The 60,948-nt window shown below is 39.8% G+C and overlaps 3 protein-coding genes across 4 annotated transcripts; 1 reads left to right on the forward strand and 2 right to left on the reverse strand.

Annotated features, from left to right (window-relative positions):
- Window positions 1–10,301: 10,301 nt before the first annotated feature.
- CALHM4 (calcium homeostasis modulator family member 4) lies at window positions 10,302–17,735 on the reverse strand. Of its 2 annotated transcripts, XM_068985470.1 has the most exons (3): window positions 17,713–17,735; window positions 15,037–15,103; window positions 10,302–10,688 (listed from the first exon to the last, which is right to left on the reverse strand). In XM_068985470.1, exons 2-3 carry the CDS (start codon window positions 15,085–15,087, stop codon window positions 10,302–10,304), a joined length of 438 nt encoding a protein of 145 aa, XP_068841571.1. In that variant the 5' UTR covers window positions 15,088–15,103; window positions 17,713–17,735. The 2 variants fall into 2 exon arrangements, with proteins under 2 accessions (XP_068841571.1, XP_068841570.1); XM_068985469.1 differs by lacking the exon at window positions 17,713–17,735 and having other exon boundaries at window positions 15,037–15,594.
- A 4,088-nt stretch (window positions 17,736–21,823) lies between these two features.
- TRAPPC3L (trafficking protein particle complex subunit 3L) lies at window positions 21,824–60,555 on the forward strand. Its single transcript, XM_068985440.1, has 5 exons — window positions 21,824–21,865; window positions 26,129–26,226; window positions 29,139–29,238; window positions 56,909–57,094; window positions 60,436–60,555. Exons 1-5 carry the CDS (start codon window positions 21,824–21,826, stop codon window positions 60,553–60,555), a joined length of 546 nt encoding a protein of 181 aa, XP_068841541.1.
- CALHM5 (calcium homeostasis modulator family member 5) lies at window positions 49,836–54,183 on the reverse strand. The gene is made up of 2 exons (XM_068985146.1): window positions 53,644–54,183; window positions 49,836–50,243 (listed from the first exon to the last, which is right to left on the reverse strand). The coding sequence occupies exons 1-2, from the start codon at window positions 54,181–54,183 to the stop codon at window positions 49,836–49,838; spliced, it is 948 nt and encodes a 315-aa protein (XP_068841247.1).
- Window positions 60,556–60,948: the final 393 nt, after the last annotated feature.

Raw genomic sequence — 60,948 nt, forward strand, 5'->3', positions numbered from 1 at the left:
CCTAAATGATAATCAAAACACAGGTTATCAAAATAGATGCAATGAAGCAACCAATTTAAGCTTTATATTAGGAAAAGAAGGTTGGTTACAAGTTTTAATCTTGTAAATGAAGCGCCCCTTCATCTCCTTTACTTTTTTATTAACAGAATTTTTGGTAAAACATCATTTTCAAATCTGTTGTATATTTACTGTAAAACCTTCATATTTCAGGATGCTCAAGAGTGATTCTTTAATTTTTAGTACTAAAGATAACTTCCAATGCTAATGTAAGCAAGAGAACTCACTTCCAAATCTTTGTGTCACCTATTTGGGCATCATTAAGCATTTTTGGTTGATTTCTAATTACCTTTTAACACAGACACTTCACAAAACACCCACCTAAAAGTGGGTGATTTTTATGAGACAAACTGGCTTTCTTTCCATGTCTCATTTTTAATTTGTAGTTAAAGATGTTACAGGATAAGTGTGTTTCAAGCTCTGCAGACAGGTAAACGATATAGTGGAGCCAAGCATCATGGGATCGGAAGCCAGAAGTGGGAATCCCAGCCTTAGCACTAACCTTTACAGGTAATATAAACTTTTTAAGATCATTTGAATAACACAAAACAGTGTATGTGAAAGCACACTGCAAATTTTCAAATAGGTTATCAGTATTAGTAATTAGAAATATATAGAAATATGTATATATTCCTCTGAAGCAGTTCTATTTTTTCTCTTCTCTGTTAATCTTTATTGCTAAAGAAAAATGTCCGTGAGAGATTCATTGTATCATTTGTGTTTTTTTCTGCAAATAATGCAAAGTCACAGTTGCTACCTCCCAATATTAGCAGTCTTCAAAATGTGTTTTGAAGTTTATTTTTGCTTTTCTGTGCTTATGAGTTTTTTAGGCCATCTCACTTTTCTCAGAGGTGCAGAATTGAGAATTCCCTATTTAAAGGTTAATCTTAATTCTCAAACAGTTCATGTGGCTAATGTTTCATTTAGTCTGGTGTTTCAGACTCGATACCCTCATAAGTGCAAACACCATATGAAATTCTGATTCTGAGAGTTCCTCTGAATGGTAGTGAATCTCTGAATCACTTCCAGCCTAATTAATCTTCCTGACTGACATAACATAAAGGGACCAGAGTGATCTGTTACAATGTAAATCAGGTCATGTTACTCTTTGCTCCTGACTGCTCCCTCCCCATCTCAGATTAAAGGCCTGTGTGTTGACAGTACAAGCGGGTCCCTGACCATCACCTGCACCTCGCAATTTCTCTGACCTTACCTCCTATTACTCTGTCACCTATTCTGTGCTTCAGCCTCACTAGCCTCCTTGCTGTTCCTCAAATATGCAAGACAGGCTGTCCTCCTGCAAAGGGACTGCTGTTCGCTCTATCTGGAATGCTCTTCCTCTCATGCCCACGTAGTCTACCCCCTCATCTCCTTGGAATCTCCTTCACATATAACTTTTCAATGAGGCTACCTCAACCAGTGCACTTAAAATTACAGCCACTATTGATTCCCTTTATCCTATTTTATTTTTCTCATGACACTTTAAAATTACACTATGTGTTATGTTTATTCTCTCTATTAGAATGTAAATTCCTCAGGGTCAGTGATTTTAGATACTGTTGTACTTTATGATATAGGGTAGTGCCTGACACACAATAGGCACTCAAAAAATATATATAGTCTCTGAAGGAGTGAATCCTATGCAATGATAAGATGGTATGGTTCTAAAAGCACTGGACCAAGGAGTTATAAAACTATAGCCCTTCTTTACAATTGAATTACTGTATGTGTTTGGATAAGACCCAATCTTCTCTGGGTCTCAGCTTCCCCATCTGTGAAATGGGGCTGTTGGCCAAAAATTATCTTTGTGATGCTTTCTATGTGTAAGAATCTATGGTTCCTCAAGATCATGTATATACTGAAGATAATTGTGTGAAATCAGACTTCAAAGTTAGTGCTTAACATCTCTGACCCAAGGTGTCATGGCTGCATGAGTGGTATCTGTGGGTGGAGTTGTTACACTCCTGACACCCTTGACACTAATATTCTTGAACCAAATAACAAGATGGGGGCCTCCATTCTGGAGAACAACAAAGTGGGGACAATGTGAGTTTTAAGTGGGGCTGCACTTCCAACATTACCTTGCACATAAGGATGACGTATGCTGTTTCCAAGAAGCAGCATCTGTACATGTTCCTTTTCTCCACCTCGTAAGGACCCTTTCGATCACTTGTTCTCTTTTTTCCTCCTTCCCTTACTCTTCCTCCCTCTTCTCTCTCTCTGGCCCACACGCACATATGCACTCACGGGTACATGCACTTTGCTTTGGATTTGAAAGGGACTGAGTGGAGAAGGAAGAGAGAAAGGAGCAAAGGAGGTGTGGAAGAAGATAGGGTTAGTGAGATGCAATATGATTTTTTCAATGTATGGAGGAAAAACAAACTTGGAGGTTAAAGTGGGAAGCTAAAATTTAAGTCAGATTACGTTTTTGGCTTCCTGAAAGAAATAGTGAAGGTTGGGCCAGGGATGCCCCTAAGTTTGCGCAAAGTCCTGGGCAAACATTTCTGTGGGGTCCTTGGCGATACAATAAGCAATGATATTAAAAGATGTATTTTAAAAATTCATGGGCTCATGTAAGATCCAGTGGTTAACTGATGTAGAATAATAAAGAGAGACACCTACGCATTAGTTTACTGTTTAATCAGTGTCCATGCACCATCCCTTCCTGCTCAGGTTGAACACCCATTTCTTCCTGTTCTTTATTGTCAGATAAACTGGTTCCATCTAATTTCTATATCTCCTGCATGACTTTCTCAAACATAGCAGTGCTGTTACTATTGTCAATACCGTGGCTCTTTGTAATTTCTATCAAAACAATACCGTTCTTGCCTCTGCAGTATTCAATTACCATTTCACTGGTGACATCATTACTCATTAACTCCATCGTCATGGTGCTGCTCCTGAACACTGGCTTCCGAAGATTTTCTTGAAGAATGTACCTTTAGATGATATCCACAAATACAATTCTTACTCAGGATATGCAGGAAAATGTGAATGACCATTTGTTTTCCAGTCACGTTACATTTACCATCTTCCAGAAATGTCTTGATTTCTTTGGGCCATAATCACTGCATCCCTAGCCTGGGATCTGTTTTAGAGTCGGATGCACCCCGTCTTCCACACATCGCCACCAGCTGGGAGGACCAGACCGGAAACTGCAGCGGAGCCAGAAAGGGTGCCTTTTGCATGCAAGGAAGGAGTTGACCCACCCAGCAGAGCACAGCGTCATCACCCCGTCAGCAGCCAGAGAGGACAGCGATTGGAAGGGCGTCTGAGTACTTGTCGCAGCCGCCCCCACCCATCGACCCAGGCGCCCACCCTCACCCAACCGCGCGCCCACTCTCACCCACTACCTGGTCAGAGGCGGGCAGCCGGCACGCAGTCCACCCTGAGCGTCCGCGGTGCTGCGCACGAAGAGAGGGGCCGCCGTAACGGCCAACTCGGACGCTGTAGCCGGAAGCTGGCACCTCTGGTCGAAATACCCCCGGCACCCCAAGCTCTGGGAAGAGGGTCGGGGAGCGCACAGAAATCAAGAAACCAGCCCAAGCGGTAGGGCCCCAGAAAATCTCCAAGAATGAGCTCAAACGCAGAGCTTGCTGACCACAGGCAGCACAGAACTGCCTACTTACTCCGTTTTATTATTCTAACTCTGCCCGTAATAACTTGGAAGGTTTTTGCTTTTCGCTTTATCTTCCCTGAAAAATAAAGGCCTTTCTCACAGTACTCTTAGGATCCATTAAATCATTAATGGAGTAAAGATGCTTGACATCATCAGAACTGTATGTTATACTCTTTCTCAAAAGCAGCTTTCTCAAATTCAAGTTATCTCCAAGGGAAAGAATGGCAAGCTTGAACTTACTAGCCAACTATTCTTAATTTATGAAATTTAAATAATAAATAAAACACCACATGGATCAGGATTAGTTTTTTTCCCTTTGGCATTTGTTTTCCTACATTTCAAATGCTGGATTATATCCACAATATGTCACAGAGTATAACATATGGTTCTGTTGATGTCATTAACTGGCAAAGACACAAGACAAATGTAATTTAAATATTTTTATTTGTTTGGATTGAAACATCTATAGAAACATAAAATGCATATTCAGCTGTTCTTTCAGCACTTTAGAACACCTTTAGAATATTTTATATTTTTACATTATAAATATATTTATTTTCCTAGAGCAGCGGTTCTCTAGGGCAGAGTATTAATGCATAAATATTTATGCTATTAAGTACCTTGAAGAGGCCTTATCCAAAGCATGTCACTCGTGACAGGCTTGTGGGATCATAAACTCCTGAAATGTATTGATACGTGCGTTTGTTTCCTATCTCCACTGTAGCCAATTACCACGAACTTAGTGGCTTAAAACAATGCAAATGTGAGGACTGTGAGAACATATATACTTCTTTCTGTCAAACACAGGTCAGACACAGGTTTCAATGGGCTCCAATCAAGGTATCAGCAGGACTGTGTTCCTTCTAGGGGTTCTGGGAAGAATCCATTTCCCAGCCTTCCCAGCTTCTAAAAGCTGCCTGCATCCTTGGCTCAGGGTCCTCGTCATCTTTAAATTAACCCAACTGTGGCTGATTTCTCAGACATGACTCTGGTGCTCACGACACTCCTGTTTCACTGCCACTTGGTCTTTTCTCTGACTTTGGTTCCTCCTCTTACAAGAACCCCTGTGATTACAGTGAGTCCACCGGGATATTCCAGTACAATATCCCTGTCTCAAGATCCTTAACTTAAAGACATCTTCGGTGTCTCTTTAGCCATGCAAAGTATCAAGTAAGATTCACAAATTCCAGGGCTTAGGATGTGAACATGTTCAGAAGGCCAACATTTGGTCTACCACAGTACACAGCCTCTGAGGTACGTGGGCCTGTGTGGGTATGTTTGCACAGATATTTCCTCAAGATAACTTTTCCCAGAATGGCCCTTCAAACGGTCTGCGACTCAGGACAGTTTAAGCACTTAACTCCCACAATTTGATCAGCCTCTCTATCTTTTGGAAGGGAAATTAGTTCCACAGAGATTGACTTGTACAAGACAGTATGAATGATGAGAGAGTGTGTTTTCCTTTGTTCCACTTTGACCCTTCATAATTATACCCTATCAAAAACAAATTGACAGATTATAGCAGTGTTCTGCCACTACCAGAATGAGAAAGTGAACACCGGAGATTTAGTCTGTAGCTAATAAAATCACTGTCGCTGGTTGTTGAGTAGTTCAGGTCCAAAGTGACAGTAGACAAGTCACTTTGCTAAGAAGAACACTGCCTTGAAAGTGAACTGTTGTATATGTACGTGCAGTGGAAGTAGAAAGAGATAGGCAGGTAAGATAGGCATCTTAGTTTTAGAACTCAGGCTGTTTTAGTGATTCACAGACAGGGGTAGGAGGAGAACCTCCTGACATCTACAAGGCCCTGGAAGGTTTGTGATATGCCTCATGTTGCTGTATTCAGTGCTATGGAGTGCAGTGTCAAAAGTCAGACTAGCAGGGAACTTTAGGAAACTGCTTGACTCCTCTACCTCAGTCTACCTCATCCATAAAATGGGAGAACTTATTTTATTTGGGTCAAATAAGAATGGATTCAAATTATGAACAATGATTCACCAGTTATCAAATAAAAATAATTATATCATAAGAAAGCATTTTATTCATATAAGAATGTACACCACTCAGAATTCCTTCACATTCTCTATGTCATTAATGTCATTTCAGCAATTCATTTCCTAATATGTGACTCTACCATTTTGCTGTAAAGAAAGAATGGGGTCATTTGTTTAAGTTAGCTTCATAATACGTAAATGGTAAGAATTCTTTTGGGCTTCCCAGGTGGCTCAACGGTAAAGAATCTGCCTGCAAGGCAGGAGATGCAGGTTTGATCCCTGGGTCACAAAGATATCCTGGAGAAGAAAATGGCAACCCACTCCAGTATTCTTGCCCAGGAAATCCCATGGACAGGGGTACTGGTGGGCTGTAGTCTATGGGCTCTCGAAAGAGTCAGATACAATTTAGTGACTAAGCAACAACAAAAGAATTCCTTTTACAGCCGCTGCTGTGGCCACCACTATACTTGAGTGCAGCCATCTGTCTATACCACGAGGGGGCAGCAGAGGAAACAAAACTTGAAAAACATTTCTGAAGTTCTAGTGTACTGAGATTAGAGTTTAATTGTGCATGCTGAATCTATGAGGTCGCAAAGAGGCCGTTTCGACTGAGCGACTGGACTGAACTGAGCAGAAGAGTAATTCGGGTAAGGGACGATGAACTTTGTCTCTCTGAAGGTAACATCATTGCTTCTTGGTTGAGGTCTCATTTATAACTGTGCCCCACAGCTCATGGAGTCAACTGTGTAGCTGTCTACTCTAAGGACAGCTTCCCAACATTTACTCCTTTAGTAACCAGTGCCAAATTCTGGTAGGTTTGTTTAGAAGCTAAAATGAAAACTCTAAACCATATATTTTGAAATAGCAAATAGCTGCTGAGTCTTGCATTTGGAAGGCCTCTGATTGGTTGTGATATTTCAAAGTTTTAAGGTTAATGTGATTTCCCCTTGTGCTACAAACAGAATACAAAAAAAAAATTTGTAAAGTCACATTGCTGTTTCTTATTACAATCATCAGAGAAGGCAATGGCACCCCACTCCAGTACTCTTGCCTGGAAAATCCCATGGACGGAGGAGCCTGGTAAGCTGTAGTCCATGGGGTTGCTAAGAGTCAGACGCGACTGAGCGACTTAACTTTCACTTTTCACTTTCATGCATTGGAGAATGCCAGGGATGGGTGAGCCTGATGGGCTGCTGTATACGGGGTCGTACAGAGTCGGACACGACTGAAGCGACCTAGCAGCAGCATTACAATCACATGCTAGAATTTTTTTTACTGGAAATGGAGACTGAGAACAGAGAAAGAAGACAAAGATGATGAATATAAATACGATTCTGCAATTCAGCTTTGGAGAGTGTAAATAAGCAGAGTAAAACACGTCTAAACATTGGGGTTGTATTTGTCTCCTGGGAAGGAGGCAGCTTGGATTGTGGGAGGCAGATGTGGAAGCTGATGAAGGTAAGAAATGAGCAAGTCTGTATTTATGCCAAGCCACAGCATTTGATGTAGTATCCAAAACCACTTGGTAGCGAAATATAAGGTAATATTAGCACATAATTGATTTTAATTATATGTTTTAAAATTACATAAATCCATTAAGCATAAAGGAGAGGAAGCACAATGTTCTTAATGGAAAAGTTTTGTCCAACTGGCTATGGAACAGAAGAATATTCTGGACGAAAAAAAAATGGCAATTTAATTTGTTTAATTTGAAATAGATAAAATACAATAAAACTCAAGAACGTGTACTATTTTTTAAATGTTCATACAGATGCTATAAAACCCTTTGAAGCTATACAGAAGAGCTCCAAAATACTTACAGTCCTTTGAGAGAAAGTGAAAGATCATGATTAAGTGGTCCAAAAGATAAATTGTATGCAATACTCTGAAACAGCTTGATTTAGAAAGTGCTTCTAGAATTTAGGGGAAAAAAACTTTCCTGGTGTCAGTATATGAACAACTATTCTTTCTGATAATATAAAGTTTTAACTTCATACACTCTGATTTTGATAACTGAAAATCTTACTATAGTATTTATTTTCATTTCTGTACATTATTCTATCAGAGTGTATTTCCTGAAAACTAATAAAATAACTCGGATCATGGTATAAAATGTTACTTTAACTGAAGAAGTGAAGTGAAGTCACTCAGTTGTGTCTGACTCTTTGCGACCCCGTGGACTGTAGCCTGCCAGGCTCCTCTCTCCATGGGATTCTCCAGGCAAGAATACTGGAGTGGGTTACCATTTCCTTCTCCAGGGGGTCTTCCCCACCCAGGGATCGGACCCGGGTCTCCCGCCTTGGAGGCAGACGCTTTAACCTCTGAGCCACTAGGGAAGCCCCCACTACTTTAACTAGTGTGTCCCAATACAAAAAACTTCAAAGATTCTCAGAGCCATGGGATTTGGAGCTGGAGAAGACGCTAAAGAACAGAGTAGAGGTGGCCTTCCATAATGTGTTGTTCAGTTGCTCAGTCATGTCTGACTCTTTGTGACCCCATGGACTGCCGCATACCAGGCTCCCCTGTCCTTCACCATCTCCTGGAGCTTGCTCAAACTCATGTCCATTGAGGGGGTGATGCCATCCAACCATCTCATCCCCTTCTCCTCCTGCCTTCAATCTTTCCCAGTATCAGGGTCTTTTCTAATGAGTCAGCTCTTCGCATCAGGTGGCCAAAGTATCAGAGCTGCAGCATCAGTCCTTCTAATGAATATTCAGGATTGATTTCCTTTAGGATTGACTGGTTTGATCTCCTTGCAGTCCAAGGGACCCTCAAGAGTCTTCTCCAGCACCACAGTTTGAAAGCATCAATTCCATAATTACACAGCTTATTTATATCAGAGCAGACCAAGATTCTACTTCCATACTTACTTCTATTTTTTAAAGATCCCTCTTGTCATGTCATATCAGAATTGTATACAGAATTAGATAAGTGGAATAACTTTTCTTGGCCACTTGAAAAAATCAGTACACTAACTTCTTTTTTTTTTTTTTAAGTGGAATGCCAGTGAATGTCTAGAGAGGAAAGCTCAGAACCAAACTCAGTGATATTTTCCTTTCAACAGAAACAACCTAAGCTACTAGCGCTCCAGAAGATTGTACACTTATTCGCCTGTATACATGTAAACATCTTATTAGACTTAGAAAGGACCTCAAGAATTCGTTTGGTTCAGTTCCTTCCCTTCCAGCAGATAAGGTATCACTATCCCAATTTACAGATGCAACAGCTGAATTCCAGAGAGACTAACCAATTTGCCCAGTAAGTGATGGAGGGGGAGGAACAGGTCTCCTGTCCTGGCAAACTACTATACTGTGTATCTCTTATTGGTTAAAAAATAATAATAATCTTCTTAATATTCATCTTTATTGTTTCTATTAAATCTGAAAGACCCATAATTTCACACAAAATGGACCCTTTCATGACTGTAAGATTACCAGGTAAATGATTGCATTTTAGATGGTCAAATTCTCTGGTCTCCTTGAAAATGAATCTTGAAAGTCACCTTGACTACTGGCAGTTGGTCCATTGCCCAGCAAGTAGCCATTATTTTGTTTAAAAGATAAAGGAAAACCCTCACTTTGCTTATTTTGACCAATGAACCAGTTGTTCAAGTGAATGTGGCAAAAATCAGGCATGAGACTATACGTACATCAGAAATAATGAAGATAAAATAGAAAACTGTCAAATATAAGAAGTGAAAATTTAGGCAGGTCTTCCCTTTTAGAGTTTAGATAATGGATCTACAAACATAGCTTACAGCCTTCCTTCCTAAAATGGATTCTGAGTACAAAGGTGTGATAACAAAAAGACATAGATGGTGTCCTGGTAGTGGAACACAGGGGGAACTTTCTAGAATAAACTTTCTTTATCATACCTGTAAAAATGTTTCCACTATGGAGGTGCCACAAATAACATTTGACACCAGTGAGGATACAATATGTGTCCATCTTTCCTTGGGTATGGCAAGATGACTCAAGACCTTCTTGCCTGGGCTTCCGCCCTACATGGTAACAATTTAGAAAGGATTTTTTTTTTTTTTTAATCTTGATTCTCAAAGGTCAGATATTTAAGCTTGAAGAAAGAGGAAGAAGCAGTGAAAAGTCGCTGGGTATTATACAGAGATAGAAAATTTAAAAAAAAAACTTAGACATGGAGAAAATAATGATAAAAGACAAGCAAAGCAAAGAGGAAGGGCAAAAATAACATTTATGAGCACTTATTTTATGAAAGGCACTGTGCTGAGTACTTAGCTTGTATTATCATATCTAATTGTCATATACGTCCTCACAAATCTCTGAAGTAGCTGCTATCTGAATGCAGATACAAAATAGCACTCGAAGGTATTCATTTTTGCACAGCTACTAAGTAACAAAACTAGGATCCAAATTTTGATATGACTACAATTTTCATATTTGTAAAAAAAAAATCAGACCAATATATGCACTACAAGACCATCAGTGAAATTTCAAAACGAGAAATTGTTACCATGATCAGATAAATTGATTTTGGAAACAGCATTTCAGATGAACTGACATAAACAAATATCAGAAGAGAGAGAAAAAGATGAAGGGATTACATGGAAACTCTGTCCTTATAAAAATAAAATATTTGAATTGTGAAAGTTGCTATGATTAAGGTTTTAATTCAATATCTCCTGATCTGCCTTCCTCATTATCCTCATCCACCCTGCGTCCAAGGAAGCTGTAGTTACCTTGCACGTCATTACCCATGCAGAGAAAGCTGGGGACTGACATTTCTCTCCAGTCCTGACATGAAGGAATATGGATGTGTCTGACATCTTCATTTCCAGGAATGAAGCCAAATAGCTTCTTTATGCGCTGCAGGATGAGCAGCCGTGAATGCTGTGCTGCGGCTTGTTCAAAGAGTTCCCTCTCATTGTGGAGGTGGTTGGTCCAGTAGCGATGCTGCAGGGAGGTGAGGGGTGAGCAGCACCTCGCCAAACAATAGGAGACTAGGGCAGTGATGGTTGCCAAGGTGATCAGAATCCAGCCCAGCATCTTCACATAATTATTCAAAAGAGAAACAGAAAGCATCAGTATATTAAATATTCAAGAAACAACCATGATGGGAGGGATCCCCACAAATCTGAGAACTAAAATATGGGTAAGAAATTTGCTTTTCTGGTCGTTAACATATTGACAGGTACTATTCACCTGACCCTGGGTGCAGGTGTGACACGGGATACAGGCCCAACCATCTTCAACTTGGCTTTCGGATTACAAAGGAGTTTTGGATTTGGGAAATTTCCAAAGATTTTGAAGTGAATTCTAAATACTGTCCTGGAAGTGGCAAACTTTATAACCTGCCTATTATCTTTGCATAATGGACATAAACTACATTTTTTATTTTAGTTTAAGCATCAGGTGTAGGCTCATACATTTCTTTGGACACTTAATATATATTTAACAATTATAGTGATGAAAATTATGATATAATAGATAATAATGGTAGTTTTGTAAGCTACCAAGCTCAGTGATATTCCAGCAAGTACTCACTGACATTTCTTCCCAAATTGCTATTTCCTTTTATTTTTTTGTGACCGAAGAAAGTCAATGAGCAGACTCTCATGTCCTTAAATGTACAGCACCTATTGTTTTCCTTTTCATCTTCTTCTCCCTTCAAATAATCTTTTGCTGGCCAGTTTTATGGTTGGTTTTTGAAATATACTTTGAAAGGAAAGTCAACTAGATTTTATTTGCAACTATTTAGTTTCCACTTTTAAAGACTGACAAATAACAAATAACTGTTTTCTATGTTTAGACTCCTCTTTTTCCCTTTTTGGTATTCTTTTTTCAATATTTAGTGGTTGTTATGTAGAGTGAGACAGATGGGCTGTACACATTTAGGGAAACCACCAGTATGCAGCCACAGTCTAAATGGTGGAGGTCTCTTCCACAGCAGGTGATTCACCAACAGGCCTGGAATCACCAGTGTGTGCACAGCAAGATAGCTTCACTCTAGAGGGGCTGAAGCCGACAAAGTCATACTCATCATGTCATGATTTAACTTATTAGAGGCCAGCATGGTTGAGGAAAGGTCATCTCAGATGCCCATTAATTCATCAGCTATCATTTACTGAGCCCGAGGTTGACCTCCCACCATGTGCTATACATACTGCTTGGTTCCTGGGACACAGATCCAGATAATTTTAGATACATTCTCTCTTTCCAAATCTTTAAGCCTAAAGAGGGAGACAAAATATAAAGCCAAGAAACACAGTAAAATAGGATAGTTTTGATAGGTGTAAACACAAAGCCCAAGGAAGGACAATGAAGATACATGAGCTTGTTTAAAGGAGAAGAGTGTCAGCGAACACTTCCCAGAAGAGATGATGCTCAAACTTAAATTATTAAAGACAAGCTCACCAGATGCAAGAGGTTGAGGAGAATTCCAATTAGGGAAGTCAGAAAAAGAAGCATGTGAAGAGTTGGGAAAACCCCAAGAAGTTGAATTCACAAGGTCATAGGAATCATATGGGGAAAAGGTCAGAGGCCACAGACTGAAGGATACTGTATGTCAGGGCAGGAATCTGGATCTGTGCTTAGGCTGGTAGAAAATCATTGAAGGACTTTATATGGGTGACAGTGCATGGAGCAGGGGGTAGAGGGAGGATTCATCATTCAATTTGCAGTTAGATGATTTTGGCATGGGTATAGAAGGTATTGAAATGGGATGAAAAAAATGTCCAGAAGGTACAGGCAGAGACAGGATTTAGACTTAATTTGATCTGGTGGTCAACCCAGAATCATCCAACAGAAAGACAGTACATATTCCTCAAATGAGATTGGAGTATGAGGTAACTATAGAAGGTGGGAGGGCAAATAGAAACAGCCCCCGGTCTTTGGCTAGCTTGATAAGCCATTTATTAGCTCTATAAACTTAAGAAAGTTACAAACTCTTTGAGTTTCAGTTTCCTCATCTGTAAAATGGAGTTGATTATACCTACCTCTTAGGATTATGAATAGAATTAAGATATAATGTATTTGTACACTATAGGATAAGCATCTCAATAAATATTAGTGGTCAATAAATATCACTTAGTTGTGTCCAACTCTGTGACTCCATGGACTGTAGCCCACCAGGCTCCTCTGTACTTGGAATACCCCAGGCAAGTATACTGGAGTGGGTTGCCATTCCCTTTTCCAGGGGATATTCCCAACCCAGGGATCGAATCCTGGTCTCCTGCATTGCAGGCAGAGTCTTTACTGTCTGAGCCACCAGGGAAGCCCAAATATTAGTGGTGGTGTCACTAAATCAAAAACTCCACTTGCTCATGGTACTCAGAGCTATAAAACTGTCTTTTCACAGAAGTCTGTGTATCATTAGACAAGATGTTTTATTTTGACCTTAAGAACATCTTACCATTGTGTATTACAACTTAGTTTTTTAAAGCAAGAACATCTTTTAAAGTCAAAACTGTCCCATTGATTTTTTCACTTTTCACAGCTCCTCTGCTTGATATTTAAGGCCAATATAAATAGGTTGAGACAAATCCTTTCTTAATAAGATTTCTAATTTTGTTTCAACTGGTCCATATATAACACTTCAATATTGTTGTGTTGATAGTAATTTTTTCAACTAAATATCATCAGCACTTTTAAATTTCAATAACTGAAAAGTGATGGGTCAAGAGAGGCTTTTGCAATAAGTAGTTTAAAAATTAATGTGTTTTTCTCAATATTCTATAATAACCTATAAGGGAAAAGAGTCTGAAAAATAATAAAAGAATAGATACGTGGGTATGTATTAATGAATCACTTTGTTGTATACTTGAAACTAACACAACACTGTAAATCAACTATGCTGAAATATAAAATAAAAAGTAAATTAAGAAACATTACTGTGTTCTTATGGCATTGCAGTGATTTGAAATGTGTTCTTCTCCCAAATCCCTGGGAGAAACTGATGAACACCAATGATTCTTTCTGTACTGACAAAAATGTACTTTACATCTTTAGATTTAACCTGTAAACCTAGTAGGTTTAGGCCTTCCCCTCACTTCACTCCACTCCCTCCCACAAACCTATCTAATGACACTAAATTTAGAACTATCATCAGTGTTTATTTTTAATTATAATTAAGCCTCCTGTAATTTTAAATGTGATTTAAATATATAAGAATGCATATTTAAGAATATACATGCAGAAAGATGGAATTTAGTAATAATATTTTTAATAACAATATCTAAAATTCCTTGTTGAAGAAAAGTTATGACCAACCTAGACAGCCTATTAAAAAGCAGAGACATTACTTTGCCAACAAAGGTCCATCTAGTCAAAGCTATGGATTTTCCAGTAGTCATGTATGGATGTGAGATTTGGACCATAAAGAAAGCCAAATGCCAAAGAACTGATGCTTTTGAACTGTGGTATTGATGAAGACTGTTGAGAGTCCCTTGGACTGCAAGGAGATCAAACCAGCCCATCCTAAAGGAAATCAGTCCTGAATATTCATTGGAAGGACTGATGCTGAAGCTGAAACTCCAATACTTTGGCCACCTGATGTGAAGAACTGACTCACTGGAAAAGACTCTGATACTGGGAAGGATTGAATGCAGGAGGAGAAGGGGATGACAGAGGATGAGATGGTTGGATGGCATCACTGACTCAGTGGACACGAGTTTGAACAATCTCTGGGCGTTGGTGATGGACAGGAAAGCCTGGAGTGCTGCAGTCCATAGGGTTGCAAAGAGACACAACTGAGTGACTTAACTGAACTGAAAATTCCTTGTTTTTAATATATAATAGATTCTGAACACAGTACTGAGTGCTTTAGATGCATTAACTTGTTTATTACTCACTCCAACCCTAAATGACAGATCATATTAACAATATCTCCATTTTACAGATGAGAACAGTGAAGCATGGATAAATTAGATAACTTGCTTAAGGTTTTGCAGGTTAATACATGGTAAACCAAGCCTCAAATGCAGGTCTGCTGACTCCAAAGCCCAACATCCTAACCATATTTATTCAGCCACTCAGTAGAAATCTAACTGATGAGTGGCATCCAGTTTGTGTTCTATAATCAGACAATAGGAGAAGCAGCAGGAATGGAAAATGTTTTCAGTGATTGTAGTTAATATGAGATTGCTGTTGTTCAGTGGCTAAGTCCCATTCAGTTCTTCTGCACCCCATGGATTACAGCCTGCCGGGCTCCTCTGTCCTGGGGACTTCCCAGGCAAGAACTGGAGTGGGCTGCCATTTCCTCCTCCAGGGGATCTTCCTTACCCAGGGATCAAATACGCATCTCCTGCACTGCAGGCAGATTCTTTACCACGGAGCCACCAGGGAAGCGCCAGTTAGTACGGGATAGCAGAGCTGAAAATAAAAAGCAAGAACTTACCTGTGACTGGTATCTGTGTAGAAGAGCTACTTCATCTCTGACCAGGATCATATTGGATGGAACTGATCTGCAGCACGGAAACCCGGCTAGGATCTCTTGCTGTTCGCCGGCACTAATATTGTCAAACGCTCGGTAACGGCCCACAGATACGAATTCACTTGCCGCACATTCGTAGTACGTGCCTGTCAGCAGGGTCACCGCCAGCCACGTTAATGGAGCAACAAGTGCCCTTCCGGTGATGCTGAAGAAGTGAAGGCAAGCCAGCCTGCGCTCCAGGAGGCTGATTCTCCGGAGCTGAGGGACACAGCTGCAGCAGTATTCACTGGTGATTGTCCACGTCTGGCTTCTCAGAGCAAAGCCGGCAACCAGAAGGATTAAGGCAGGAATGATCAGAAAAGCAGAACCATAGTAGAAATTTTTCCCAACTTGACAGGGACAACTGAATGTGAAAGAGGAGAAGAGTTGTTGCCCACAGATGGTCAAAGCAGCAATTAAAGTGTTGATAAATGTTCCACTTCTCTGCAGAGAAGATACAATGTTACCGAGAACTGGGCTCATCTTGGGAAGCTCCTTCACAAATCAGCTCCTAGCCCTTTCTGATCATTAGACTCCACCAGCTATAACCATTTTATGGGATCTTACTGGTTTAACTGGTTGTGTCAGGCGACCCAACATCCTTACATGTTTAAAGGATTCTAGCATCTTTCCTTGTATACTTTGTGAATCCTGAGCTAATAAATGAACTTCAGAGTACAGCCGCAGGGACTTGAGGGAGAGTTTCATCTGGCCTGACAAGGGAAACTTCTTCAGTATATCTTTCTACTAAAAAGAGGATGACTTGATTGCAAAGCAAACTGCTGCCATCTTCCTATGTGCTCCCTTGTGTGACACAAAATGCTTAGCACCAGCAAATACAGTATGGAAGAAAATCAGAACATTCTTACCCTTGTACTGGACCAAGAGTTTGTTACCATAAAATTATAGCATAAAGAATCATGGAAGTTATCTAATACTAGAGCAATCCAAATTTAGGGCTGTCTGGAGCATCTGTAATTTCAGAGTTCTTCCATATAGATTCCAAAAGTTTTCCCAAAAGAGATGAGCAAGACCTGGGTACCCCTAAAGTCAAATCACAACAAAAACGTTCTACTTTGCATAAAAATATGTTTGTGTTAACAGAACATAATATAACAATGTGTTGTCATAAAAGTTAAGTTGCAAATTCGTTAATATGGTATCATTTGTTATGTGAAAATATATTTGGGTAATTAATAAAGTTATATACATATAGATAAGAAATTATATAATCACACATAAAATGGCTATATTTAATCATCAAATGCTTTTTGTTTAAAGAGTGGTTTTTTAAAACCATATTGCTTTGGCTTATAAAAATGAATAAGATACAAGTTTCTCTTCTTAAATAAATCTCAGCTGGCCTTGGTTAAATATATCATCAGTGAATTGAAACATCAAGCTGAGGAATTGACCCAAAGTGCAGCATAAAAAGACAAAGAAATAAAAGAGTATATTTTTAAAAGCAGTTAAAGGGAATAGAAAACAGATTAAGCAACTCCATGACCTGTCTAATAGGAGTTCTGGAGGGAAAAATGAAGGAATAGACAATATTTAAAGAGAAATAACTGAGAATTTTGCAGAATCAAAGAAAGTTCTCACATAAGAAAAGTGTTATCTATTTTAAATAGTTTCACTAAAGATAAATTCACACTGGACACATCATATTAAAACTGCACAGTGTGAAAGACAGAAAGTCTTAAAAGCTGTCAAAAATAAAAGACAGATAACCTACCCAAAAGTGGCACTATATTGACAGCACACTTCTTATCACTAACAATAGGGACCAGAAGACAATGTCTTCAGAGTTAGTACCAGCTAAACCATCATTTGAAATAGAGCAAAATAAAGACAGCACACAGAGACTAAGGGAATTTACCACTCATAGAACCTCATTAACAGGATTATTAAAGGATATGTTTCAGCAAGGAGAAACATAAACTCTAAGGAAAGACATAGGAGCAAAAAATAATGATGAGTACAAGTATATTTTTAAAGTTCCTTTATTTAATAGTTATTTCTATAAATAACTACATTTTATTTCAAAAGATACAAATAAGATAATCCATGTTTATAGTAAGATATCACTACATATCTGATATAATGGCAAAAATTTAGAAAGGCACTCCATACCAAATGTTGGTAAGGATTGTAGAGCAACTAACTCATATACACTCATGTTAGGAATGTAAAATGAAACAATCACTTTTGAAAATTGTCAGTTTCCTTAAAAGTTAACTGTATATACCAGCCATACAATGAAACTTACTTCCTAGGTATTTACTCAAGAGAAATGAAGGCATACGTCCGCATGAAAACCTGTACATGAATGACACGTTTGCTTCTTTACAATAGCTGCAAACTGGAAACAACACAGAAGCCATCCACAGACTGTTCTACATCCATGTAAGGGAAAGCTACTCAGAAAAATATGAGGAATAGGCTCTTAATATATACAGTAACAAGAATGAATAACTGGACATGGAACAACAGACTGGTTCCAAATAGGAAAAGGAGTACGTCAAGGCTGTATATTGTCACCCTGCTTATTTAACTTCTATGCAGAGTACATCATGAGAAACGCTGGGCTGGAAGAAACACAAGTTGGAATCAAGATTGCTGGGAGAAATATCAATAACCTCAGATAAGCAGATGACACCACCCTTATGGCCGAAAGTGAGGAAGAACTAAAAAGCTTCTTGATGAAAGTGAAAGAGGAGAGTGAAAAAGCTGGCTTAAAGCTCAACATTCAGAAAACGAAGATCATGGCATCCGGTCCCATCACTTCATGGCAAATAGATGGGGAAACAGTGGAAACAGTGTCAGACTTTATATTTTGGGGGCTCCAAAATCATTGCAGATGGTGACTGCAGCCATGAAATTAAAAGACACTTACTCCTTGGAAGAAAAATTATGACCAACCTAGATAGCATATTCAAAAGCAGAGACATTTCTTTGCCGACTAAGGTCCATCTAGTCATGTCTATGGTTTTTCCAGTAGTCATGTATGGATGTGAGAGTTGGACTGTGAAGAAGGCTGATGCTTTTGAACTGTGGTGTTGGAGAAGACTCTTGAGAGTCCCTTGAACTGCAAGGAGATCCATTCACTGAGCACACACAGGTAACACCGGTATGGGGAATCAGGTCTGAGAGACAGCGCTGTCCTCAGAGGGGTAGGGATGCTGAGCAAATTAACACTGATTTTACGAAAAGAAATTCACTTAAACACCAGAAGCAGGCTTAAATAGAAAAAGAAGCTGCAAAACGATAACAAGCCCCTGGACCAGATGTTATAGTATTTGAAGTGGCTTTGCCGTGTCTGAGAGTTTGTGGATGAGCTCACATAGTAAATATACTGCTGACAAATCAATAGGCGTCCTCCTCTTTGCATCTCCCCAGTTCTCTACTCAGCTGCCCGGGTACTTCTTCAAAGTCCGGTATAGGGAGTGGCCCAGTTCACCACTTACTTGTGTTGATTGGCTGCTGTGCAGATGAGATTGATGAATGTGTCATTCTTCCAACCCAGGCTCCAAATTCAGTCCTCAGTTACAGAAAGAATACTTAATGAAAGAGGGAAACTTTCCTCTTCGGCATTCTTTTGAAATGATTCGTCTTCCTAATTTGCTGCCAAGGCAGAAAAGTAGAATCATACAGCCTGTGGGGTTGTCAAAGAGTCCGGAGCTGACTTAGCCACTAAACAACAGCAACCTGTTTGAAACATTGTCTCTGTGCCTTCCTCTCTATTTAAGTGAAGGATGGTTTTGCATAAAAAGAAAGAGCCTGGGGAATGCAAGGCTCGCTCGCTCGGATAAGAAGAGCTGCTGAAGGCAAGTAGATTTCAGGGTCTGAGCACCAGAGCTGTGGTTGTGTCAGTTGTGTTTTTGCACAGGCCCGCCAGGCAGGGGCTCCTACCTTAAGCCCCGTGGTCCTGGCTGCAGGGGTGGGAGAGGGGGGAGACCCAACCACCTGGGAAAGAGCTGGGGGTTTCTTTTTTAAATTATGTATTTATCTGTAGTTGCTCTGGGTCTTCATTGCTGCTCACGGGCTTTCTCCAGTTTCTGCAAGCAGGGGCTACTCTTCTTTTCAGTGGGTTCCCTTAGGGAGGCTTCTCTTGTGTGGAGCATCCTCTGGGGGTGGGGGTGATGGGGGGTGGGGGTTGGGGGAGTTGAAGCACATGGGCTTTAGTTGCTCCTTGGCATATGGAATCTTTCCAGACCAGGGATTGAACCTGAGTGCCCTTCATCGGTAGGTGGATTCTTATCCACTGGATCACGAGGGAAGTCCTGGCTTTTTCTAATGAATCCAGGATGTCCTGAATTCTCACAGTGGCCCTGATGTCACCACAGCATTAGTTTAGTGAAATCAGTGCCTGTATCATCATTCACCTCCCACCAAGCACACAGACTTTTTCTGTTTTTCTCTGGATCTTTCATCTAGAACCCAGAATTACCCTCAAATTGGGCCCTGCAACATACTGTCAGCATACCTTCTGAGATTTTGTGAGTCTACCTCTAAAATATTGTGCTCTAACATAAGTAGCATATGAGCAGTGAAAATAAAAAAAGACATTGCTGATTTGGAGTCAGTGGATTTAGTGCAATTCCTCTTTGTTATCCACTTTCCAGCTTGTTGTTGTTGTTCGGTCACTCAGTCGTGTCCGACTCTTTGTGACTGTATGGACTGCAGCACGCCAGGCTTCCTTGTCCATCACCAGCTCCCGGAGCTCACTCAAACTCATGTCCATTGAGTCGGTGATGCCATCCAACCATCTCATCCTCTGTCGTCCCCTTCTCCTGCTTTCAATCTTTTCCAGAATCAGGGTCTTTTCTAATGAGTCAGCTCGTAGCATCAGGTGGCCAAAATATTGGAGCTTCAGCTTCAGGATCAGCTAATCTTGAACAAATTTCTTAACTCTCCAGCTAATCTTCAACAAATTTCTTAAGCTCTGACTTTTACATTTCTCTCCTTTAAAATGGTCATGATTACAGTACTGAATACTTCAAGGGTGTAATTAAGTTAAAATGAGACCAAATGGTTTAGTGTGCCAATGCAGGAGACACAGGAGATGTGAGTTCAATTCCTAGGTCAGAAGACGCCCTGTAGAAGGAAGTGGCAACCCACTCCAGTATTCTTGCCTGGGAAATCACAAGGACAGAGGAGTCTGGTGGGCTATAGTCCATGGGGTCATCAGAGTCAGACACGACTTAATGACAACCACCACCACCACCAAAGAAAATGGAAAACACGTTGTAAACTGTACAGTTAATATAAACATAAGGTGCTATTAAAATCTGCTACTGAAAAGTCCCACACTTCACAACCTAGCAAAACTGCTCTTCCTGATAATGGTATCCTGGAACAAAAGCACTAATAGAAATACCTTAAATATTGCAGCATTCCATTTGATATATCACCTACAAAAATCATCTACAGTAATTCATGTTTGTATAGTACATTATAATGGAGAAGGAAATGGCAATCCACTCCAGTATTCTTGCCTGGAGAATCCCATCGACAGAGGAGCCTGATAGGCTACAGTCCATGGGGTCGCCAAGAGTCGGTTTACAGCACACATCATCTCTTTGATACAATTCTTCTGTGAGGTGGGCCTGTTATTGCCATTTTCCAGATGTGAAAACAGATCCAAATAGCAATAAAATGCCTTGCCCATGGTGACACAACCAGTAAATGGTAGAAACCCAGCTAAGCCTGAGCCTTCCAAAGCTGCCTACGCTCTTTGAACTACATTACACTGTTCTCCAAAGTAGTCAGCAGTCTGTCACTATACAGCAAGAATTTTCCAGAACACATAAAGCTAATCAACTCAGGCTGTAAGAAATAGGAAACTACTTTCTCAAACTGAATTTTATGCTTCTATTTCTGGAATAGTTTCGATCCTCTGAACCCTGCAGTTGTTAAGATGAGAAGGTTTCTTGTTTTTAACTTGAGGTATCTCTACTTCTGCATAAATAAAACAGCCTTCAATAGCTAATATATTAGGTACTTTCAAAAGAAAGCTAAGGGCTTGCTTTCTCTGCCAGAATCATTATACATTATTAAACTGTAGAACATGCATTTTGGGCAACAGTTTTGTAAGAAAATATTATCACCCAAATTATATCACACGTTAAATGGCTGCTTATGAAAAAGAAAAAGTTACCAAATTTGGATTTGTAATCACACTAAGTGGGGATCTTTCATACTTATTATTTGGGGGATAAAGTGAAACCCGTTAGAGTTGTCAATTAGGTTTGAATCCAGGATTTAGTGTCTATAAATTGCTGATCCTTTCTCGAATTCACACAACAATCAATACAAAGACTAAATAATGCTAACATTTAGCTCTATCTTGTATTGTGAAGATTTATGTTTGTGATTTTAAAACAATGCTTTGGCATGAGAACAAAACACCACTCTTATACTCCCTTGGGCCAAAGAATTCTCAGTAGCTGGTGCTTCTGGTCTGACTCTTCACTCTCAGCTTTTATGTCTTTAGTTTACAACTTGTCCCCACAAGTGAAGCAGTATTTGATTGCAGGCTCTGTACTGGGCTAGAAGACAGTCCTATCTATGATTGTTTTCCTCTCCAGTTCAGCCGAGGGCAAAAGCAGTCGAGTGCAGAAGCAGCACCCGAGTCTCAGAGCAAGGAGGAACTTACAAAAGCAACGCGAAAGGACAAAGATCGGTGGACTTTCTTCACCCGCCAGGCACAATGTCTCGTCCTGCACACAGAAGACCAGAATACCATAAAATAGTAAGATCTCTTTATAAATATATTCTCAAAGAGATTTTTTTTTTCTGCTTTAGAGAAAGTGTTTTCCCAAGTGATTTCTGAATTATTTTGAAAGGTGATGCTATTAAGTAGACTTTTTCAGTGCAGCAAAGGGGGTGTTTTGTGGGGAGAAACATGAATGACCCTTCTGGGAATAGTTACAATGATCTTTTACATACTGTGAGAGAATAAGCAATTCTTTATACATATTTTAAAGTCTTCTTTTCTGACGAATTATATCTACAGAAGTGTCAAATTTTTCTTCTATCTCTAACAGTAAAAGTAAAAAGATTAAGCAGTTCTTTGTATTTCATACTTGTAACTGATTGTATTTCATACTTCATGAAATAGGAAATGAAATATATACAAAATAGATGATTATATATTACATTAAGTAGGACTAGGTCATCAAAAACTCAATACTGAAAAGATTGCCTTTAAAATATATTTTCTAGTCTTAAATATGATTATTATTGTGACTTGGTGTAGGCTCTTATCTTTCCTGTATATTCCAAGTTCAGAGTTATTTTTAAAACTATTTGAGGATTAGATTTGGATAAGTGTTTTTCTTTAACTCTCTTTTATTATGGTTTAGAGGCATTCAGAAGTTACAGATGTGAAAATTCATCATTAAGTTTAAAACTGTGTTAATTATTTCTGCAGACTCAAGGGCATTGCATAAAAGTAACTCTGGGCATGAATACTTTGGATTGTATAACTAACCCATGCACACCCCAGTTGGAAATGGCTGCAGATGCCAGTCTGGAATCTTCATTTTTTTTATGGGACTCCTCAAATACTGAAAAATATTGTATGTGCTTCATATTGTACCTAAATCACTTAATTTATATATCAGTTAAAACACATTTTTATCTTGATATATCTAAAACCTCCTGAAATAATTAATGGTGTTCTATTTTTTATGTAAAAAAAGATTGATTTTTATGTTTTTAAAACTGTGATGATAGATTTATATTGATCTCTCTTGTGATCAATCTGAGACCCTTTGGACATGTTTCTCAAGATACAGTCTTTGGCCATGAAACACAATGAAGAACACTGGCCTTTATGGGAACCAAGCTTAAAACTCAGCTAGAAGTAAAACATAATTAGTATCCACCCACCAGAGAGAGAGAGAGAGGAAAGAAAAGAAAATGTCATTTTTTTTTTCAGTTTAACCTTAATTATAAATGGGCACAATGTTGAAGCTATGGCACATAGATAAGTATAATTTTATCTCATTTTCTCTATTTTTCAAATTCTTTTGTTTTACTGCTGGCAGCAACAACCACATTCATTCATTTCTCTCTCCCCTTCAATTTTTCTTATTCTTACACTGCCATATTGGCTTTTAACAGTGACTTATCTTCTGCTGTGGCTCCTTATATGTAAGGCAGATATTTTTTGTATAATTTACAGGCAGTTCTACAGAAGTGTCAAATTTTTCTTCCATCTCTAACGGTAAAAGTAAAAAGATCAACCAGTTCTTTGTGTTTCACACTTGTAACTGGTTGTATTTCATACTTCATGAAATAGGAAATGAAATATATACAAAATAGATGATTATATATTACATTAAATAGGACTAGGTCATCAAAAACTCAATACTAAAAAGATTGCCTTTAAGATATATTTAAAATCATAATTAGGTTCTTGGAAGGTTTAAATAAGAATGGAATTAAAACTGAATACATGATGACCCTTCAGTGGTTTGTTTAACAAATATTTTTGTTTAAATCACATGCTTTACATCATTGGTTTCCTACTAGAAATATTAATGTACTCATTTTTTTCCTATGCCTGAATTGTGTCCATTAGTGTCTAATGTCAGTTAATGTATTTAATGTATATTCTACACATGTTTATGACATTTTGATTTAGCTTTTCAACAGAAGTTATGTCCCTATGCACCACGTACTATTTGGATTCTTTTTATTTAAAATTTATCAAGTTATAATAAATATTGTACCCAATTAAAGAAACATATTTATCATAATAAACCATTCTCATAAGAGAATGGACACTGGTGGTATTGGGTCTATTTTGGAAGTATTTGGATCAATATCATATAACATTTCAAAGAAGCCACTTGGTAGAATAAACTATTTTATTGGTTTTCTGAGTCATTTCTACTTCTTATTTAAGAAAAAATAATTGAATACATATTATCAGGCCTTATCTTTCCCTCCATGTTGTGCCACACAAGATACCTGAGCCTGCAGGTAAAACCACCTCTTCTAACCTGGAATCCATATTTGATCTTTCATGAAAATATAAGATTATGCACAAAATGAGATTATTTTTGACAATGGTACGCCTTCCTACCTCGTCTCCCACTCACCTCTGCTCCAGGCAGTGCCTTCTTCTGTGCACCTCAAAGGAAACTGCTATGATGGAGAGGAGCCTGCAATCCTAGACTTCACCCGGGCTCTGCCAGTCATGGCCAGCTGGGCGAGTAACTCGCTCCTCCTGAGGCCTCATTCCCTGCTCTGAAAGACTGAGGGAATTGTAGTAAATTATCCCAGATATCCTCTTCTATTTCTTTGTTTTCAATAGCAGATGCAAAACAAAGAAACTTTTTTTTTTAATTGGAAGATAATTGCTTTACAATGTTGTGTTGGTTTCTGCCATACAACAATGTGAGTCAGTCATAATTATACATACATCCCCCCCATCTCTTGAGCCTACCACCCAGCCCCTTATCCACCCCTGTAGGTCATCACAGAGAGCCAAGCTGGGGCCCCTGTGTTATACAGCAGCTTCCCACTAGCTATCTTTTTAACACATGATAGTGTATATATGCAGAGAAGGCAATGGCACCCCACTCCAGTACTCTTGCCTGGAAACCCCCTGGATGGAGGAGCCTGGAAAGCTGCAGTCCATGGGGTCACTGAGGGTCGGACACGACTGAGCGACTTCACTTTCACTTTTCACTTTCATGCATTGGAGAAGGAAATGAGAACCCACTCCAGTGTTCTTGCCTGGAGAATCCCAGGGACGGGGGGGCCTGGTGGGCGGCCATCTATGGGGTCACACAGAGTCGGACACGACTGAAGTGACTTAGCAGCAGTGTATATATGGGGCTTCCGTGGTAGATCAGCTGGTAAAGAATCCGCCTGCAATGCAGGAGACTCAGGTTCAATTCATGGGTTGAGAAGGTCCCCTGGAGGAGGCATGGCAACCCACTTAAGTATTCTTGACTTTCTTAATTTGTCCCACTCTCTCCTTCCTCCACTGTCTTCACAAATCTGTTCTCTATGTCTGTGTCTCCAATCCTTCCATGCAAGTAGCTTCATCAGTACAATTTTTCTAGATTCCATATATATGTGTTAATATACAATATTTTTTTCTCTTTTTGACTTACTTCACCCTGTATAACAAGCTCTAGGTTCATCCACCTCACTACAACTGACTCAGATTCATTCCTTTTTATAGCTGAATAATATTCCATTGTATATCCATACCACATCTTCTTTATCCATTCATCTGTTGATGGATATCTAGGTTGCTTCTATGTCCTACCTGTTGTAAACAGTTCTGCAGTGAACCAAAGAGACTTTTTAAAAAGGATTGATTGAACTTTGTGTTTTCTTTTTTCCATATTTTCAACATATCTTTGGTAAACTAAACCCAATTTATTCTGTTTTACTTTTCATTTTTAATTTATTCTGAAAAATATTACATATTTTAGAGATCTATAAGAAAAGTGCAAATTCTCCTTTTTTCTCTAAGTATAAAGAAAAACTCCAAATTTGTTGCTATAGTTGTGTTCAGCCTGATGGTCTCCTTAGCAGATCTGAAACCTATTAGGGATTGTGCAGACTCATGAGATATCTCACCCAATTTTTCCTTCCAAGTGAAAACATGGTCAAAATATACCAAAGGCCATTCTAAAACAATAAGAATTTATATTAGCCATTAGTATTTTAAAAAACTTCCTCCATGAAAACGTATTGTAAGTTGTACAAGCAAATGCATAGAAAGATGTTCTCATGGTAAGAAATTTATTTCAGAGCTCTTTTCCCCCCAGCAATGTATTCAAATACAGGCACAATTTGTTCTCAAAAGTGAAAATTATTGCAGCTGTCAGACACAACTGAGCACATACACTTAGTGGGGAAGGGGATGGAAGAAAGGAACAGATGATCTCAAAGGCTGCTTCTGGCTAGAGAATTTTTCATAAAGGACCAGTGGTATATTTCCCATAACTTTGCCAATAACATAAAACTATCTCTTTTTCCCCAGAATAAAGATCTCTTTGTCCTCACCTATGGAGCTCTGGTTGCCCAACTCTGTAAGGATTATGAAAAAGATGAAGATGTGAATAAATATTTAGATACAATGTGAGTAGAAGTCTTTTATTCTTGTGGAATGTAGTTGGTCTTCCTCTTTTGACTTGTCTTGCTCCATTTCAGCTGCTCTTCCATGTCAACAAATCCCACCTAGAGAGGAACATGATTTCTAATAACTGCCACTTGTGTTGCCATAAAGCCTAAAGCCTGGTGGCTCAGAGGTTAAAGTGTCTGCCTGCAATGCGGGAGACCTGGGTTCGATCCCTGGGTCGGGAAGATCCCCTGGAGAAGGAAATGGCAACCCACTCCAGTACTCTTGCCAGGAGACTCCCATGGAGGGAGGAGCCTGGTAGGCTACAGTCCATGGGGTCGCAGAGTCAGGCATGACTGAGTGACTTCACTTTAAAGCCTAAAACAATAAGAAGGGGCTTTTATTCCATGAATATCAATCATGCAACATTTTCTTTTTCATTAGATATCATTTGCTAGTGATCTGTAAGCAAAAGACGTGGTAAAACTGAAATTGCTCTTTAAAGAATATCGTGGGTCATCACATTTCTTTTCAAGTCTTCTGTTCTAGCATAATTTCTTCCGGTGTAAATATGTGTTTATGTAAGCATAGACTATCTATGGAAGGATCTGTGAAAAAACTGCTAATAGTAGTTGCCTGAGAAAACCGGAGGGGAGGGCAGGAGATTATGGACAGAAGGGAGGTTTACTGTTTCTTACGTAGTGTTTTTATTATCGAAACACGTTTAACATTACTCTGCTTTACTTAAAAACATATTAAATAAAGAACTCATTCCTTCCTTTTAAAATAAAAGTCCATTCTCCTTTATTAATAGACATTTTTCTTACACTAATTCAGCCTTTAATTTTCAGAACAATTATATGAGTATTATATTACTGCTTAATAATAAAACATCTATAAACATACTTGAATCTCTTTATTATGGATCCTTAAAAGGTTCCTAACAGAGCAATGACTGGAAAATTTGTACTAGTTAGAAGGTTTCATTAGAAAGTTTGAAGAGGAAATTTAGTGTGATGAGCATTTTGGACCTGTTTTAAAATGCTCATTATATTTTTGATTGAAATACAGGAAAAAGACAACATTCAGAAAAGCTTGAAAGATTTGTTTGTGAGCTCTTGCTTTCCTCCCTTTCTATACGCTTATCCTTTTTCTATCAGAAAGTTCTTTTTCATTGTTCTAAGTTCTGTTCCTTTTGGTCCACATATTCTTTTTAAAAATTTCTTCTTAATTAGTCAGGAGCACTTCCTCAGCTAAATTGTCTATAACAGTGGTAGCTTTTTAAGCTATTTTATATTTTACTCTTAAACACATGATAAAATATTTTCAGAAGTCAGATTATTTAACTTGTTAAATTTCCATTGTTTTGTAGAACAGCAGCATAAAATGAAGACACTCATTTATTTGACCCCCCAAAAATACCTATAGGTAGCCACTTGGGTGCATATTTTAATAAACACGAATGAAATATTAGTTAAAGAATGCATTTTGAGAGGCTGTAAGAAGGCCTTGCCATAAGAAAAACAATAATTCTCATTTGGATTTCTTTAATAGCTTCTGCTGAAAGCATCTTACATTTTTAACTTGATGTATAAAATACCTGCTTTGGAGAAATACATCCTTTGACCAAAGCAAGATGCACTGACTACAACATTCTGCCTTTCTATTACGTGTCCTAGTAGCTGAGCCTGCAGATACGCATAATACGGAAAACACTGGAAACATTTTTTCCTAAAATCCTGGTACAGGTATTTCTATTGTTTCTGTTTTTTAAAAGTCTTTTTAATGTGAACTTCCTGGCTAGAATCACAAAGCATTTTTCTTACAAGGCAAGTAAGCTAAATTGAATATTTCTATCTACTCAGAAATATAAACAGATAACCTCATAGATTTAGTAAATCACTTTGACATCAAATCCACCTCCCTCTCCCAGTTGACTGGTCACTGAATATCCACTCCCACCCTTTTCAAACCCTATGGAACAAATATAGCCCTGTACAGACTGTGATGTCTTTTGACTTGTTGAGCCTTCTGTTGCCCTGTTCAAATTGTTTCACTAGTCCATGGACATGCGGCTGTGACATTAAAAGACCAATTTTGTGCCAGTTAGTAAGCAAAAACAGTCTTCTTTCTTTTATTTCCACTGTTAAGTTCATAATTTCTCAAGTAGATTGAAAGTTTTAGGTCTATCTTGTTGAATCTGTCTGCTTGGATATATTATCACATCTCAATAAAATGCTTGCCGAATTGTGCTTTAGGTACCACTCAAACCATCTGCTGTGAGATAGAGTGAACACATAACACAAATACCTTCTCCCAAGTCCCATACATTTAATTTGCCTACAATTTAAAAAAAATGGAACTTTGCTTTTTTTATTCTGTTCACTAAACTTCAGTGTTCCAACTTCAGTGTAGCTGAAAACTAAATGGCACACCAAAAAATTATTTCTCCATTCCCTTCTTCCACTCCTTCCAGAACCAATCCCAGACATACCTGCTCTCCTACCATGGAAACTATGCTAAGAAAAGATGAGCATCTAGGTACCACACCTGTAGCAGACAAGTCAGCTAGAGCCTCATTCTGTTTCTGATAACGGCCAGTGATGAGAAAGCTAGCTACCAATGAGACACATTAGGCTGCAAACACCAACCTCTTTTAATTTTAATTTACACTGTCAAGTTTGGGTCAGCCTTCACTCCTCAGACTTTTTTGCTTAAAGGAGACTAGTTAAAATTTCCTGGATGAGTTGTACTCTATGGGCCATGTCAAAAAGGAACCCCCTGCCAAATTGCCATTTGACTTGTCAAGTTTGGTTTACTTTATTATTTATTTACAAACGTCCTAACAGATGAATCCATGCTGAAAGATGGAGGGACTTCACTAATGTCTCAAATATTATTTTCAGAGCACACTCTTTCCCTTCCTTCACAGGGGATATGGTATTGGAACACGGCTGGTAGAGGACTTTTTGGCTCGATCTTGTGTGGGAAGATGCCACAGTTATTCAGAAATTGCAGACATAATTGCTCAGGTAAGTGCATTTTAGCTTTGGCAGTATGTTTTGAAAATTTTTGATTGGTCCTGTTTGGTGGTTTTCTTCTCCAATTGAATGGGTTTCAACTGTATTTGTTACTGGGTGCTAAGAGAAGGAATTCTGATCAAAACACATTTTATTTCTGCACAGAGATAAAGCTACTGTGAACAGAGATAAATGCTTCCAGGCTTTTAAACATCTATTGATTTTTCTGACCACATGTGGGGCGTGTACACCCCACACTGGGAAAAATGTTTTGAGAAGGTAAACAGAAAGGCAGTATAAAAGGCAGCCTTATAACACGTATAAGGGTATGGAGAAGGGGATAGCAACCCACTCCAGTATTCTTGCCTGGAGAATTCCATGGACAGAGGAGCCTGGTGGGCTATGATACATAGGATCACAAAGAGTCGGACACGACTGAAGCAACTTAAAGTGCACGTAACACATATGCCCCAAACTAATTTCTTTGCATAATCATTTTCAGCACATGGAAGGAGGTAACCTTTCGTTAGCTCAGAGAATATTGGTGTAGTAATTTTGTTCCCAGAACAATGTTTTCCCCAAAGGAAAAAATAAGCTTCCTGTAAATGCATGTGCTCTAAGAACTTTCATAGCCCTTATATATAAGAAATAACTTTGAATCATCCAGCACAAGCTCAGATTTCTTGGGTATAAGGTTAGGAAATGAATCCTTAGCCAGAATTCATTTAATCTGCAGGTCTTATGGTTATTAACCTGGTGCTGTCTGTTTGTGGGAGCCCTAGAGAATAGGCATGGATATGAGATATTGATGGAGTCAGTAAGCTGCCTCCAGTTCACGCAACTGACCAGTTAAGTCAGTATCATTTTCCTTTCTTCTCATTCTTAACATAGTTATACACTGTTATACTGACTCTTCATCTAAGTGGTGATAATGGTTTGACATAGTGCTTTGTGATTCTAAGAGCAATTTTGCATATTTTTTGTCTTTCATTCTTGAAGTATCTCTGTGAGGTAGACAGGGTAGGAGTTATTGTCCTCATTTTCCAGTTAAGAAATCTGAGCTCCAGAAAGAATGTGATAAAAACTGAATATAGTATATGCGAAAAAAAAAATTATACACCAAAAACCACAACCAAATGAAAGATGTTCTCACATATTATTATTATTACTCTCATTATTTTGTGGCTCGTGAATCACGTAGTTGAAATTAAAATCCAGGTCTTTCAGGCCTAGCATAGTCAGTTTATTATACCACTAAACAGGTTAAAAGCATTCTCTTTCCATATTTGCAGATGGTAACTAAGATACTGAAGCAGTAATTTGAAAAATGAAATAATTTTTCACTAAATCACTGCTATGGGAAATGCTGCAAGAATACTAGCTGTTTTAATGGAAAGTAAATACTTGAAATGTATAAATGTGCATGGTTGTATTCTATTTCTGTAAAAAAAAATGCCATTTGGATTTTGATAAGGATTGCATTGCATCATTAGATCGCTTGGTAGTATGGACAATAGCAAGTCTTCTAATCCATGAATATAAAATGTAATTCTATTTTTTGTGTCTTATTTAATTTTTTTTATTAATGTTTTGCAGTCTTCAATATACAAGTCTCTCATCTCCTTAGTTAGGTTTATTCCTGGGAATTTCATCCTTTTTCGATGCTACTATAGATGGACTTTTTCTTTTTTATTTTTGACGGGTGATAGTTCATTGTCAGTGTATAGAAACAGTACTGATTTTTGTATGTTGGTTTTGTATTCTGCAGCTTACTGAAATTATGTATTAGTTCTAACAGTTTTTTGTATAGTCATTAGGATTTTTATGTATAAGATGATATCATCTGCAAAAAGAGAGTTTTACTTCTTATCCAGTTGGGGTGTGTTTTCTTTCTTTTTCTTGCCTAATTGTTCTTACTGTGATTTCCAGTAGTACTATGCTGAGTGGAAGTAGTAAGAGCAGGCAGCCCTACCTGGTTCCTGATCTTAGAAGACAAGCCCTTGGTTTTCACTATTGAGTAAGGCAATGGAAAAAGCACAGCCTCTTCAACAAATAATGCTGAGAAAGCACAGAACAATGAACCTGGACCCTCATCTTATACCATACACAAAACCAACTCAAAATGGATTTAAAAAAACGTAAAATCCAAAACTCTAAAACTCCTGAAACAGACTATAGGGGAAAGTCTCATGACATTGGTCTTGACAGTGATTTCACAGATACGACATCAACAGCACAGGCAACGAAAGCAAAATAAGCAGGTGAGATTACACCAAACTAAACAGGTTCTGCACAGTAAGCAATCAACAGAGTGAAAAGATAACCTGTGGAATTAGAGCAAATATTTGAAACCACCTATCCGTTAAGGAATTAATCTCCAAAATACATTAGAAATTTCTATAACTCTAATTTTAAAAAATAAGCCAAACTAATAACCTAATTAAGAAATAGGCTAAGGACCTAAGTAGACATTTCTCCAAAGGAAGTATACAAATGGCCAAGAGGTATATGAAAACAGTCACTAATTGTCAGGGAAATGCAAACCAAAACCACAATAAGATATAACCTCACAACTGCCAGAATGGCTGGTTTTTTTTTTTAATGTTGCTGAAGATGCTCAGAAATTGGAACCCTTGCATACTATCAGTGGGAATACAAAATACAGCCACTATGGAAAATAGTAAGGAAGTTCCTCAAAACATTCAAAAATACAATTACCTTATGACCTACCATGTCTCTTCTGGATATTTACCAGAAAGAATTGAAATCAGAGTCTTGAAAAGATACTGGCACTCCTGTACTCTAGGAAACAACCTGAAAGTTGATTGACTGATGAACAGACAAGGTGATCAATACTACAATAGCATACTATGCAGTCTTTAAAAAGAAGGACATTCTGCAGTGTGCAACAACATGGTTGCAATCAGTTGCAGAATGACAAATCTGGTATGACTCCACTTATATGAAGTCTCTAAAATAGTCAAATTCACAGAATCAAAGAGTAGAATGATGGTTGCCAGCAGCTGAGGGAAGAGAGAAATAAGGAATTACTAATCAACAGGCCTAAAGTTTCAGTCAAGCAAGATGAATGAGCTCTCTGAGACTTTTCGGATGGTCCAGTGGTTAAGACTCCATGCTTCCAAAGTAGGGTGTGCAAGTTTGATCCCTGGTTGGGCAACTAAGATCTCATGTGCTATGCCATGCAGCACCCCCCGCTCCCAAAAAAAAAAGTAAGTTCTAGAGGCTTGTTGTAAAAAAAGACTTAAAAGAAACAGGTCTGTTTGATATAAAACTAAGAACATGTGCAACATCCACTCTCTAATATCTCTTCTCTAAACATTTTACGTCTTTTTGGTCTTTCCAATGTCATGTAAATTCTTGTCCGCCTCTCCTATCCTCAGTGATTGGGAAAAAAATCCACTTTCACTCCCATACAAGATTCCTTATTAATGAAGAAAGTGTTCTGTCACCCTTACCCTTCTCTTGTGCAGAGGGGCTGTCTGTGCAAGTGCCTTTGCACTTTCCTTCAAAGACCTGATTTCCTCCCCCTTGATCATTTCCACCTCCCCAGCAAAGTGTTCCTTTACATGTGGGGATGAGGTCACCCAGTTCAAGAGCATTTTAACTCAGCTGATGGGTCAGACTTTATACTCAGCCACTGATGCTTTGCTGGTAATTAGTAGCTTTTGTTAAAAGGTTTGGCTTTCGGTAGCATTATCTCATTAGCCCTTGTAAACTCTCCTGGAGGAGGCAAGTGTAAAATGTTCCAGAGCTGGTGTTATAGAGAAGTGGGGCAAGGTCAGAGGGAGTTCACCTAGTCACATGCTGCCGTGGGGCACAGCCCGATCGGGAACAGAACCTAATGGTGTGACTTCCATTTGGCTGCCCTCTCAGACCATGCACTTGTACAGAACACTGCCATCATTATTTCCAAGTACCTACTGTATACCAACATGTCATGGCTTCCGCAGAACTCATGATTGTTGTCCTGGCTCCAAACAAGGAAAGAGAGAAAGAGGATGCATTTGAAGGAAATTGACTAGATGAAGAAATCTATGCCCATACAAGTGAAGTGATTCTCCAAAGAGCTGGTTAGTGAAAGACTGCACGTAGGAACAGGTCTCCTGATCTTATGCCTCTGCCTCTGAGGGGGGACAACTATTTAACTTTGGATATTAATAACATTTTCCCCTCTCTAGCTTTCTTCATTTCATCTTTTCCACACAACAGATTGTCACTCTGTCACTAGGCTTCTGACAAATTCTTTTGAAAGTCTTTACCAACTTAGCTTATTAAAAAGCAGAGACATTACCTTGCCAACAAAGGTCCGTCTAGTCAAAGTTATGGTTTTTCCGGTGGTCATGTATAAATGTGAGAGTTGGACTATAAAGAAAGCTGAGCACCAAAGAATTGATCCTTTTGAACTGTGGTGTTGGAGAAGACTCTTGAGAGTCCCTTGGACTGTGAAGAGACCCAACCAGTCCATCCTAAAAGAAATCAGTCCTGAATATTCACTGGAAGGATGCTGAAGCTGAAACTCCAATACTTTGGCCGCCTGATGTAAAGAACTGACTCATCTGAAAAGACCCTGATGCTGGGAAAGACTGAAGGTGGGAGAAGGGGACGACAGAGGATTAGATGGTTGGATGGCATCATTGACTCAATGGACATCAGTTTGAGTATACTCCGGGAGTTGGTGATGAACAAGGAGGCCTGGCATGCTGCAGTCCACGGGGTCGCAGAATCGGACACGGCTAAGCGACTGAACTGAACTGAACCCTTAAATTGCGCCGTCTAGTAGTGTGAGAAGAAATCTCGTGCCAGACAACAAATCATTAATCCAAAGAATCTTTAGTCAGCCTTACATTTTATAGAAAAAAGGACATAGGCTAATTATGAACTCAATTTCCTGAAACATTAAACCTGTATGAATTTCTAATGTTATTTTGTCATATACAGGTGTACTTTTTGTGATTATTGCTTCAAAATACAACTACAAATTTTAAGTAAGACAGTATATAATAATTAGCAGCATTATAACATGTGATATGTAACAGCATACAATATTTTAAAACGTGAGTAATACAGAGCTTTTCTTCAGAAAAGCTCAAAGTAATTTCCACCTATTATCTATTTTTCTATTACAAGAACCGTGTGAAGTAAAAAAGCATCTGTCATTAGCCTCATTTTACTGACGATGTAATTAAGACTTAGATGATGTCACCACAAACACATAAAGAAGAAAAGCCAGTTTAACTGTTGATGTGAATCTAAATTGATGCAGTCACTATTTTCATAGTGTATGGAGATTCCTGAAAAAATTAAAATAGAACTAACATAAGATTTAACAATTTCACTCGAGTATTTACCTGAAGAAAATAAAGACACTAATTAGAAAAGATATATGCACTTTTATGTTCATTGCAGCATTGTTTACAGTAGCCAAGATATGGAAGCAACCTGCTGCTGCTGCTGCTAAGTCGCTTTAGTCATGTCCAACTCTGTGTGACCGCATAGACAGCAGCCCACCAGGCTCCCCCGTCCCTGGGATTCTCCAGGCAAGAACACCAGAGTGGGTTGCCATTTCCTTCTCCAATGCATGAAAGTGAAAAGTGAAAGTGAAGTCTCTCAGTCGTGTCCGACTCTTAGTGACTCCATGGACTGTAGCCCACCAGGCTCCTGCATCCACGGGATTTTCCAGGCAAGAGTACTGGAGTGGGGTGCCATTGCCTTCTCTAATGGAAGCAACCTGCTGCTGCTGCTGCTAAGTCACCCCAGTCGTGTCCGACTAAGTGCCCCTAAATAGATGAACGGATAAAGAAGATGTGAAACATACACACACACATGTGTGTGTATAATGGACTATTACTCAGCCATAAAAAAGAATAAAATCTTGCAATTTGCAACAACATGGATGGACCCAGAGTGTATTATGCTAAGTGAGATGTCAGACAGAGAAAGACAAATGGTGTATGACTTTGCTTATATGTGGAATCTAAAAAGCAAAATAAATGAACAAACATAACAAAAAAGAAACAGACTTACAGATACAGTGAACAAACTAGTGTTTGCCAGAGCAGGGAGATATGAGAGGAGGGAGGAAACGGTTGAAGGGGATTAGAGGTACAAACTATCGGTCATAAAATCAATAAGTCACATGGATGTAATGTACAGCACAAGAAATACAGAAAATATTTTTAATAATATGGTGCATAATCTATTAAAATACAAATCATATTATACACCTGAAACAAATATAAATGTGCAAATCAACTATACTTCAATTTTTAAGATGTATAGCTTTCAGAGAAAAAAAGCCAGCTTAGAATTTAATTCTTCTGACTTTGTTCCAGTGCTTTTTCCAAAAATTAATTTTTCTTTAAAATAGACCTTTGAATAGAATATACATATATATATATATACACACACACACATATATGTATAACCGAATCACTTTGCTGCACATCAGAAACTAATACATGTAAACCAACTATACTCCAATAAAAATATAAAACATACCTTTGAAGATTTTTCTCCTATTATGACCACCATTCTGAGAAAAATGAAAATGCAGAATTTTCAGTAGAGTTACCCTAGATGATTTTAGTTGTAGTAATGGAGAGTTTAAACTTAACAGCATACATCCCTGTGTTTATTATAAGAGCAAGTCAAAAAATAAAATTGTACTTCTCTCTGGTCTAAGGTCTAAAAGAGAGCTCCTTATTACACAAAAATGTATTTCATGGTTTCCAAACACATTTATGATAACAATTTTATTATTAGAAGAACCGAATCAGAGAAAAACTTCATCATTGAATCAAGATAATCATAAAGGATGGGCCTGACAAGCATTATTAGAATGTCGCCTTTAAGAGTAGCTTAAACATAAGGAGCTCCGATCCTCATCAGATTCGGAGCAGTAGTCTAACCAAGTTCAATGTAATGGAGATTAAACATGAGTCCACATCCTGCTCAGCCACATTCCCGCTCTGTGACCCTGAGCAAATCATACAGCTTGTCCAAAGGTCAACGTCCACATGCATCAGGTGAGACCTCTTCCCGCTGTGGTTTCTGGATTTTCAGGTATTGCTTTCCCTAGCTAAACTCTGGACACAGAACTGTAATCATAAACAGCTGAGTATGTTGAGTGTAGCTTCCAAAGTCTCTCCCAGAGCATCCGTGCGTTTGTGTTATGGATAGTGTTTTCAATAGTTGGCCTGGTGTAAACTCTGTTCATCAAAGCCTGGAAAGCTTTTTACTGTTAGGTCAATGTCATTGTGATGGTTGCTCTGAGGGGTATAGACGGAATTTATGATTTTCTAGAATAAACATCACAGGTGTTGTCACAGTAAGATGAAATTTTTAAATAGAGAAAAATATGATATAAAATATATAAAAGATAGAAACAGACTTATAAAACTTGAAATTCTGATCCTTAGGCTGAAAAAATTGGTACTTCATATATTGTGCTTGCAATAAATTCTGAAAAGCAAAAGTGAAATCTTTTACTTTGAATAGTATAAGTTGAAACCTTGGAAAGGTAAAGGAACTCATGATCAACCTTACTGAGAACATCTTTATTATGAAAATAGGGCAACATAAGGCTGTATTTTAGTTCAATCTTTTAATCAGGCTGTGACACAGTTTCACTGTGTTTTTTGCCTGTTGATCTTCCAAGAATTTGCTGCTGGCCAGCTTCTTTATATATATTTCTGTTCTCCATCCAACAAGAACAAAACTGTTTCACAATGAATGAAAATAATATGAAGTTTTCCTGAGTTACGGTAATACACATAAAATTTGACTTGATACGTACATAGATTGTCCAGAAAAATTATATTGAATTTCATTTCCCCATCATGTCTGTAAGCTTTTCAAAGGGAAGGATAATTTCAGGCATTCTTGGGGTCTGGCCCATCATGCCATGGCAAACCAGCACATTGTAGACATTCATTAAATATTGTTGAAACGAATTTAGAAAGTATTTGAAGATTTTTTTTACACATATACACTGTTGCTCATCCTGGTCTGTCCAGAAGAGGGCAGTGGGCCATATTCATCGCCAAATAGACTCTTTTCCTCTCGCTTCCTCTTACTGTAACTCTCATTACCTGCAAAAGCCCCCTTATTTCAAGTAATATTTACTACGGTGAAAATACAGTGCTCTAAAAGTCTCTAGTTGCTCGCTACAGCAAATCAGCAATAACAAGATTTGAATTACAAAAGGATCCTGAACAGGAAAATAACGTTTTCACTGCTGCTGCTGCTGCTGCTAAGTCGCTTCAGCTGTGTCTGACTCTGTGCGACCCCATAGACGGCAGCCCACCAGGCTCCGCTGTCCCTGGGATTCTCCAGGCAAGAGGACTGGAGTGGGGTGCCATTGCCTTCTCTGGACTCTCACTGAATAATAGACAATGAACTCATCTTGATAATTTTACTGAAATGTTTATTTTTTCCACGATTTATAGAAGTGTAGAAATTTTCAGAAGAAGATTCATTCTTGTTACATTGATGTCAACTGTGATTACAAAATGCAGGCATTAAAGAGGTAATCCAATCCCATTTCACTTTTAATGGGCTCATATGTCTTCCAGTTTATTATAAGGGCAAATAGAAAACACAGTTGTACCTTTCTCTGGTCTAAGATCTAAGAAACATCTCCTAAGTTACAGAAAAATATTTCTCATGCTTTCCAAACACACTTATGGTTAAGTTTTACAATCTTGAGAAGCTAGAGACAAAATTGATCATTTAAATAAATCATTCCCATTTATTATGGAAAATGTTTGAAATGTATTTTAAAACTCCTCATGGAACAAAATTGTGTTAGGGAGACTCTGGTATGTTGTTAGCATTTGGGTTGTTAGGTTATAGGGGCCTGTTGTGAGGATGTTTGGGACACCACAGCTGGGCCTCATGGAAGAATAGAAATGGAGTCTATCTTGTCATCTCAGTAGCCAGTCAGTACCCTGAGAATTTTAGGGTATTTAGTTAATTATATGGAATGTTTATTATACGGCTTCCCTGGTGGCTCAGAGGATAAAGCATCTGCCTGCAATGAGGGAAACCCATGTTCGATCCCTGGGTTGGGAAGATCCCCTGGAGAAGGAAATGGCAACCCACTCCAGTATTCTTGCCAGGAGAATCCCATGGACAGAGGAGTCTGGCGGGCTTCAGTTCATGGGGTCTCAAAGAGTCGGACACGACTGAGCAACTTCACACACACACACACACACACACACACACACACATACACTTCAGACTTCTGCCATTTTAGTGACTCAGTTACTCTGGTTATTAAGCTGTTGCAGCTACCTACCAATATTGTTTTATTCTTCTTTCTCTCTCTCCATCTCAGTGATTTTGCTGCCCCCCAGTTTTGGCCGCCTCTTGATTTCTACTTACTCATTTACTCCAGGCATTTTTTGCTTTCTGCCCAACCATCTAATCTGTGATTTTCTCTGTGTGTCTCACATTCAAAATCCCAAAAAGAGAGCCTCTAGCCAGTGCAGCCAGTCACTAGCCCTCTGTTGGGTAGAGTTTTCATATGAAGCCACTTCCATAGACCCACAGCCAAACTATGGACTGACTGTCTTGGTTTTCACATGCCTGTCCTTGTCCATTGTGCTCAGTCGTGTCCGACTCTGCAACACCGTGGACTGTAGCCTGCCAGGTTCCTCTGTCTATGGAACTCTCTAGGCAAGAATACTGGAGTGGGTTGCCATGCCTTCCTGCAGGGGATCTTCCTGACAGGGATCAAACCCAAGTCTCCTGCATTGCAGACAGATTCTTCACTGTCTGAGCCACCAGGGGAAACAACAGGGTAATGAAACACAAAGCACGGCCATCAAAGGCAACCCCTCAGAAAGGGAACTCGGGTGCAAAAAACAGCCTGCTGCTGCTGCTAAATCGCTTCAGTCGTGTCCAACTCTGTGCGACCCCATAGACGGCAGCCCACCAGGCTCCCCCATCCCTGGGATTCTCCAGGCAAGAACACTGGAGTGGGTTTCCATGTCCTTCTCCAATCCATGAAAGTGAAAGTGAAGTCGCTCAGTCATGTCCAACTCTTTGCGACCCCATGGACTGCAGCCTACCAGGCTCCTCCATCTATGAGATTCTCCAGGCAAGAGTACTGGAGTGGGGTGCCATTGCCTTCTCCAAAACACATTCTGAGACTTTCCCAAATGGGGAAAAGGGGAAAAGAACCTTATTCTTTCCATCTAGGAAATTGGTAGCAGTAATTTATGGGTCTTACTTTACTTGTGAACATTCTACTTGTTTTTATTCATCTTATGGATGCTACTGTTTGTTTTCCTTTGTTCCAGAGACTAGAATTCCTGTATACAATAGTGTAGCAGGCTCCATTTAGCATGCTAGCTACAGTACTGAAGAAGGGAATTGTCATTGTTACGCATTTTCATTTTGCAGACAATAATCAAGTAAGCAAACCTTTCCAAAAAAAAGAAAATGTTTCCCCTAGGAAGCAGTCCAAGTGAAACCACATTGTTAGTTGAAAGTAAATATTTCAGACCATTAGCAGGAGTGGGGCAGACATTTCTTAGAACACTAAACTCACAGATACTTTGGTGGAAGGGAGATAACCAAGTTCTCCTAAGACAAAAATGATGTTGTGCTACAGTAGGTAGTATTTGGTTTTCCTTCTCAATTTCTTATAAAAGAACCAATCCTAAAAGTTCTGGTCCTCTAATCCTATGGGGGTTTTGCTTTTGCTTCTCTTTTTCTAAATCCCTTGCAGTCCTTTCTCTTGGCATTCTATGTTTTTTCAGAGAATGTTACCAGAGATGATCTGATATTTTTATGTGAATAGAGAAACTGCCTGGGTGAAGTGAACTTAAACCAGACCATTCAAGTCAGAGACAATATCAATATATCTTAGGGTGTTTTTTTCCTTCTTAAAAACAAAACAAAGCAAACAGTTTTGTTCCTTATGCTTCTGTATTTTACTTCTGCTTTTTTTTTCTGATTATATTTGGCTTCCTTCATTTTCTTAACAATATACTTTATCTTTTAAAAAAGTACCTTCCACAAAAATCACCATATTTCACAATTCTGTAGTAATAATCAATCACTCAGTTGTGTCCAACTCTTTGCAACCCCATGGACTGGAGCCCGTCAGGCTCCTCTGTCCATGGGGATTCTCCTGGTAAGAATATTTGAGTGGTGTGCCATGCCCTCCCCCAAGGAAATCTTCCCAACCCACGGATTGAACCAAGGTCTCCCACATTGCAGGTGGATTCTTTACCAACTGAGCCACCAGCAAGACCCAAGAATACTGGGGTGGGTTGCCGTTTCCAATTCTGAGTGTAAGCCTAAATGGAATGCACCCAGTACCAGGCACAACATACATGATTATGTTGACATCTTAATTCTGTGCACAAAACGGGGAGGCTTTTTTCTGTGCTTTAAATGTTTTTTTTTTTTTCTCTTACCAGGATAAAAATTTAAATCTCAGTTTTAAAGTTGCCTCCATTCCCACGATGCACCCCCCACCCCCACAACACACACATACACATAAACACATACACACTCTTGCCTTTTACGCACCACTTACTTAAAGAGATAGACAAAGAAATGCAGCCTGAATGGCATAAAATGAAGGGAGCCTTGGAACATTTCTATGGCTAGGCAACACTTGCCCTTTGTTAAAAGCTCCCACTGATGTGGAGGACTGGTTTTCGCTGATCCTTTTGAAAGGTAACGAGTTCATGCTGCTTTTTCTGCCTCAGGGCTAGGAGCACACCTCTGATGGTGCCTAGTTAGCGGTCAGCATCACCAGTGATAACACACCTTCCTTCTTCTGCAACGTGTGCTCTCCACACTCAGCTCAAATCTCTCCACGTCAGGCAATTCAAAGCCGTAACCCGGATAACCTGCCAGGAATCCTAACACTGTGGGGTGGGAAGAGGGAGAGGGTGCTGGGGGGCACCGCTAATTTCACCTCCATGAAACCGTTTAACAGCCAACAGTTGTGACTCTGGGACAAAGATCCCCCGATCCTGAATTTTTAGGTGTATTGCCAGTGTTTCATACTAGAATAATTTTTAAGTAGATGTTTGAGGATTTAGACATTATGATATGGGCTCCCATCCGCACCCAAAAGATTGAAGTGGGAAACTGAGGTCCTCAAACAATGGAGTCCTCAGAGTCTACCTGGCATCCAGGAGCCAGGCACCCCTCACCTGTGATGCGTACAGGGAACTGAAGCGGCGGTGGGAAAGAAGCCAAGTGGCAGCCCGGGTCACTCATCAGAAGCGTCTGGGCAGGCCAGCAGGGTCAGGTTCACGGCCAACAGGGTGGCAACTGAGGAGCAAGCCAGAGAGCAGTTCCTAGCGCAGCAGGGTGGGTGTGGGTTTCAGGGCTGACGCACCACACGTGCCCCGTCCCCAACCCCTTCCTAGGATTCCTGCTTCCTCTCATCCCACAGTCAAGCAATAGAAGTGAATCAGACTAAGCCTCAACAGAACATCTTTCTTTGCTATTAATTGCTATTTTTCAAAGGCTAGCTCATAATCTAGTGGTAGAGGCCTACTGACTTACTTCACTTTTTTCCAACATACGGTATTAACGTAAGTGGGAGCCCTTAGTAAACAGGGATTAAATTCCATGGAAGTCACAGCACAGCACCACACGGCATTCCAGAGAAGGCTGGTCTCACAGTTAGCTGAATGTCAGACCATTTTCCTGGTTAGTAACATTGTCGAGCAGAGAAGACGGAAAAACTAAAAGGGAAAAAAAAAATCCTTTATAGTCAGAAAATTCTCAATATTTAAAAATGATGAATATTAGCAGCAAAGGGCACACACAAAATATTTTGAAAATTCTTATCATTTGGTCCAGAAATGTGTTTCTTAAAAATAAGAAAACTTTTTTAAACAAGCATAACCGTTTAGACTGAATTTTCCCCTCTGAGTAGGCAAGAACTGCCTTATACAAACACTCCCACACTCTATCTGTTCCCTTTGTAGCTCTGGGAGGGGTGAAAGAAAAAAAGCGTGGGAGGTCTTCCTTTGTGAACAAGCTTGTGTGCATAACCGCAAGGTCGGTGGATTCTGCAGGCTGAAGGGGTCTAACCCAGAGGACTGCATCAATTGCTTTGGCAGATTCTCAGTATGAAGCCAAGGCACCTGCAGGAAAATTGCCCTTTAACTTTTTTTAGACTACATTTGTATAACGTTATTTTTCTTTTAGACACAGATAAGTATCTCTTAAGGCTCAGCTCAGTAAATTCTGCAAGTTACCTCCCCTTACTTGTGAATGTCTATCTTCCACTTCTGTTCATGATCAAGTCTTACAGGCAAATGGGCTCTTCAAGGCATCTTGTCTCCTTAGCACTATGACCAAAGATGTTCCAGAAGGAAGTGTTCAATCTTTCAGGTATCTCAGCACATGAAATCCAGGCTGTCCTTAATTTTCCACTGGACATTCTTGGCTTTATTCCTATGGCTTAACTTATTTGGAAGAAACTCATGAAAGAGACTGGCTTATGAAACAAACTTAAGTGTTCAGGTTGAAAACAGCAGTAGCATTGGGAACATTTCATTAATGTAACTATTTATCATGAAACTCCTGACTAGGGCATGAAAACAGTTGAGGAAACATTCTGGGAAACAAAACCCAAAAGCTCAAGCAAGCTCTACCTGAGCCTGGAGATTTGGAGACACGTGGGCAGGCCAGCCACGCTCTAGGTCAGCGAGCCCTGCTTGGTGTGTCTCGTAGTTTGTGTCAGAAGTAAGATTCTGTCTGGATTTGCCCTGACTTCTCAGTGCTGCGCCAGAGTAATGGTTATCGACCCTGACTATTTCATAGAATCATCAGCTTCTCCCAACCCCAAATTCTGATGCCCAGGCCCTAATTTTGACCAATTAAATGATAGTCTCTGGGAATAAGGCCCAGGCATCAGAAATTGTAACATGTTCCCTATGTGATCTTTGGGCTTCCCAGGTAGCGCTAGTGGTGCCTGTGGAACCTGTCTCCCAATGCAGGAGACGCAAGAGAAGGAAGTTTGATCCCTGGGTGAGGAGCCCCTGGAAAAGGGAATGGCAACCCCTCCGGTAGTCTGGCCTGGAGAATCCCTTGGACAGAGGAGCCTGGCGGACTGGGTCTCAAAGAGTCGGATGTGACTGAAGTGACTTAGCATGCACTCACACACGCATGTGATCTTTAACGGCACCCGCTGCTTTAGAGCTCAGGCTTCCCTGATGCACCAGGGTGATCTCTGCAGAGGTGAGGCGGCATGTGGGAACTGCTACTCCTCCTTCCCCCAGGTCAGATGCTTCCAGGGTTGCCACTCCTTTTTACCTCCTTTAAGTGCTTCAAATAAAATAGAATGTCACCGGGGGAAAAGTGGAAAACATTAGAGGGATGTAACCAAGGAGAGTCTTGATGGAAACAATGCCCACCAGTGTTGGGATAACTAGTTTATCCCATCAGGGAGGAGGTAGGGAAAGAAACTGCCTCTTTCAGGACCTTCACTCCAAAGAAGATGAAATTGATCAAATGCTAGTTTGTAACTGTATGTTTGCAACTACGTATTTCTTTAACTGCTTTACTTTCTTTTTAGCATCAGGTGAAACTCACTCATAGTTAGCCAATAGTTTAAGGAAGCAAGCCTTTTAAAAACCCTGATTACTACCTCTCATGTTTCGTCTCTTGGCACAAACACCAACAAAACACCTGGGAGAAATCTTCTTGATCTGTTGATACCATCAGCAATTATTATTATTGCAGAAGCACATCCTTTTATGTTAAAAATCTAAGAATAAAATGTTGTTACCTTGCAACTAGTGGAGAAGAACATGGCAACACACTCCAGTATTCTTGCCTGGAAGAATACAGCCCATGGGGTTGCAAAGAGTAGACATGACTTAATGACTAAACCACTACCACCATGCAAGAAGTAACCATTTTATAGGCTGTGTACTCTGCCAAAGGATGCCGTGTATTTTAAGGTATTTTCTAAAGCAAAATTATTCAACATCACCTGAATTAATAACTTTTCTTACTTTATCCTCTTCCTTGAAATGATATAGAGAATGTGATTAAGTAAATTAATTCATTTTCCCCAATTTAATCTCAGCCACTACAATTTAAAATGTTTTAAAGATTTTTTTTTTTTTTTCTGGCACTGGTGCGGCTGTAGGGTCAGGAAATTTGAAACTGTGAAAAGACAGCTGGTCAGACAGACAGAAAGATGTGCTCTCAAAGATAAATATTAAAGTTTGGGTACTCTTCAAAATCTTTTATGAACTTTCCATTGCTGAAAATTTCTTCTTTATCAATTGGAATTTTTACCTGAGGAAATAAAATATGATAGTGATGCTATGCTCTGACTGTGCTTCTGGTTTATCTCATCGATACGGTGAACAAGAAGCATAGTTCAAGCATAACTATCTCAAATGTCTAGAAACCCAAGTGAAAACACTGTACAGAAAGGGAAAGAGGCCAAGGGCCCAAATAGAGACCAAGCAACTTGGAGACAGACATCAGTTCCCAGGAGTACACCAAGAAGACAACGGACTAGGAATTTATGGACTGCAGCCTTAAGACTCAGGACAACAGAACTGAAAACAACTCTGATGTACTAATCCAACACTCAAATATTACAAGTGAGGAAATTCACTTTAAAAGATTAAATGGACACTTGAGAAGACACCACCATGAAGCAGTATTTATGTGACAGAAGTTGAGTTACACTAATTCACGTACATTTCAGGTCCAAACTTAAGCTCCATCTCTTACCTGTGGCTTAAACATAACCTTTTTGAAATTTAATATTATTCATAAAGGTAGAAACAATCATCTTTCCCAGTATGGTTTTGAAATTTTAAATACAAATTATATGTAAAACATCCAACACATAATAGATTGTTAACAAATTTTAATTCTGCCTTTCCTCTTTAGTGGAGTAGCAAAATTTAGAATATAATCTCTCTTACAAATATTCTTTTATTTGGCTAGGCCAATATTCTTTCTGCATAACTCAATTTTAACAAACAACTGAACTTTGAAAATATTATTTGAAGCAGCCTAAAGTAGTTTTCTTCCAGAATCAAATATGACAGTTTATATTTGTGAGAAGAATCTTCCAACCTCCAAAATGGATTAAACTAACCTAATGCTCTTGACCAAAATCCTACTCCAGTAGGTACAAGTACAAAGGCACTGGCACTTGCCTTGCCTGTGAGTAACACAGGCTTCCTTCTGGGGCTACCCTCCATGTTCAAGTTCAGCCTCAGTAGTTCAGCTTGCCTCCTTACCTCTCCTAAAACCTCATTATGTCCTGCTACTCATTTAGGGCTTCATTAAGTTTTAGTCAGAAGCCACTGCATGAGACAATTAAAACTGGAGCCAGATCCTTCCTTGTGTCAGCTCCTCAGGGCAATCTAGGCTCCCTTGGGAACTTTGGGGAATGAAGAGATTGGTTGAATACATGATAACAATCAAGGCCGCAACCACACAAATGAGAATAGTCATCCTTGCAGCTGCCACATAAAAGGAGCACGCACAGATCCAACGCTCCTTGCTCTTTACGTCATAGGTAAGGGGCTGCCAATGTCAAAAGGTCAACTATTGACTTTATTCTGGTGGCCTGAGTGAACAAAGGAGAACAAACCAGCATGCTATTAACATGCACATACAAATGAACAGTTCCTTGAATGACCGCATATTATGTGCCTCCTAATGTTATGCAGTACAAGAGTTAGTACGGTACAACCTGTACAATACTGTTTCCTAAAAAAAAATTCTGAATTTAATCAGGATCTTACTGTTAGTGTAAAGGAAAAATAGGCAAAAGAAAACAAGTTAATTAGCACCATGAGAAAGTAGCCAAGTAAATCTGGAATATAGGACATGCTATTTGACATATGACCCAGCTTTCCATAAACAAATGGCATTTTAAAAAGGAGAATAAAAGAGACGTAACAGCCAGAAACAACATGTGGGCCTTATTTGTATCCTGTTTTAAGCAACGAACACACACAGGATATCTTTGAGATAGTTAGGAAAATAGGAATTCTTCATTTTTATGTGCATGATAATAGCATGTTGGTTGTCATCCAACCAACTCATCCTCTGTCGTCCCCTTCTCCTCCTGCTTTCAATCTTTCCCAGCATCGGGGTCTTTTCAAATGAGTCAGTTGTTCGCATCATGTGGCCAAAGTATTGGAGTTTCAGCTTCAGCATCAGTCCTTCCAATGAATATTCAGGACTGATTTCCTCTAGGATGGACTGGTTGGAGCTCCTTGCTGTCCAAGGGACTCTCAAGAGTCTTCTCCAACACCGCAGTTCAAAAGCATCAATTCTTCTGTGCTCAGCTTTCTTTATATATACATTAAGCAATAGCTTTTTCATGTACTCAAATAACTAGCACTTAGAAAATACCATGGAATAAAGAAAACATTAGACTAGTGGCAAAGAATGCAGATGTACAATATTTGCAAAACTTAGGTGAGGAAAACATTAAAACTATCCCTAAGTGATGAAAGGTAGCCTTGAATAAATAAAAAATACATAGAAAGTCACCCCATGTTCTCAGACAGATTGATAATAGCACAGAGTCTAATTCTGTAGATCTGGGGTGAGGCCCAAGATTCTGAGTTACTTCTGTCTTGCCTTCCCCAGTGTAGCCTGTTTTGTGCTTTAGAGCTATTGTTCTAAAGATGTGGTCCCTAGACCAGCAGCAGAAGCATCACCTGAGAAGTTGTTAGAAATGCAAATTCTCACCCCCAACCTGTCAAATCAGACACTTGGGCTCAGCAATTTACATTTTAACAAGCCATCCAGATGATTTTTGGCACACATTAAAGTTTGAGAACCAGCACTTCTAAAGTTTAAGTTGCATAGAATCACCTAAGATCTTGTTTAATGGCAGGCTTGATTCAACAGGTCTGGGATGGAGTCTGATTCTGGATTTCTAACAGGCTCCCTCATGATGCTGATGCTGTGGTTTGAATGCAACACTCTGAGGAGCAAAGCTAGAAGACCAATCTGTTTGTAACTTACTCAAGGCCACCCTGTCCTGTGCCTTCCACTGTCATCTTTTTCTGGGTATTAATGCTAAAAATATGTCATTTTCTCAGTAATATGTTTATTTTAAACCAAATTAACTCATAGCAGTGTGTTCCTCTCAAACCAAATTTAACCAAAAATCATTCTCAGGTTTTGATGGAGCTAGTTTGGAGAAGTAACTATTCAGCATCTATCAAATCATTCCACAGCTCATTCACTGCTTACTGAAATCGAGAGGAAAAATCTATGCATAGGGAGATATTTGCATAATCTATATATAAATTCAATGTGCCTCTAATCTCTCATTTAACAAATCCTGACTTTCACATATTAATGTTCAGGATATCTTACTTCATAATGCCTATAATTTGATTGGCTTCAAACAACAAACATTTATTTAACTCAGGGGATTTGGACAGGACTCAGTGGGGACCCTTTTATAATATCTGCAGTCTGAGATGGTGTGGCTAAGTCTGCATGGCTGGTATGACTTCACTCAGACCATAGATCTGGGATCTTTTCCCCGGCTGTTTGTTGGGTTCTCTGGTTCTTATCCATGTTTTGTCTGCTGAAGCTGGAATGTCCAAACGACTTCTTCACGCAGATGCCTGGTAACTAACCTAGAATGACTCAAGCAGTTGAAGCTGGCCAGCTATGATCTCTGTCTCAGTCTCTCCACTTGGCTACTTTAGCCTTCTTTGGGGCTTGGGACTCTTCATTAAGGTAATTGCATTTCTTACATGGTGGCTGGTTTTTAACCAGAGTAAGCATTGCCAGAGACCAAGGCATAAGCTGGAATAGTTCTGCAACCTGGCTTCACCTCTGCTACATATTGTTGGTTCGTTAAGGCCAGACTCAAGGAAAAGAGGAAAAGACTCTCTCTCTCAATTGGCGCCACTAAGCCATGTTTAATCTACCATGGTTAGGTCTTATTGCAGTGAAACTCAGATGCACCAAAGTTGTACCAGAGACAGTTTGGCTAGAATGAAAGTAAATACACCACAAAATCTTCTTAGAAGTTCTGGCTCATATTGTCTCTTCTCAACTCTGATTTCAGTGATATCACCTTGGTAACTTGAAATTACAACAGAGAAATGGGCAAACACTTCAAATAACCACTTTTTTTTTTTCCCCAGGAACCAATCGTCATACATTTGTCACACACCATGTTTAAAACCCAAGCAATATTGCAACCTCACAGCCCCCACCTCCCACTCTCCCACCTACACACACACACACACACACAACATGACACTGTACCTCCAAGTTCCCAAGGATATGTGTCAGGTCTTATACCTATAGGATCCTTTCCCCAGTTTGGGATAATGTTGCATGATAATAAGGAATTCAGCCCCAGGATTCTCCAATGAGGAGGCAAGGACCCTCCATGGTATTAGATGTGAGTCACAGCATAAAACATGGTACCTCTTCCTTAAATATTGATCCCATTCATAGATTTAGAGGGAACTAATGTATCTATATATTTAAACTAATGTGGATATATTATATAATAGAATACAAAATTTGCATTCTGTAGGAGCCCACTAAAGTGTTTTCAGTTTCTTATACAGTCACAAGGTAATAAATGAACTTCAAGGTTGAAAAAAAGTTCTAACATATAACATTAATATTGTTGTTTCTGTTTAGTCATGTCCTACTCTTTTGTGTCCCTGTGGACTGTAGCCTGCCAGGCTTCTCTGTCCATGGGATTTCCCAAGCAAGAATACTGGAGTGGGTTGCCATTTCCTTCTCCAGGGGATCTTCCTGACCTAGGGATTGAACCTGGGCCTCCCGCACTGCAGACAGATTCTTTGCCTCTGAGCCATCTGAGAAGCCCTATACAATATTAATATATGCCTTTATATCAATAGTCATAAGTATAGGGGTGTGTGTGCTTGTGAGTATGTGTACATGTGTATTTTTTAATGTAGAAATCAGCCCATGAAGGCAAAAGTGCCTAGAGCCCACAAGAGTCATAATACAGCTCTGACTCCAGGGGTCTACTTTCAATGCATAGTGGAAACATGGGAAAAGCGCTGAATGTTTGGCATCATATCCTTTCAATGTGTTATTTTTGAGAACTTATGTCTTCAGATTCCAAGGAAATGAATTTTAAATGGTAGCATTTCATTACATCCTTGGAAGGTAGTAAGACAGATTTACTACGAGGATTTCTACCAACTACACCGCAGATCCCGCTGTGTGGAAGTGGAGAGTCTGTTAATAACAGAAGTCTGTTAGGGGGACCGCGCTCACTCACAAGTCACCACTGCTCCCCCTGGATTCCGTGACTGTATTTACAGAGAGTGGCAGAACTTCTTGCATGGGTCTGTCAGTCATCAGATCTTAGAACCTGAAGCCCCTGAGCCCGACTCCCAACCCCCAACCAATACAAGAGCACCATTGTCACCATCTTTGGCCAGTCACTCAGCAGCAGTTTGAGCACGCGAAACCTTTGTCCTGTCTCAAAAGCTGCTTGCCTTTGTGTTATTGTCTGATTAAGAAATACTAAACGGAAGAAAACACGGAGATACTCAGGTAGCTGTTGATGCAGGAGGAAGGCGTCTGGACCCCGTGAGTCAGTGATGGTGGGTGAGCTGCACGTTTTGGGCGGTACCCATAAGCATCATTGTGGTCTCCTCATCCTCCGGGCGCGGGTCCAGACCATCCTCTACCACCCTGTGGAGGGTGCTGTAGTGTGGCCGATTTTGGTGGAAGGAATGGAGCTCCGAAGCAGCCTCCCAGGCCGCAAAGGTGGGCATGGGGAAGACATCTGGCCTCTTGTTTTCCAAGAAGCATTTCAGGTTTCTCTCACTCAGCTTTTTGGCGTAGTCCACGAATGTGTTTTCCAACTGCTCCTTCTCCTTCTGTGCATACGTCTTCCAAAAACTCAGCTGAAGGTAACTAACTTTAGATCGGCAGCGAGTATAACACGTGGTGAGCAGAGAGAAGAAAGATGCGGAACAAATCAGGAACCATCCTAGAATCTTAGAAAGAAAGAAATATTGAGCACAGCAAAAGCAAAGCCACTTCTCAAGGAGACGGGGTAGTGTTCTTGGGAAGTGTATGGCTAATTTAATAGCAGACCTCAGTTGACTTCCGTCATCTTAATTATTAACAAGTTTTGTTCTTTGTTTTTTTTTTTTAATCAAATAAAGTTAGGGCTTACCTAACCTCTGTTCTCCATCCTACCCACCATTGCTGGTATGCAAAGAAATACCCAGAAGGCAGGCAAATGGAAAGGAGCAAAAATATAGATTATCCAAGAACTGGAAGAACCAAGCCCTCATATAGTACTAGCTTTAAAGGAAAGAATTCTGTGTGTGAGCATATTACTAGCTCCTTAGTGGAGTATCTTCAGGCATTGATACATGGATATTCGTGACCAGTGACTGATTTTTCCCACGTTACATTGTTTGCAGAGAACCGCAGACCCACCCTGAGAGAGGTATCATCACTCATTACCGTATCCTATCTCACTATAAAGCAAGACAAATGTAGCACAAAAAGGAAACTGAAGCTATAAGAACTGGAAGCTTGCGTAAAAGGCAAGGGGGAAAAAAAGAACTTTTGGACATCAGTTCTCAAAAATAACACATTGAAAGGATATGATGTCAAAAAAAAAAAAAAAAGGAATGAATTTTTTGGCCAACCCAATATTTTTCACAATATGAGTTAATTTCATATGTGAACAACTAACAAAGCTCTTTCCAAGTTTCTCTTAATATTTTGGTTAAATGGCCCTTAGTATTTCTCAGCAGATGGGCCTATTTGAACATAAAAATAACAATCTGCAAATGAACCCATGCTGATCATAATGGAATAAATAAGCTCCAATGTTTATTTGGAAACCGATGGTTTCCAAACTCTGACTCAGACTACGGAGGTCATTGTGCAGGATCTCAGACCCCACATGAGTGCCAGCTCTGAGTTGGCATCAGTTGGGTTTAAATCTCAACTTTCACTTTTTTACAGGTATTCTCTGTGCCTCTGATTCCTCAGTTGTAAAGTAGGGGTTACCCTCCTCAGAATGTAAATTCAAGGATTAAAATGAGGTGATGTAGAAATCCACATGTCTCAGTAAGTATCAGCTATTAGCACGGGCTGCTATTTTTCAATGGTATCCATGTCTATGTAAAGGCATTACTGAACATAGGGTATCTTTCTGATGTGATTAAGAAATGAGATACCACTCCCATCGTGCGACAGTGCTTATATTTACTTTAGTCACTTGTGGTTGGCTACATCAGATCTTCCTCTTTTCTCTAACCTCTATCTTTTTTCCACACAGCCCATCCTCCTGTAGGCCTGTAGGCTTTCTCATTTCAGTATCTAAACCAATTCTGCTGAGTTATTCACTGTTTAATCAGCTTCAGGCCCTCCTCCTCTCATTGCGAGGACTTAGCATCAACTTGCTTTCACTTGAGTCCTGAGCACTGAGCCCTCTTGTTCTTCACTAATTCATGGTACCCAGGATCTAACTAGACATAATGGATGGTCCCACCCCAGCCCTCAATAATACACCATTCTGTATGTGTCTTCTTCAAACCTTGGCATTTTTCTCACCAGTTTAAAATACTTACTGTGTGCCAGCAGTTTTATGCCCATTTATGTCCATCATCTCTGTACTTCCAAGGGTAGGTGTTATTACCCCCAACTATGAGGACACTGGGGCTCTCAGGGGTCAAACAGTAGCTCTGGGTCACATAGCTGGTGAGCGGTAGAATCAGGATTCAAACCCCAGGCTAGGCAACTCCAAGGTGGAGTTCTTGCCACTACTTTACCTACCCAAAGGACGGAAAGCCACCCAGCTGGATTTCGTTCCTCTGCCCCACCCATGGACGTGGCACTTTTTCCACCCCCACCCACATACCCAGCTGTGGGTCCGGACTGTTTGCTGCTCCTGCCTATAGGAAGCACTGCGGTCAGCACCTGCTATGATACAGCTCCCTTTGTCTGCATCTCTTATGCATCGTCCCCTAAGGAATCAGCCCCAGGTCCTTCTCATTCCTCTGAAAAGTAAATAGGTCAGTGTGCCCAGGCTCAGCTGTGGCAGGACAGGAATGATTTCCTTATGCCTGTATTTAGAGAAGGAAAAGCTACCCAGTGGTAAGTGTTTGGATCCGCTACCACCTGAATGGAGCCTGGTACCCAAAGACACAAAGCATAAATCACTCATTGCATCATCACATTTGTAATTAAGACCTTCGTTCAGCAAAAGAAGGAAGATGTTTGGCAGCCTGGCATGTTTTTGTCTAAAATGTGCTTTATGCATTAAACAAAAGATTTTGTGGGGGAGGCTTATTAGTTTATGAAGAGAATCTGAATATATTGCCAACCAGTTTGGGAACAAATTTTGCTTTGATGTGTTGTTGAAAAGGCCAGTCTATATTAAAAAAAAAAAAGAGTAAAGTCTCAGTATTTTCAGCGCATTTATTCTTAAACAAATAGCCTTCCTGACAGAGTGTGGACCTGTTTATCTACTCCTATTGCTTGTTTTGATTTGTGGAATGTCATTCCTGCTCCTCACAAGTAGGAATTCAGTCTTTTCCTGAGGCCAGGGCCAGGCTCACATCTGGATTTGTGCTCACATCCCTGAAAGAATGACAAGCTACTTCCTTGTATTAGTTAGGTAAAGCTACAATTTCCTTCTGTTAAATAAAACAATGCCCCAAATCTTGAGCTCCTAAAGTAATGTAAGAACTTTTTAGCTATAGAGCACAGACCATAGGAGGAAAACTCCCTGGAGAATATGGTCCTGTTTCACTGGAGGCTATTTAAAGTCTGCCAACACCCCATTTTATACGGGAAATTCTTTTCCATCTTAATATTTACACATAGAGATAGCAGTTGCCAGAAATCATGCAAGAGAATCTCTACACTAATTATATGATGTGCAACTTTGAAAAGTATTAGTTCATTTGGTTCAGCTGTATTTTAATGGATGTATGCTATGTATGTATGTGTGTGTTTCTCTGAAAAACCAGTTTGAAAATAATTAATAGAAGGCAGTAATTTCTAATTACAGCTCTGCCATTAACACTTTATAATGAGTTAGTGTCATGCATCATTTACAAAGTCAACCCAGAGAAATTATTTTAAAGTACTTAAGTATTTACAGATGTCTAACTCAAGAGGAGATTTTCTTTTCGGAGGTGGAAAAGACAATCCAATCAGCAATTTTATTAGCCATCCAACCTCTGAAAAGCTTTTCCTGAGACTGTCTTAACGCTGCACCACATTCCAATCTCCAGAGTTTCAGAATTCAGAATTTCAGAGTTTCAGGATTCAGGCTCTACCCTGGCTGAACGGAGTACAGAGAGAATACTTCAAGCTCATGCTGGGGGGCAGGAGGTGTAGGGGAAAGGCAGCTTTGTCCCTTCTTACCTGAGACTGGGCTTGCAGCGACAATTTCAGTTCTTCGTTGTCTGTGGGGGTCATGCTGGTTTTTCCGCAAGATACTTTGTAAAGTTCTTTCCAGCACTCTTCAGGCTTGCCTTTGCAAATCAGATCGAGGAGTCTTGGACTTTGGGTCCCGCTCATTGCACATTCATAAAAAGTCCCATTGAGCAAAGCCACAGACAGCCACATCACGGGGGCCACCAATGAACTCAGAATGATCTGCCCAAGGACGGAGAAGAAGCGGCAGTTGTGGCCCCTGGGGAAGATTTTCCTGGGATTCACACAGCAGCCTGTGAAGAGTCTCCATGACCTGTTGTTCAGAAAGAATCCCAGGATCAGTAACACCCAGGCGGGAGCAAACAGGAAAGCCAGCCCATAGATCACATTCTCAGTGCCGCAGGGACACTTGAAAGCCACGAGTGAAAAGAGACGCTCACCCCCCACGGTCAGCAGAGCCAGGAAGCTGTAGCCAATGACAGTTTTCTGGTTGAGGATGAATTTTAGAAACCCCTGAAAAGCATCCATGTTGGAGATACGCAGAGGGAAAACGCTTTGCTCTTATTTGTTGGCAGAGCCGCTGTGGCAGTGGCCGAGGGTGGAGCTCTTTCTTCATTAGAAACAACAGTCCTCCTTCTCAGACTGAATTCAGCCAGATAAGGAAACAGTGTCATTCCCTAGGAATGAATATTTCCCAACAGTGTTCAGATAATGCCTCCTACTGGTGGATGTTAGGGCCATGAAACTGGACAAAAACACTGAGAATCAGAGTAAATTCACAGTGACTAGCCCCCTCTTTTATGTTATTTCCATGTGGCTTGGATTGAGAATCAGAAAGAAATTCCGACTATTACAGATAATAATAGTTTAGGAATTTTCCATCCAAAGGAATAAACATTAGCAGAAGTCGGGTTTCAGCCAATTGGTTGGAAGCCAAATCAAGTCTCCTAGCCTAGACTTTCATGATGGTATTTTTCTCTTGTTACTTAAAACTTTTGCTACTTTGACTTAAGATCTGGAAGCTTCATTTTACATCCTCTTTAACTGATCTGTGACTTTATCAAATGTTTGGATTTGGGCTGTTTGAAATTTATATGGGAAAGTTCAGGGAGAGTTTGAGTTTTGAGTTAAAGACAAAGTGAGAAGGGTCCTCATCATTTTTTTCCTAGGCTATCGTAGTAACCTCTTGATTGGAATTTCTGCCTTTGACTTCATGCCTACCCCCGTTCTCAACCTTAAATTCGTCCTCTGTGCTGACACGAAGGAGATCCCCCTAATATAGAAATCCATTTCCTCCCTAGCCTACTCACATCTTTGGGGCTCCCTGTTGCCCACAAGTTGATGAAAGCAAACTTTCCATGAACCTCATCATGGTATTCTGTGCCCTTGACATGTTCCTTCTATCTGAAACATCCCCCCGACCCCATGCCCACACACACACACACCTGACCTTGTCTACCTGGCAAACACTGGCTCAGTATTCATAAACAGTGTAGAAGCTTCTTCCTCTGTAAATATTTCAAGGGTTACTTCCTAATATACAACATTGTACTTGTGGAGCTTATGGTAATTTTGCAGTTATTTATTTAATATCTATAGCTCCTTTTTAACTGTAAGCTCTTAAAACAGGAACTACATCTTAATCAATTTTGTATTCTGGGTGTAAAGATGATGTCAAACACAGAATGAATGCCTATCAATAATTCATTTTTCAAATCGTTGTTGAATTTCACTGTGTGCCAGGCACTATGCTAGACAGGCAGTGCTCAACGTGTACTATTGAATGAATGACTGAATCACGAACCTTTTAGTACTTCTAATTATGTATAATTTAAGGAAATTGTCTTCACCTTGCTTCTGCTGCTGCTGCTGCTAAGTCGCTTCAGTCGTGTCCGACTCTGTGCGACCCTATAGACGGCCTCCTACCAGGCTCCTCTGTCCCTGGGATTCTCCAGGCAAGAACACTGGAGTGGGTTGCCATTTCCTTCTCCAATGCATGAAAGTGAAAAGTGAAAATGAAGTCGCTCGGTTGTGTCCAAATTTTAGCGATCTCACGGACTGCAGCCCACCAGGCTCCTCCGTCCATGGGATTTTCCAGGCAAGAGTACTGGAGTGGGGTGCCATTGCCTTCTCCACACTTTGCTTCTACACTGCTTTTAGTATTAAATATGCTGCTTTTAACTTGAAAATTAATGAAATCACTTGAAAGACAACAACAATCAAGCTGACAAATTTCCATTAATAAACCTCAGTTTCCAGGTCTGTATATTTTGTGACAAGAAAGTCACTTGGACTAGAAGCCAAGGAACTAAGTTATAGTGTAATCTTAGCCATGTCGTTTTACTTCTCTGAATCCCAGTTTACTCGTTTGTGAAACTGGAGGTAAAAAGAAATAGTCCCCAAGGTTTCCTCTATCTCTACATTGTAAAATTCTTTAAGCTCTTTAAAACAGCGGACTTTCTTGACAAGCTACTTTATCACCCACTTATGTGCCTGCCACCACTGGCCCTTGCTCCTTCTCAGAGACGTTATTCTTGGTGATGGGACTGCCTCCACTTCCCAAAGCATACTCTTTGGTTTAATCTTCCTCGACCCCCTCTGTCCCCAACTCTGTCACCTTCCTTTTTGGCACATGTGTCTTGGGTCCCTTCTAATTCAGAAGACTTTGCTGGGCTCATGTGACAAATATTATGCTAGTATGCTGCCGATGAGTAATATTTTAATTTCTTACCCTTCTAAGGAATATTTTTTTTGAAAAAGTTTTTTTCCAAAAATACTGCCTTAACTTTGTGTTTCATAAACCATACTGTTTCCACAGAAAATGAATACTTTAGGAGATTCCATGAAAAAAGTTTAAGAACTGTACACGTTGTAAGGTCAGTAAATTTCAAAGCTGAGTGTGAACTCAGGCTTTCTATGAACTCCAGAAGCTTAGCAATTGTGCCTGGAGTGGTATTTGGGTGTCTTACTAGCAGTTCTTTATTTTTATTTATTTATTCTTTAATCAGAGGAAAACTGCATTACAATATTGTGTTGGTTTCTCCTGTACAACAACGCAGTTCAGCCACTTTGCTGTTATTGTTTAGTCATTAAGCGGTATCTCTTGTGCGACCCCATGGGCTCTAGCCCATCAGGCTTCTCTGTCCAGGGCATTTCCCAGGCAAGAATACTGGAGTAGATTGCCATTTCCTTCTCCACTAATAGTTATTTATTCCAGGCCAAGTTTTGTAATATTTTTTTCCCTGTTTGCTAGGTTGCTTTCAAGATGTACTTAGGAATTACACCAACTGTGACGTGTAACAACGCAAGCAGAAATGAATTTTCCTTGATTCTAGACAAGAATCCTCTGGTGGAGTTTGTGGAAGAGCTCCCCACTGGGCGGTCTTCTCTGTGCTACTGCAACTTACTCTGTGGGATTATCAGAGGGGCCCTGGAAATGGTAAGGCACATACTTTATTTTGCCAGGGTTTGGAAGAAATGATGCTAAAGCTGAAACTCCAGTACTTTGACCACCTCATGCGAAGAGTTGACTCATTGGAAAAGACTCTGATGCTGGGAGGGATTGGGGGCAGGAGGAGAAGGGGACGACAGAGGATGAGATGGCTGGATGGCATCACTGACTCGAAGGACATGAGTCTGAGTGAACTCCGGGAGTTGGTGATGGACAGGGAGGCCTGGCGTGCTGCGATTCATGGGGTTGCAAAGAGTCGGACACGACTGAGCGACTAAACTGAACTGAACAGTCATTATCTGGGCTTCCCTGGTAGTTAGCTGGTAAGGAATCCGCCTGCAATGCAGGAGACCCTGGTTAAATTCCTGGATTGGGAAGATCCCCTGAAGAAGGAATAGGCTACCCACTCTACTATTCTTGGGCTTCTTAGGTAGCTCAGATGGTAAAGAATCTGCCTGCAATGCAAGAAACCTGGGTTCAATCCCTGGGTTGGGAAGATCCTCTGGAGGAGGGCATGGCAACCCACTCCAGTATTCTTGCCTGAATAATCCCATGGACAGAGAAGCCTGGCAGGCTACAGTCCATGGGGTCACAAAGAGCTGGGCATGATTGAGAAACTAAGCACGGCACAGCATTCGTTATCTAGTGCTGGCTAATTAACTACCCTCAAAGGTAGCTGCCTAAAACAACAAATATTTATTATCTCACACAGTTTCTGAGGACTGGAAACCTGGGACCGCCTCGCTAGGTGGCCATGGTTCAAAGCCTTTCACAGCGTAGCGCACAGGCAGTCAAGCAGTTGGTTGGAGCCGCAGTCTCTGAAGACTTGACTGAGGCTGGGAATTTACTTCCAAGCTCACTCACTGGCCTCAGTGCCTTGCTCACAGCTGGCTAGAGGCTTCCTAAATTTCCTTGTCACAGAGGTTTCTGTAGTGCTCTAAACACCACAGGTGCTGTCAATTCTGCTGGACTTTGGAGGGAACTACTTGAATGATAGGAGGTGGGGTCACTGGGGGCTGCTGGAGGCTTAATTAAAACAAATCTGAACTAATCATTCATTGATTTAACTAAGATAGCGATCAGCCATTGAGCATACAGAGAAAAACAAGACACAGTTGTTGCCCTTCAAGAGTCTTTTGTCCAGTATAGAAGGCAAATGAATGACTCAGGGTCATGGGAGGACCTGGGGTGGAACAGGCGTGGGGAGAGGGAAGCCTTCCTAGTCAGACTGTGGGCTGACATTTGAAAGATGACAAAGCAGTTAGATGAAGATCTTGGGCTAAGGGGAAAATAATATTCCAGGTAAAAGGAGAACTATGTCCAAAAGCATACAAAAAATGTTTCATGCAAGGGGCAAAGAAGTTGAATTAATTCAGTGTGAATTGCATATAGATAGAGAAAAAAAATTAAGTCCAAAATAGGATAAAGAAATCTCTTCAGTTTTCATGGATAATTGATTATACGTGCTGAATGACATATATGTATCAGACCTCATGTGGTCCCATATAACCAAATAATTTCAATGTAGTCTTCTTATTTTAATTGGTTTTCAGTTAAATTATGACTAATACAAGAAAGATCTTATGAGAAAAAAATGAGAGTGCATTTAACTTCCATATTTCAAAGTGCAGTGTACATCCTTTTACTGGGTGATGGGCATCACAAAGGTATGTTTTTTCACTCAGACAGCAAATAATTTGTCACACCATCAGTTCAGTTCAGTTCAGTGGCTCAGTCGTGTCTGACTCTTTGCGACCCCATGAATCGCAGCACACCAGGCCTCCCTGCTCATCACCATCTCCCGGAGTTCACTCAGACTCACGTCCATTGAGTCCATGATGCCATCCAGCCATCTCATCCTCGGTCATCCCCTTCTCCTCCTGCCCCTAATCCCTCCCAGCATCAGAGTCTTTTCCAATGAGTCAATTCTTCGCATGAGGTGGCCAGAGTACTGGAGTTTCAGCTTCAGTATCATTCCCTCCAAAGAATTCCCAGGGTTGATCTCCTTCAGAATGGACTGGTTGGATCTCCTTGCAGTCCAAGAGACTCTCAAGAGTCTTCTCCAACACCACAGTTCAAAAGCATCAATTCTTCGGCACTCAGCCTTCTTCACAGTCCAACTCTCACATCCATACATGACCACAGGAAAAACCATAGCCTTGACTAGACGGACCTTAGTTGGCAAAGCAATGTCTCTGCTTTTGAATATACTATCTAGGTTGGTCATAACTTTTCTTCCAAGGAGTAAGCGTCTTTTAATTTCATGGCTGCAATCACCATCTGCAGTGATTTTGGAGCCCCCCAAATTAAAGTCTGACACTGTTTCCACTGTTTGCCCATTTATTTCCTATAAAGTGATGGGACCAGATGCCATGATCTTCGTTTTCTGAATATTGAGCTTTAAGCCAACTTTTTCACTCTCCTCTTTTAGTTTACAGTTTAACAAAGGCAAGCTGATTGACCAGGGAATTCTTAGTAAGAGAGGGGAATGAGTCAGATCTCAATAAATATTAACTAGTAGACTCAGGCTTTTTCACTTATTTGCTTTTACTAGGTATTTTTCTTATTTATCTTATTTATTCCTGTGACTTAAAATAACTGAAAAGGCACTCTGTTGAGGGTAGGTCAGCAATATGCTGCTCTTTTGTGAGTGTATTTTAATGAATAAAGAAGTAAGCCCTAAGGGTTTACTTCAATGTCTGAGAAATAAGAAATGCTTTATCGTGGAAAAGAAGGCCTGGGTATCAAATATTCAAGTCCACAATTTCAATGTTTAATTTTATACTTATAATTTATTTAGTTGGTGTTGTTTCATAGTTCTCAAAGCCGTAAGTGATTGCTAAATGTTGTTAGGAAAAATGATCATGTGATTAAGCTAATGACAGAATGACTTATAGCAAGTCAGCTGGAGAAGAATCGTTTAAGAAGCCATTTCTCCTTGGAAGTTCTCTTTGGCAAGGCACATTGGGTCAAGGCCATCACTGAGTTGGGAATTTGTGTTCTTGAGATAGATCCATAGTTTAGACCTATACTGTGAGCAAAAACAGGCCCTCATTCTGGGCTTGACTGAGAATCAGCCAGGATGATTTGAGCCTGTCCTGGACCACCCTTCTCTTTGCAGACTCACACACAGAGCTGACCACAGCCAGACCATCAATGGAGGACACACAGTAAAGGGCCCTTCATCCACAGAACAAGCCCTTTTTTATCATTCCAAAGGAAAGTGAGCTCTTTATGGGGTTTATCAAACTGAAAAATAGAAAAATTTAAGAATTTTTTAAAAAGCTGAATGATATAAGCCCGCTTTTTTTTTTTTTTCCTTTTCCTAGGTTCATTTGGCGGCTGATGTTACATTCTTGCAAGACAGACTGAAAGGCGACAGTGTGACAGAAATAGGAATAACATTTCTGAAAAAGCTAGATGAGAAAAAGTACAGACGGAAAAAGTGAAGAAAAGCATGCAAAATGCCACAGGCTGGCTGGCTGAGGAGTTAATATTAGCAAAATATATATAGCCATATAAATTTTGAATTTCTTAATAGCATGGGATTTAAAAGGCTTATAAATCAGCCAGAAATTTGAAATGCAGGGCACTAAGATTTAAAGCTGTTTTTCTTTGCTTGTAAATCACATATTTTCAATCTCAAGTCCGCAAGATTTCACATACAAATAACTCCTTGTAAGATAGCAAGCATGAATTCTACATATTATATACTCTAATCTAAGAGAGTCTGTTTATTTCATTTACTTATGGTAATGAAAAAGAGGTATACCACCTACACAGTTGGTGTATTTATCTCTTCTTGTTGGGAATATGGATGAAATGATATAAAATTCACTATA

This window comes from Capricornis sumatraensis, chromosome 13, assembly GCF_032405125.1.
Source record: "Capricornis sumatraensis isolate serow.1 chromosome 13, serow.2, whole genome shotgun sequence".
In the NCBI taxonomy this organism is placed as follows: domain Eukaryota; kingdom Metazoa; phylum Chordata; class Mammalia; order Artiodactyla; family Bovidae; genus Capricornis; species Capricornis sumatraensis.

What these genes read in the sequence shown, in the direction of transcription:
- CALHM4 (XM_068985469.1), bottom strand. Translation starts at nt 15,594, where the DNA reads ATGAGCCCAGTTCTCGGTAACATTGTATCTTCTCTGCAGAGAAGTGGA. An exon ending in TACACAGATACCAGTCACAG is followed by an intron (nt 10,689 to 15,036) that starts GTAAGTTCTTGC and finishes AATTATGTGAAG; the next exon opens with ATGCTGGGCTGGATTCTGAT.
- TRAPPC3L (XM_068985440.1), top strand. Translation starts at nt 21,824, where the DNA reads ATGTCTCGTCCTGCACACAGAAGACCAGAATACCATAAAATA. An exon ending in GACCAGAATACCATAAAATA is followed by an intron (nt 21,866 to 26,128) that starts GTAAGATCTCTT and finishes CTTTTTCCCCAG; the next exon opens with AATAAAGATCTCTTTGTCCT. An exon ending in TCAGAGGGGCCCTGGAAATG is followed by an intron (nt 57,095 to 60,435) that starts GTAAGGCACATA and finishes TCCTTTTCCTAG; the next exon opens with GTTCATTTGGCGGCTGATGT.
- CALHM5 (XM_068985146.1), bottom strand. Translation starts at nt 54,183, where the DNA reads ATGGATGCTTTTCAGGGGTTTCTAAAATTCATCCTCAACCAGAAAACT. An exon ending in CGCTGCAAGCCCAGTCTCAG is followed by an intron (nt 50,244 to 53,643) that starts GTAAGAAGGGAC and finishes TTTCTTTCTAAG; the next exon opens with ATTCTAGGATGGTTCCTGAT.